General features: G+C 48.2%; 2 protein-coding genes across 6 annotated transcripts in view; both read right to left on the bottom strand.

The window, feature by feature from the left end:
* The window catches only part of CILP (cartilage intermediate layer protein), a 32,779-nt gene extending 9,866 nt beyond the window's left edge, over positions 1 to 22,913 (bottom strand). The window contains exons 1-4 of one of the 2 annotated variants that reach the window (XM_060005762.1): positions 22,793 to 22,913; positions 9,785 to 10,411; positions 2,031 to 2,200; positions 51 to 143 (exon numbers count right to left, since the gene is read on the bottom strand). In XM_060005762.1, coding sequence (XP_059861745.1) covers positions 51 to 143; positions 2,031 to 2,091 — 154 coding nt within the window. In that variant the 5' untranslated portion in view covers positions 2,092 to 2,200; positions 9,785 to 10,411; positions 22,793 to 22,913. Of the gene's footprint in view, positions 1 to 50; positions 900 to 2,030; positions 2,201 to 9,784; positions 10,412 to 22,792 lie in introns of those variants that run through there. The other variant, XM_060005761.1, reaches the window with a different exon arrangement.
* Positions 22,914 to 34,694: 11,781 nt separating this feature from the next.
* On the bottom strand, positions 34,695 to 63,961 carry PARP16 (poly(ADP-ribose) polymerase family member 16). Of its 4 annotated transcripts, none has more exons than XM_060005763.1 (6): positions 63,223 to 63,961; positions 51,574 to 51,711; positions 49,074 to 49,280; positions 46,137 to 46,308; positions 44,594 to 44,735; positions 41,113 to 42,612 (listed from the first exon to the last, which is right to left on the bottom strand). In XM_060005763.1, the coding sequence occupies exons 1-6, from the start codon at positions 63,394 to 63,396 to the stop codon at positions 42,474 to 42,476; spliced, it is 972 nt and encodes a 323-aa protein (XP_059861746.1). In that variant the 5' UTR covers positions 63,397 to 63,961; the 3' UTR covers positions 41,113 to 42,473. The 4 variants fall into 4 exon arrangements, with proteins under 4 accessions (XP_059861748.1, XP_059861746.1, XP_059861747.1 ...); XM_060005764.1 differs by having other exon boundaries at positions 41,113 to 42,609; XM_060005765.1 differs by lacking the exons at positions 41,113 to 42,612; positions 49,074 to 49,280 and adding an exon at positions 34,695 to 36,060.
* Positions 63,962 to 70,962: the final 7,001 nt, after the last annotated feature.

Here is a 70,962-nt window from a genome sequence, read left to right as displayed (position 1 = left end):
CTCAGTAAAAACCCTCCCCCCAATTACTCCCTGCTCCAGCCACAACTCACTGTCCAGGGGGTCAGCAGTCTTGGCAAAGATGCCTGAGGTCCTCTTCCCAGGCTGGGCTCTTCTCACCGACTGAGTGAGCATCATCTGCCTCCCTGAGGGCCAGGAGGATAAGTGAGAGGCCAAAACAGTTACAAGGGCCCAGCAGGGTCCTGCTACTAGCCTCTCAAGACATAGGGAAGCAGTGTGATGTGGGGGATGGAACATGAGCACTGGGCATGGGTTCAAATCCCCCTCTGCCACTTACTGGCTGTGTGACTTCACAAAAGCTTTATTCCTTTAAATCTGTTTCCCCATAAAATAGAACTGCATCAACAATCACCACATCATAGGGTCCTGGTGCATATTCAGGGTGACGGTGAAGGTAAAGGGACATGGCATGCAGTGCGTGGTCAACAAATGGTGGTTCTCTTTTCACTCTTGTTCTAGAAAGGGACCATGGGATGCTGCTGAGCACCTGGGGCTCCTACTTTAGGGTCTGAGCCTGTTCTTCTTGGCGGAATGGAACCTTACTTTCCTCATCTGTAAAATGGAGATATTAGTTCCCACTGCACATATGGTGGTCCAGTTGGCATGAGGATTCCATGAGGTAACACAAAGTAAACATCTCTCAAGTATACGGAGATTGAGACTGTGAGCCCCAGACACTCTGCCACTTCCTGACTCTGTGACCTTGGGCCAGATACTTAACTCATCTGACCCCTCATCATAAAGTGAGGATAATAATAGTTCCTATCTCAGAGGATTGTAGGGATTAAATAAGCTCATTCATAAAATCCACTTAGAACAATGCCTAGCACAGAATGTTTGCTGAATAAGTGTTAGCAACTCCTTTTAAGCTCAAGACCTGGACAATAGATGTCCATTTCCCTTCTCCTGGCAAAGTTTGGCTTTGGGAATCCACCCTCACCTTCACAGGGCCTAACTGGAGGAGTGGTCCTTTAATTTACTGACCCCAGGCTGGCAAAGTCTGCCTGAGGAAGGGTATAGGGACCTCGGGCCACAGGCAGTGAGCCTCCAGGCCCACGCCACCGGAGGCTGCATTGGGGGCTCCCAAATGGAAAGGAGAAAGGAGAGCAGAGCACTGCAAAATCTTTGAAAAGTAATTAACTCTCACGTGAGAGAGCCAAATCAGTATTCTCTTTGCTGCTTAATTGGGGTGATAGGAGCTCTTTTAATCAAACTAATCTGATTTCCCCTCAGATGGCTGAATGTTAATCATCTTCCCCAACAGCAGCTGTCAGGGTAGAAAGAGCAAGGCAGGAGGTGGGCACATGTAGGGTTTGGCAAGATGCTGAGACAGCCTTTGTTCCTGCATCTGTGGTCACAAAGCCTGCAGTGCTCGCTGCTTTATGAGAGGATTTTGAGCATATTTTTGCTTTACCTGAGTATGTGGCTAGAAATCAGGAAAGGAAGGGGAGATGGGAGAGCGTATACAGGATAGTGCTGGGAGCTCTGATGCTTAGAAGCCTTGGGGAGCCCACCAGGCAAATTCTCTCCACCTGTTCCCTTGAGAACTCAGTGTCACCAGAGAATGGGGTCAGAGGACAAGGAGACCAGAAGGGGTTCTGGTGTCTCTGTCAAATTTGGTTACAGGGTCTAAATGAATTTTCATGAAACTAAAACCAAAAATCTGGCTGTGAGAACTCAGTGATCCCTTTTGCTTTGGCTATCAGAAAGCTCAGAGCTAAATTTAACACTCAGGGGGAGTGGTAACGCTCTTATCTTTTTTCTGCCTTCTGAGTGACACTTACCCTGCTCCTCATTTAAAAGATTCTGTTCTGTGAGTTGTAATATTGGTACTTATCTCAAATCCTTTAGGAAAACAAGCAGGGTATAAATTATGAATAAATAGACAAACCAGCCTCAGATCTTAGTGCTGCTGCTGTGGCTTAAGGCAGATGCAGAGTTGGGTCCCAGACCATAGTGACTTCATTATGACAAGTGGGGGATTAGAGAGACAGTAGATACTTAGCCTGTACCCAACAGAGAGGTGACCTCTAGGACCAGGAAGAAGAACACGCAGGCCTTGATCACCACCATCTTTCCTCCAGGTCCCGTGGGGAACGTGGCAGGAGTTGAGTGAGGGTTCCTTCACAGAGTCGGATTGTCCCTGGAACGTGACCCCTGAGAAGTTTCTCAGATCAGTGACCTGCAAAGAAACAAAGCTTGTCAGGTTCCACTTCTCTAAGTCACCTCTTAGGGCTTGAGCAGAACTAGTTCTTGACCTATCAAGGGTGAAAAGTGGACAGAATGAAGTCTTGTGAGAGTGACACCTGCCCAAATTGCAAATCTGGTCAGCTTGCAAGACGCACAGAGTCAGACTCTGAGTTCACATGAGGCAGACCTGGATTCAAACCCTGGGTCCAGGTGCCAGGGTCCCACATCGAGATGGGACACAAGGGACAGTAGGGGTGAGAAGTTTCCTTGCCAATGAGGAGGGGCCTGGGATCACCCGCGGCAGCCTCTGGGTGACTCATTAATCACTTCTCAGACCCGGGCTTGGGGGCATGTTTTGCTACCCCTTGGTGGGGCTCCCATTCTCACACAACAGGCTTACATCTTAAGGCTACGCAGCCCCTGCCCCGACTACAGTGGCGCCTCACAGGGCTGGCCAGTTGAAGGGTGCAGATGCTTCAGACACACGCCTCCATGAACACATTCCCAGATATGCACTGGCTGCAGCTGGAACACATTTCTGGCCTGTTTGTTTGGGGCCTGGCTGGGAGTTTCTGGCCTGGCTGCTCCTGGGCCTCCCTCAGGAGCCTGCTGAGGGAGAGCAGAGGGGATGCACTGGGAGAGGCTAGGGCCCCCCAGTAACTGCTGAGCATGGGTTATGGGCTGCAGGAGCAGGGAGAGGAGAGCAGGCCTGGCAATAGGGCAAGGATGCAGTGGGAGCGGCCCAGGCTCTCGCTCAATTTTCTCTCTCCCCAGAGCTCTGGCCAACCCAGAATCTGACCAGTGCCTGGAAATTCAAAAGTGATTCCCTTCAACCTCCAAAGTCCAGGGTGTGGTGAGAAAAGGGAGATTCCTCCTTTCTGGAAAAAAAGATTCAAAAGCACTTTGTTGGGACTTCCCTGGAGGCGCAGTGGTTACGAATCCACCTGCCAATGCAAAGGACACGGGTTCGAGCCCTGGTCCGGGAAGATCCCACATGCCACGGTGCAACTAAGCCCGTGTGCCACAACTACTGAGCCAGCTCTCTAGAGCCCGCGAGCCACAACTACTGAGCCCACGTGCTACAACTACTGAAGCCCGCGCGCCTAGAGCCCGTGCTCCGCAACAACAGAAGCCACGACAATGAGAAGCCCGCGCACCGCAACGAAGAGTAGCCCTCGCTCACCACAACTAGAGAAAGCCCACGCGCAGCAATGAAGACCCAACACAGCCAAAAAAAACCCACAAAAAAACCACAAATAAATAAATAAATTTATTAAAAAAAAATAGCACTTTGTTGTCCCAAAAGAAGAACAGACCAACCCCATGCTGCAGATCATCCAGCTCTAAGCCCACTAACTCCACCACCACCTGTTTCTCAGCCCAGAGAACAGAGCACGGGTGTCCCCGAGGTCTCCAGCTCTTGTGTGTCTCACGCCACGCTCCCAGGCTCTGAGCAGAGGGCTGAGCCCGCGGGCCTGCACAGCATTCAGTCTGGGATTGCTCCGCAACTGTCTGGGAAGTCAAAGTGGCCTGAGGCACCTTATGGAAAAACCATTTCCCATCTGGCAGCGCATGGAAGTTTCCTCAGCATATGCTCTGCGGGTGAGGCTCCCCATCCCACGGATCCCAGAACTCTCGGATAAAGAAGACTGGCTGACCGCAGGAAAAAAGCAGAGTGCCCAGAGGTACAAAGATCCTGACTGGGACTCTCTGAGGGCCCCTATCCTCAGGTGGGGGAGGGAAAAGACCTTGGGTCAATGGGAGAAAGGAGAGAACTCCAGAGCAGAAAGGGGAGTCTTCTCTGGGGGAGATAAGGGGTGGTCAGGAAGAGCTGAGCCAGGCAGTGGGGTGCAGGGATGGGCTGAGGAGAATAGGAGTGGAGCTCACCGTGTCCTGAGTGGGACTCCTCAGCTGGGGGGGTCCAGGTCTTCCTCTCCCCAGCAGCCCAGCCACGGGGCCTTATATAGCACAGCTGGTGGCTCAGCCCGTGGCAATGCACCACGGGAAGCGGCCGCGAAACCAGATCCAAGCCTGAGGAAGCTCGGCCTTCCCCACCCCTCCCCACACCCCCTGCAGACTCCAGGGGCCCGGATTTCGCTTCCAGATTCTCAGAGGGAGAGGCCGCAGGGCCTGGGGATGGGCCAGGTGGGCAGCTGCCTGGGGCTCCATAGGCCAGAGCAGAGGGATGGGTGAAGAGGCGGCTGGGCACTGAGCAGCCCTGGGAAGGGGCCAAGGGCAATTCTACATGTGGGCAGCATTTCATAGCTCAGGAGGTGGGATGCTCTTGCCTAAGCTTTGCTTGCTGATCCCCCGCATGGCCCCGGCCCTGGCCCACCTATGCTGGCCTTAGCACATACCCCAAGCTCTCTTAGGGCCACAGATCACCTGGCCTCTCAGCTGGGGGTGCTTGGTCAGAGTTGGGCAACTACTGAGCTTCTGTAGCCCCTGAGGGAGCACTCAGGGAACCTCAGAGGGACAAGGGACAGAGGAGTGGTGGGGCACAGGATGAGAGTAGTTCTTCCTTACCCCTGCCTGCTTCCATTTGGATACCTGCCTATACCCATTGGACCCGAGAGGAGCTCCTGCATGTGGATTCTCTGAGATCCTGCCAGATGCCCATATGTGCGTGTGTCTGACTTTGGGTATGGGTGCCACCAGCAGTGCCTTACCCATAGGTGGCACAGGCAGCTGCTTGTGTTCCCAGACTTCACCCGCCTCCCCTGCAGCATGAGTTTGCCTGTCGTCACAGGCAGCAGTTCTGTAACTTCAGCGTGTATTAGAATCCCCTGGAGGGCTTGTTAAAACACAGATGCTGGGCCCCTCACCCTGACTCTCTAGTTCAGTAGGTCTGAGGTGAGGACCGAGACTTTGCATTTCTAACAAGCTCCCAGGTGATTTTGATGTGGCTGGCTAACAGACCACACAAGGAGAGAGTACCAGGTGGAGGCAGAAGATGGGGAGGGGTGAGCCAGGGAGACAGCAGGAGCTTCCAAGGCCTGCCTCATGTCTCAGGCTCATCTGGCCTGGGCTGGGCTTTCTGCCTCATGCAGGGCCTGGAGATGGAGGCCTGGCCCGTGTGGCCCTCCACACCAGTGTCAGCTCACTCTTTCCACACACCCTCACTGAGCGCCTGTTTGGGGGCAGGCTCCAGGCTGGGCACTGGGAGGCCATAGGGAGGAGATGTATCCATGCATTCAGAGGAAAGAGCCTTGTATGGAAATGATCCCACAGTGTAGCCGTGCACACTCTTATCCAGAGAGCTGTGCGTGTGTGGTTGTGTGTGTGTGTGCCTGTGTATATGCTGTATGTGTGTACGTCTGTGTCTTTCTCTCTATGTGAATGTGTGTGTGTGTGTGTGTGTGTGTGTGTACAAACAAGGGTTTAGGAGCTCTGTTTCTCTGAGCACCATCCCGGACAGGAGCTGTTGGGGGAGAGGAGGATGGTGGAGGAAGGATGTTGAGCAGGGACAGCCCCTAAGCAGATCTGGGGCACAGAGCTGGTTTGCTTTTCCTCTTGGAGCCTGGTCTCCCTCTTGGCCCCCAGCTTTTGGCCCATAGATCCTGTAGTAGACCCAGTCCCGTCCAATTACTATCAGAGCCAAGCCATGAAGCAGCTTTAGCCTGAACTAAGTGAAGGCAAATTCTGAACTAAGTGAAGCCCCTGAGAACTCTGCTGGTCCATGGTCAGACAAAAGCTGAGCCACAATAGCCTGATCAAAGAACAGGAGAAAAACAAGAACTTGGGAGTCAAAAGCCTAGTGCTGGCTCTGTTGCTAATTTTGATGTGTGATCTTGGACAAGCAATGACCCAAGTGACCCTGGACCTCAGTGTCCCCACCTGTGTAACAGGAGTTTGGACTGAGTGAGCTCTGAGACCCCCACCAGCTCTTACAAGGTTTGATAAGATGCTGACAACAAACACTGCAGAAAGGAGAGAAAAGAAGAAATGACAGCTCCAAAGAATCTCACCAGAGGACAGGAAGGAGGCCTGAGAAGCTACCTGACCACAGACTCTAGATAAGGAGAGTAAGGTAGACAGGAAAGGCAGGTGGGGAAAGGTAAACCAGAGGACCAGAGGTCAAGGTCAGGGTAATCAGCTGATTTCCAAGGTCTCTACTCTATGGAATCCCAGAGTAGGTGAAAGAGGTCTCCCCAGCCGCCCAAATGCACCCCTCTCTTCTCTTTCTGTAGTGGGAGGAGGGAAGCCTATAAGGTGGAGGGCTTGGCAAAGTGGAGCTCCTTAGGCCATGATTCCTGCCTAGGTGTCCTTGCTTGGCCCAGAGCTCACACTGAGGCCCCATCTATCCTGCCCCAGTGGCCAGAGGGTATTGTCATGGTTGGCACAGGCTGAGGGACTGTGAGTTAGAATCCCTGGGTTCTGATTACAGCCCAGCAGGTTGTGTCCCTCTAGCTCATGTCCTCCCACCTCCCCCATCAAAGAATCCCTCTCTGTCGCCAAGTGGGGCTGAGCTGTGAACTGCGCAGGGCTAGATTGGTGGGATCTGAGCCTGCTCCCACCCGGTGCTCCCAGAACTCCTTTGAGGGAGAGGCTGCTGCTCTCCTTGGCCAGGACCTTAGGATAGTCAGGGCTTGGGAGGCAGCCACAGATCTGGACTGTCCAGGGCCTGGCCTAGATGGGTCGGCACCAGCCATGAGTGGCCACCTGGGGCTTCTGCAGGCCAGGCTAGTCTGCTGCAGCTCCAAGCCCCGGCTTGGAACACACTGAAACCCATCCATCACTTCCACCCCTATCCAGGGGATTGAGGGGCTTGGAGCCATGTTTAGCCAGGCCAACTGTGACCCAAGCCTAAGGCCAGGGGTCCCCACCCTGCTGAGGGGAAAGGAGCTTGGGAACACTGGGAGGGGTCTGACATGATGCTGGTGGCTCCAGAGGAAGGTGCTGTGTCTCTAACATGCTCTCTGACCACCACTCCCATGCTCCCATCATTGCCCCCCTGCGGCCTGAGAGGGCTTTGCAGGCCTGGGTAGGGACAAGCCACTAATGATCCCTGGGGACTGGAAGACTTCACTGTAGCTCTGAGTAACCCTCAGGGGCTGCTGACCCAGTATGTATGGGAGCCTAGACACCCAGAGTCTACGGGAGTGGGAGAGCTCGCACTCTGACCCTGTTGTTCTCCTCCCTATCCTAGATACAGTCTGTCACTGTTCCAACCCAATGCCTTTATAGTTTTATTCCTCAGCTTCCCATCTTGAAATACAGCCCTTCCTCCCCTCCCATGTGAATGTCCCCCACCTTTCGATGCCCCATCTCAGTCTCCTCCCTCCTGCCCTCTCTGACCACCCAGGCCCACCTTGACTATTCCTTCTTGGGTCTCAGATGATAATGTTCACCATCCTGTAATATACAAGGCACATGCATGGTCACCAGCTCATCTTCAGCCTCACAGTTGATCTGCGAGGCAGGGATGACCACACCCATTTTATAGAGGGAAAACTGAGGCTCAGAGAGGTGAAGTCACTCAGACACAGTAGGTCTTCAACTCAGAGTCGCCCCTGGGAACCGGTGACCTAGTGTAGACCTTGTCCTGGGGTGCCCTCAGCTCAGAGAAGCCACCATGGAAATGACACTCCAGCCATATGCTCCTCAGCGAGAACATACTAGAACACGCTGGCTCTGCCTGCCTGGCACATACACCCTGCTTCCCATACATACACTAATTTCAAACATGTCCCCATCTAACGTGATCCAGCTATCTATCGTACTGTGGTGGATTAAATATGGCCACAAATTCTTTGCAACTCTCCCGTTATGAGGTGGAGTCTCTTTACTCACCTTTGACCTGGGTTGGCTTTGTCACTTGCTTTGAACAAAGGAATGACAGAAATGACACTCAAGAGACTTTGCCGCCTCCACTCCCCAGGAACACGGTCCTGAGACCACCATAGAAAGAAGTCAATCTATCCTCCTAGAGGATAAGAGACCACATGAAGGAGAACTGAGGCCCCCAGCCAACAGCCAGACATGTGAATGAGGCCATCTTGAATTTTCCACCTCAGCAGTTGCATAAGTGAGCCAGGTAAGACCAGCAGAGGAATGGTCTAGCCACCCATAGAATCGTGAGAAATAATAATCATTGTTGTAAGCCACTGAGTTTTGGGGTGATTTGTTGTACTGTAATAGATAACTGATATACACACTAAGAGTAAAAGATCTTTCAGTTGCAAGAGACAAAAGCACAACTCAGATTGGACTATGCAGGAAAGGAAACTGATGGTTGTCATAACTGAAGTCCTGGGAAAAATTGGATCCAGGGACTCAAACAATATCATCAGGACTGCTCTCTTTCCATTTCTCAACTGCTTCCTCTGAGATGGCTTTTTTCCCAGGGAGGCTGTAGCCTGTGTTTTCCCAAGTTGGCTGCAACGATAGCTCCCACTGCGTGTGTTCTCGTACAAGGTGACTGCCCTACTCTGCCATCAAGAGGTAGAATCTAATTTCCTTCCCCTTGAATGTGAGCGGGGCTATGACTTGCTTGTAACCAGGAATGAGGTGAACTTCTCAGGCTAGGTCAGAAAAAGTCATGCAGCTTCCACTTGGATGCTTGCTCTGGGGAAAGCCAGCTAACTACCAAGAGACCACCAAATCAGAGAGGCCTGGTGTAGGTGTTCTGGTGGGTAGTCCCAGCTGAGCCCAGCCTTCCAGCCCTCACATCACCAGTCATGTGAGTGTAGCTGTCTTGTACCCTCTAGGACAGACCAGCTCATTTACCAGATGGATGCCACTGAGTGGCCTCAATCAAAGTCATAAAAGGCAGAATGGCCCAGTCAAGCCCTACCTGAAATCCTGACCTACAGAATTCAGGGGATATGATAAAATGATTATCATTTAAGCCACTAAAACTTGGGGTAGTTTGTTACACAGCAACAGTAACTGGAACAGATGCCATTCCCATGTATTATCTTCCAGAAGCTCCAGACTCCCTTCTAGCACATCTCAAATCTCCAATGGAAAAAGCATGTCTCTCCCCCCATTGTTCCAGCAGAAGTCCTGGGAAAGGCTCTCATTGGCCTATTCCTGACCCAGTTCCTGTAACCATGTGGGTGGAAAGCTCTGATTAGCCCACTTCCAGAGGTAGGGGTAGATCATCCCACTGGAATCACATGGACTGATTTTTCTCAAAGGAAAATTGTGGTGCTGTCACCAGAAGTAGGAAGAACGGATGCTAGGAAGTAAAAAGTGACACGTACGCACCTAAAACACAACCACAAACACAAGCACCCCTTTCCTAGTAGGAGTCAACCCGAAATGTCTAACTACTCACCTTGATACCAGTAGTTGAATCCTGATATCAAGAGACCACTTTAACAGCTGTCAACCTCAGCATTTGCACTCCCTTTGTTCTGCTGCAAACCTACCCATGTATGACTTCCCCTCACCCTGTAACCACATCAACACATCCCAGAAGAGTTGAGCAAAGCTGAGCAACTATAATAACAACTCCAGCTTGGAAAATGGAAGAAAAACAAAGAAACCTTCAGAACTATGTAAGCCACATGGGTTGCTGCACGCACCGCCACCTGACAGTCAGCACCTGGTCTTGTAAGGGTGTGCTTACCCCGCACAGGTTGTAGGTGGGAGCAGATTCCCTGAGAATGGGCCATGGTCTGGCGGATCCCCCAAGACATGTCAGGTAGAGCCCTCCACCTTGCGTAGTGTGCTCACCGTGGTCATCACAGAATGCTCTTCAAGCTTAAAAAAAAAAAAGGTCACCTCACTGTCCCTGTGGTGACTCACCATGGTCACAGCCTTGAGTTTACATCTTAGTGTCCCCACGGTGCCCTGCTGTTTCTCAGGGACACCCACACTCATGATTTTGTACAGGATTACTGGGTGCACACTTACCAGGGAGTCATCGCAAGAGTGTTCACACTCCCCTCCTGGACTAGTCACACTCAGTGGGATGTGTTTGCCCTGGTGGTTCATCAGGCTCGCCCCGAAGCATCTACCAGACTCTGCTGCTTGCTTCCCATGACCCGGGGCCTCTTTTCATGACTCCCCTGAGAGGCCCCAGGTGGCTCTGGCTGTAGTACGGCTTCAGCTCTGACCACGATGCTGGCAGCCCAGAAGAGCCTGCAGTCGTGATGGGGGTGGCCTCAGTCAGGGGTGAGGTGAGGCGGATGCCAGGTAGTTGTCCTCTCTGGCTGTGCATCCCTGGGACCCGTGGACGTTTAATGGGCTAGAGCTGTGGAAAGTTGAGCGTAAGGATCTCTTTCCAAGCAGGATCTTTCACCCACACAAAGCCTGGGCCATAAAGATTTGGGACTCCAGATGGCCCGGATGAGCAGGCAGGGAAGGGGAAATGGAGGTTAGAAGGGCCTTGGTGAGCAGGCTTAGCCAGACAGGGTGGGACAGAGGAAGAGAAACAGACATGGGCCTGCACAGACCATTCTTAGTGGGTTGGCTTTTTGTTCCCAGAAGCAAAGCAGTGTTCAGGGTGGCCGAATTGGGGTGTTTTTCCCCCCAGGAAAACAAGAGCTTTGAGGACAGAATGTTGGCCAGTGACAGGGAAGGCAAAGAAAGGGAAGAAGAAGTTTGAATCCCACTTCCCATTTTTAAAAATTGGAGCACGATTGTCATTCTGTAGAAGTCACCCTTTTGAGTGGCAAGTTCTATGATTTTTGACAAATGCAAACAATCTTATAACCACCATCACCATCAAGATACAAAATATTTCCATCACCTCAGAAGCTCCCTTTGTAGTCAGCCCTCTCCCCCATCCCTAGCTGCTGACCACCACTGATCTGTTCTCTTTCCCTGTCATTTTGCCTTTTCAAGAATGTCCTGCAAGTGGAATCCTTTGGTATGAGCGTTGGTTTTTTTTAAATATTTATTTATTTGGCTGCATCAGGTCTTGGTTGTGGCATGCAGGACCTTCACTGTGGTGCACCGGCTTCTCTCTAGTTGTGGTGCATGGGCTCTGTTGCAGTGCACAGGCTTAGTTGCCCCGCGGCATGTGGGACCTTAGTTCCCCGATCAGGGATCGAACCCGCATCCCCTGCATTGGAAGGCGGATTCTTAACCCTTGGACCACCAGGGAAGTCCCTGGTAAGAGCCTTTTAAGTCTGCCTTCTTTCACTTAGTATAATCATCCATGCTGTTGCACGTGTCAATAGTTCATTCCTTTTTACTGCTGAGTAATATTCTATTGTATGGATGTGCCACAGTTTCTTTTTCCGTTCACCAGTTGAAGGACATTTGGGTTGTCTCCAGTTTCTAGCAACTACCTTTTCACTATGGATATTTATGTACAGGTTTTTGTGTAAACAGGTTTTTCATTTCTTTTGGGTAAATATCTAGGAGTGCGATTGTTAGGTTATATGTGAAGTGTATGTTTAACTTTATAAGAAACTTTCAAACTGTTTCCCAGAGTGATTTTTCCATTTACTTTCCAACCAGCAACATGAGAGTTCCAGCTGCTCAGCATTTTTATTAATACTTGATACTGTTAAAGTTTCATGTTTGACCGTTTTTAAGCCTTTCCCATGGTTGTGTAGTGTCTTGTTTTAATTTGCATTTCCCTGGTAACCAATGATGTTGAGCAGCTTTTCATACATTTTTTAAAAAATAAATTTATTTATTTTATTTTTGGCTGTGTTGGGTCTTCATTGCTGCGTGTGGGCTTTTCTCCGGTTGCAGTGAGCAGGGGCTACTCTTCATTGTGGTGCGTGGCTTCTCATTGTGGTAGGTTCTCTAGAGCCCGGGCTCTAGGTGCGCAGGCTTCAGTAGTTGTGGCACGTGGGCTCAGTAGTTGTGGCTCATGGGCTCTAGAGCACAGGCTCAGTAGTTGTCGCACACGGGCTTAGTTGCTCCATGGCATGTGGGATCTTCCCAGACCAAGGCTCAAACCCGTGCCCCCTGCAATGGCAGGAGGATTCTTAACCACTGTGCCACCAGGGAAGCCCCCAGCTTTTCATACTCTTATTTGCCATTTCTATGTCTTCTTTGATGAAGTGCCTGTTCAAATATTTTACCCATTTGTAATTAGGTTATTTGTTTTCTCATTACTGAAATCTGAGTGTACTTTATATATTCTAGATACAAGTCCTTTATCAGATATGGGGTTTTTTTGCTTTTTACTTTTTGGCCACAAGGCATGTGGAATCTTAGTTCCCCAACCAGGGATCAAACCTAGGCCCCGTGCAGTGGAAGCACAGAATCTTAACCACTGGGGGCTTCCCTGGTGGCACAGTGGTTGGGAGTCTGCCTGCCGATGCAGGGGACGCGGGTTCGTGCCCCGGTCCGGGAGGATCCCGCGTGCCGCGGAGCGGCTGGGCCCGTGAGCCATGGCCGCTGGGCCTGCACGTCTGGAGCCTGTGCTCTGCAACGCGAGAGGCCACGGCAGTGAGAGGCCCGCGTACCACAAAAAAAAATAAATAAATTAAAAAAAAAAAAAAAAGAATCTTAACCACTGGACCACCAGGGAAGTCCCTATCAGATATGTTTTGAAAATACTTTTTCCCAGTCTGTAGCTTGTTTTTCCATTTTCTTAACAGTGTCTTTTGAAGAGCAGAAGCTCTTAATTTTGATGAAATCCAATCTATCAATTTTTTATTTTATAAATTTGTGCTTTTGGTGTTGGCTCTAAGAAATTTTTACCTAACCCACAGTCACAAAGGTTTTCTCTAGGAGTTTTAGGTTTTACCTTTAGGTCTATGATTCATTTTTAACTAGTTTTTGCACATGGTGTAAAGTCTGTGAATCAAGGTTCCTTTTTTGCATGTGGATGTCCAACTGTTTCTGCACTATTTGTTGAAAGGAACGTTTCTCCACTGACCACCCCCCCCTTTTTCTTTAACACTGTGGCTCTTCAAAGCATTGATGCCAGCACCCTAGAGCCTTCTCCATGCACAAAAGTCAGTAGCACAGCAGGAACAAATGCCTCTCTTGCCTGATCCCAAAACAGGACTGCTTATGCCCAAATAAGACACAGACTTTTCAGTGGAACAGCTCTTTTAGCTTTTACTTACAGCCCTTCTGCTCTCCCTAGGACTCAGACACAGGTCTACTGAGAACTGCCCCAGGAGACTGCTAAGACTGTCAAGCACGTTGCTGGATCCAGAACTGCCCCTACTCTCCGATGACTCTCAGATCTCCCTAGAGGCCCCTTGAACAGAGAGGTTCTGAATCCTCTACACCCAACTAATCAGCTCCCATCAAACAGCGGGAGAATGCCCTGAATAGGCAGCAGCTACCTTTACCTTTCTGGCTGCTTTTATCTGTCATTTTCATTTGAGCCTGCTCATAACCAGTGAAAGAGAAAGCACACTGTGCAAGGTGTACCAGACTTCTGCCAAGGCCTGGCTCTTGGGGACGCTTAGGAACTTGAGTCAGGCTTGAACCCAGGCCAGGCCTCCTAATTTCCTGCCCTCTGATCTTTCCATTTCCTCACAGTGGCCTCATACAGGATGGAGGAGAGAGTTGGCTGCTCTCTGGCACGCCAGGGAGATGAGGGGGCTCCTTAGCTGGTTATGCACTTTAGGGAACGAGAATGGTGACTCACTCAGGCCATTCTGAAAAAAAATGAAGGCTTGTTGAAAAGACAGCTGAAGTCAAGAGCTGGGCTGAGGCAGGCCCCTCTCTCAGCCCCTCAGGCTGCCTGGTGTTTCTCCTGTGGGGTATGTGCTTCTCTCTATATGGTAGCTCTGCCTGCCTCTTGCTCCTCATGGGTCCACCTCCTGCACTTGCTTAGTTCAGATTCCACCAGGAGCCATTCTGATTGGCTCAGCTAGTTGCCATCTCCATCCCTATTGGGTGGAACGATTCCCAAGAAGCCCACTTCACCAGTCACCTGCCAGTGGGTGGATGGACTGGGTTTAGGTCAGATGCTCAGCCTAAGCCAATCAGTGGCCCCTGTCAGTCAAATACCAGAGTAACAGTGCTTCCCTAAGTAGGGAGCAGTGGGTCTGCAGTTACAGCTAGATGGGGATCTGGGGTGTGGTGGCAGCATTAGGGTTACATGCACAATATGGGAGTTTATCCTCCTACCCAAAACAGGCAGACACATGCCCTGAGCCCTATAGCCCACACCACTCCCCACCTCTGAGCTGCCCCAGCCCCATCATTTTCCACTTAGCCCCACCCTGAGTTGAAGAGCTCTTTGCTTCACCTGGAAATGCTGTCTTCTTTCAATTGACTGTGAGCTCCTGAAGGGCAAGGCCCGTGCCTTATCTCTGTGTCCCCAGCACCTGGCTCAGTGTCATAAATTCATAGATCCCGAGAGGGTAAGGGACTTACCCAAGGCCATTCACGCTGGGAGGGGCAGAGCCACGGTGGCGCAGGTCTGCTGCTCCACATCTAGGCCTCCAGTAGGCTCCCCGGCATCTCACTGAGCTGTGAAGCTAGGGGACTACAGTCCGAGTTCTGGGTCTGGTGAGGCTTCTGGCTCTGCCCTGAGACACTGAGACATCCTCCCTTGAGGATGCAGGCCCAGCCATGACTCCTGACACCTGGGCAGCTCTGAGTCAGTTCTAGGGGTGAACGGCCTGCCCTGCTTGAGGGAGCCTCCAGGGGATGCTCAGAGCAGACCCACAGGCAGCCTGACCCCAGGTTCCCGAATGTTCCACTTCCCCCTACGGGCCTCATGATCCTCAAGGCCTGGAGTGGGAGAGGGACGCGGACGGGCAGGCTGACACAGCTGCTCCAGCTTTATGAGGGATCTGAGCAGCTTCAGCTCTCCGCTTGGGGTCACCACCCTGGGACCTTCCTGTGGCCCAGGCAAGGCTCCCGCTCACCCTGAAGACGGAGGCAGCCTGGGATTCAGGGTGTGGGTGGTCGAGCTGATCCCGCCCCACCCCGTGGCCTCCACTGCAGGGAGCCTGCCTCCTTTTTCTGAACTTTCTGGCCCTGGTGCGAACCTTGCTGGCACCCGTGGGCTTTTAATATTTTCCGTTCCTGGCTGTTATATAATATTTCACCTCAAAAATGCATCCTCCCCGTCACCAAAGGGCACGCTGTTCCAGAGAGGACCCGGCTGGGTGAGTGGAAGTGACCCACCGCGTCCTGGGGCTTGGAGGAGGCCCAGTCCAGCGCTTTGGAGGAGGAGGTGGCAGAAATGTCTCCACATTTGTGGGGAGACAGGGCCAGCTCTTGAGTCAGCCCGAGGCCCAGGCTCCTGGGCCAGCCTGAGACCTCGTGGTCCCACTCGAAGCCCCCCTGGAAGCCCAGATCCACGGTCAGCAGGGGGGCCACCCGCCCCTCCCGTTTGGGACTCCAGTCCCATCCCTCCCACTTGCCCTCTGACCCCGGTCAAGTGGCTTCACTTCTCGGAGCCCAGTGTCCCTGCCTGTACGGTGGGGATGACGACAGTACCTGTCTTTCAGTGTCCTTGTGAGGCTCAAATGCCGCCCGTTTGGACCATCCGGGAGCTTTAAGGCCCACCCTGAGGCGCCCCTCCTCGGCGGTGCTGATTCAACCGGTGTGGGTGCGGCTGGGACATCGGTGGTTTTTAAAAGCGCTCAGGTGGGCTTCCCTCGTGGCGCAGTGGTTGAGAGTCCGCCCGCCGATGCAGAGGACACGGGTTCGTGCCCCGGTCCGGGAGGATCCCACATGCCGCGGAGCGGCTGGGCCCGTGAGCCATGGCCGCTAAGCCTGCGCGTCTGGAGCCTGCGCTCCGCAACGGGAGAGGCCACAGCAGTGAGAGGCCCGCGTACCGCGGGAAAAAAAAAAAAAGCGCTCAGGTGATTCTCACTCGCAGCTGAGAACCGCTGCTCTGAGGGGAAAGCTCCTCCCAAGGGGACTCTTGCCAGGCGCCGGCTGCTGCTTTGATGACCGAGGGCGCCACACGCCCATTTTCCTGAAAATATGACCCCAGGGATGCCTGAGAGCCACTGTCGGGGTGGAGGGAGAGCACTCTGAAAAGGCAGGTGAGGGGTCCTGCAGGTGCGCCATGACTTTCCGAGCCGGCCCTGCCCACAGACAGACGCCTCTGAGCCACGGGCCCGTCCCGGCCACAGGCCGGGGCCCGGCAAACTTGCCCCGGTGTCCCCGCTGCTGGGCAGCCAGGTCCTCCCTAGGGGGACCCAGCCTCCCCTCCCCAGACACAGGCCCCGAGCCCGGAGAGTGAGGCTAGGGGTGGAGGGCACCCTGCTCCCGTCACCTGTCACTGCGGAGAAGGGCCGCGGCCACAGGAGAATGAAGCGAGCAGAGAGCCAGGTGCCTGCTGGGAGAGGCGGGAGGACCCTTGGGGGCCTTGGCGGGGAGAGCCACCTGCTTTCCTCATCCTGAGGAGAGGAGATCTGCAGAAGGTCCCACAGCCCAGAGGAGGAAAACAGCTGGAGAGCCGGGCACCTGGGGAGGGGGTGGCGGAGTGGAGAACAGCTTGCTTCTCCCGGGGACGCCTTCACCCCCAGAGCCGGCCTTGGACACAGGCAGGAGGACAGCTTCTCTCCGGGGCAGCGCAGCCCCTGCCTGGGGGCTTCAGCCAGAGTCCAGTTTCCCCAGCGGAGACCGGAGCCCTCGGCCTCCCCGGACCCCAGGTTCTCAAAGGGGCAGCGACCAGGCGGGGGGTTAGAGAGCTAGAGCCCCCGTGGGCGACTTCGGCCATGGGAAGAAGAGGCTGGACACCCTGTTCTGGGGTTGACTCACAGCCGGGGTCCCAGGCTCCTGGCCAGAGGGAGGGAAGGAGAAGGAGGGAAGGAGAAGGAGGGAGGTACAGGAGCGTGGTGCGAGGGCCCAGCACAAAAGTCAGGAAGGAGGAGGGGACAGCTTAGTTACCAGACTGGGGCCACCAGAGGGGCCTCAGGGAGTGCTCTCCTGCCCAGGTTTGTTTTCCAGCTGAAGGCACATTAAGTGTGGGCACAAGGAGGCTCTAGGATGCTTGGGCTGGGCTGTGGCCTCTAGCGAAGCATCAACAGCCTCAGCAAGGCCATGGGGAACAGGGCACTACCGAGCTGGAAAAAACTTTAATCCCAAACAAGCCTGCCCCCAGCCCCTGGCATCTACGGTGGAAAATGCAGAGGCTTCGAAGCCAGAAAAACTGGTTTAAGCCCTGTCTCCACCACAAATTACCGGTATTCATTCATTCATCCCACAAATATTTTTAGTTTCTACTGTGTACCAGGCCCTGAAATAGGTGCTGAGGGTACACAAAAGAATGACGCACAGTTCTTAACTTTGAGGAACTTACCCCATAGATAGGGAGATGAACCCGTAAACATAGCCCCATAAAACTAGATCACTGCATGGGTCGTGTGGACCACCTGTCTTGGGATCCCTCTGGGGCATCCTCCCAAGAGTGACTCTCGGGGAAGTCTTCCTGGAGGAGGTGGTGTCAGAGCTGAGTATAAAAATGAATGGCCATTGGACTAAAAGGAAGAGGAAGGGCACTCTGGGCAGAGAAGATAGCATTAGTAAAACCCGTATGGTGTGCTGGGGACAATGAAGAGTCAGGAGATGCTGGAAGATGCAGCATGCGGCAGTGTCTCTATCAAGGTTCTTAGTTGAGGGAATTCCCCTGGCGCTCCAGTGGTTAGGACTCCGCACTCCCACTACCAAGGGCCCAGGTTCAATCCCTGGTTGGGGAACTAAAAATCCCGCAAGCTGTGTGGTGTGGGAAAAAAAAAATTTTTTTTTAGTTGAGAGCAACAGAAACTCTCAACTAAGAATCTGACAGAAAAGAAATCCACTAAAGGGATGTTGGATCCCACACTCCTGAAAGCCTCAATTCAGAAACTCTCACCTAAGAATCTGACAGAAAACAAATCCACTAAAGGGATGTTGGATCCCACACTCCTGAAAGCCTCAATTCAGAAACTCAAAGCTAAGCTCCTCAAACCCACCCAGAGACAAAGCAAAGTTAGCTATGGAGGGGCCCCAAAGATCATTTTATCCAGAGTTCTTAATCTTGGGTCCATGGATGACTTTGGGGGAGCAAAAAGGCATAACATTTTGAATGTGTGTATGTGTACTTTTCTGGGGACAAGGTCCATTCTGGGGTTTCATCAGATTCTTAAAGTAATCCATGCTATAGGTCAGGTTCTCCCAGAAGCAAATTCTGAGATGAAGATTCAGTAAAGATGATTTAGTAAAGAAGTGTTCCCAGGAGAAACCAGTTAGGGAGAAGGGGAAGCACAGGATAATAGGAGAAGAGAAAGAAGCCAGGAAAGAGTGCAATTTTGTGTGAAAACCCATCCTGGCTGGCAATGAAGTAAGGAATACTCAGGCCAGAAAGAAACAAAAGCTAGAATTGAGAGGGCAGTGGATTCTAAGCAATGAAATCAGCTTCTACCCTGAAGACACTGTTTGAACTTAGTGACCCTGAGCCTCAGTGTTTCAGCCTCATGGAAATGGGACATTTAGAAGAAGTCCATGCTTAAAACAATCACTAGCTGGGGGGCCTGAGACTACTTCGATGACAAGAGGCTAATGGTGACTCTCCCCTTGGGGCTAGGCCTGGGACTGCTTTCCCTAAAGTAGGTACCTGAATAAGGTCAGGGGCTGTTAGGCAAAAGGAAGGGGGAATAGCCATTGAGTAGCCAAGCAGCAGGGCCTGCTTCACTGAGGGAAGAACTCAAGTGTATGAACTTGACCCAGAGGAAACATCTTAGTGCTTAGGGCAAGCAGGGCGAGTGGGAGGATGAAGAATTTGAACTCACTTCTGAGTCTGCATTCAGATTCAACACCTAATTTGGCCCACTGGACTCGTCTGAGTCCTACCAAGGGAAATAGTGTAAAGAAAAAAATGTAGGATTTCAAGGAGCAAACAAATCTGCTTTGGGAACTCATAAAGCAAAGAGAAGCATTTTCCCCTCCACAGGGCTCTTTGCCTCAACCAAAGCAGGAAAACGTAGGGCCACGGACATGCCCTACTGAATCAGGCTATTTGTGAGTCAATAGGAGCAATGGCCTGTGGACTCTCAGAAATACGTGGGTGGACCAGACGGTCTCCTCGCCTACCTCAGCAGGTAGATGCAAAGAATGGGTGAAATTTGGTGCTTATTGTTTCATTTTTAGTCATGTAGGTCCATTTGTATCCTAAGGCTATTGAGGCCTGGGGAGCCCAGGTTCTAACAAGAATGAAAAATATCTCTTGGACTTGGTAATTAGTAGATTCTTGGTAGTTTTAGAAAGAGAGGTTTCAGTGGGGTGATGAGGGATGAAGCCAGCTTACAAAGAGTGAGGAAGTGGACACATAGTTAATTACTCTTTGGAGAAACTTGGATGTGGAGAGGAGCAAAATGGTTACATGGTGGCCGGAAAGGGGAGGAGAGGATCCTTTTTAGAATGGAAGAGACTTGAGCAAGTTGTTAGGCTAAGGAGAAAGAGCGAAGAGAATGAGGTCTTATAGATATGGGGGCGAGTAAAGCTGATGGAGCAAGATCCCAGAATTAGTGGGGAGACTGGGATCCAGGAACTGGGAGAATTCGTAGAGATGGGCATCTTTCTCCAGCAGGGCTCAGCAAGCTAGCCAGTCTCAGGAGCACAGAAGGTGGGCTCCAGGCATGATACAAGGATGGGCTGAGCCCAAGAGGATAGGGATGCAAGGGAATCAGGGATACTGAGGAGGGAGGGATTCAAATGACCCTCCAGAGGTTCAGGCTGGGAAAGAAAGAAGAGTGATGAGAGGGGCTAAAAAGACTGGACCAGAGGTCTCCAGGAAGTTAAAGTCCAGGAGGAGATATAAGGGGATTAAGGTTGTCCACAAGTAGGAAGGTCAAAGGCTGTGTAAGGCAGTAGGATTTGACATTTAAGATTTCTGAGGAAGAGCATCTTACCCAAGTTATTTAACTTCTCCATGTCTCTCAGCCTCCCAATTTATAAAATGGGACTAAAATTCTCACTCATAAAAGTACTAAAAGCATTTTTTCTTTCTGGCAAAGCATATAATTGTGGGATCTGGGACATCCAGGCACTCAGTGTTTGTGCAAGGATGAATGAACATCTGTCACTTCCCCTCTATGGACCCCACTTTCCTAATTCTCACTGATTGTTTGCTTGATCTATCAGTTACTGAGAGAGGTGTGTTAACATCTCCCACTGCATTGTGAATTTGTTTTTATTTTGCTTTCCTTGATTTTTCTTTTTGCTTTATTTTGAAGTTATGTTATTAAGTGCATATAAATGTAAGATTATTCCATCTTACTGATGAATTGGACTTTTTAATCATTATGAAGTGACCCTTTTGTCTCTCATAATGCTTTTTTTTGTCAAAGTCTATTTTGACTAAAATTAATATAGATATGTCAATCTTCCTTTGCTTAGTATTTGGCAGATTTTTTTTCATCCTTTTTACTCTCAATCTTTCTGTATTATGTTTTAGATACGCCTCTATGAACAGCTGATAGGTGGATTCATTTGCTTTGTCTAGTTTGGCAATCTTTTTCTACTAACTGAAGCATTTAGTCCATGTACATTTATTGAAATACTGATACATACACACACATACATTTATATATATGTTTATGTGTGTACGTATATGTACTTTACCTTATTAATTTGTATTTTTCCTGCCTTTTCTCGATTTCTTTTTCTATTCTTTCTTGTTTTCTTGATTAGTTTTTCTTATTCCATTTTTCTCCTTTACTAGTTTGCAAATTATACCTTTTTTTTTTTTTTTTTTTTTTTGCTACTCTTAGGGGTTATACTGGAAACTTTAATATGCTTATTTTGCCTGTCTGAAGTTAACCAGTATCTTCTATTTTTTCTTAAATAAAGCAAGGACGTTAGAACTAATTCTAATCACCCCTCTTTTAGCTTATATATTACTTTCATGTATTTGAATTTTATCTTTTTTTAAGCTTACAAGACATTGTTAGTATTGTTTATACAATCTTTGTTTTTACTCATATAGATACCACTTTCTTTGCTCTGCAATCCTTCTTGTCTTTAATTCCTTCCATTTGGAATCACTTTCTTTCTGCCTGCTGGTGGCAAATATGTTTTTGTTCATCTCATCATGTCATTATTTTTTCTTATTCTTAAAATATCTTTTCACTAGTTTTAGAACTCTTGGTTGACAGTCATTTTTTCTCAGCACATTGAAAATATAATTCTACTATCTTCCAGCTATTAAGAAGTCAGCTGTTTTAGTCTAATTGTCACTACTTCGAAAATAATCTGACCTTAAGACTTTCTCTGTCTTTGGTAATCTGCTTCACTATGATATGACTACTTGTGGATTTCTTTTTATTTATTCTTTTGAGGATTTCAAGATTCTTGATTGCATGAATTGATGGATTTCTGGATGAGTCTCAGCCACTAACTATTCAAATATTACTTCTGTCCCATCATCTCTCTCCTCTCCTTCTGAAACCTCTGATTATATGTATTTTGGACCATCTCACTCTATCCTCCATGTCTTTTAACTATTCTTTCATATATCCATCTTTTTATTTTTCTGTGCTGTCTTTTAGAGAATTTCTTCAGGTCTTTATTCCACTTATAATTTTATTGTGTCTGATATATTCAATTGTATCTAATCTTCTATTAAATACAACCATTAAATTTGTAGATTTAGTTACAATATCTTAAATTTCTACAGGGACATTCTATTTCTTGTTCAAATATACTTGGTCCTTCTTCAGAGTATCTTGTTCCCTGTTCAAGTTTTTAAGTTTCTCTTCTACTCTTTCAGCATTTTAAACATAGTTATTTTATACTATTTGATAATTCCAATACCTTAAGTCAGCGTAGACTTGTTTCCATCATCTGTTGTTCCCTTGCGTGTTTCGTGATCTTCAATTAGGAGCTACTATTTCTTTGGAGATTTCTCTGTGGGAATTCTTGAGGCCTGGGGTGAAGGTGGGTTTTTCCAAGAGGGTTTGCGTTTGATTTGCCAGATGCTTATGGTGTTAACCAGACTGGGCCCAATTTAAGTTAAATGCTGGACTGAAATTTTTCAGACCACCTAAGTAGTGTGAATTTGGGCTTCAAATGACATAGGTATGGCTTATATTGTGAATTTGCAGGGGCTATTTTATTTTCTCCTGAGAAAAGGGAAATTAAGATGGGCATTTTTCTTTTCAGTCTGTTGGGATGTGGTGGTGCTTCTATCTGGTTCATTCATTCACTGAAGTCCCAATCTTATGTGAGGAAGGTCTTATCAGACTTCCAACCTTAGAGGAGGCTTGAGTTTCTTGCAGTAGTGTGCTGGAACTGGCTCCTACCAGCTCAGAAGAACCAATATTTAGGAATTTCGCAGTTCCTGGTACCATTGAGAGCTTGAAATTGGCTATGGTGAGAGTATTTACACTGTGGAAATCAGCAAACACTAAAAACAGGGTACTTTGTTTTGTTGGAGAGCCAGTTACTAATATAACACTGGTTTCTCTCATATCACCCCAGCCCATACGACCAAGTTCAAGTTTACTGAGTTAAAAAATAAAAATGATAAAGTTTCAGTTGTGCAAGATGAAAAATTTCTAGGAATCTGCTGTACAACATTGTGCTTATAGTTAACAATACTGTACTGTACAGTTAAAAATTTGTTGAGGGTAGATCTCACTATATATATATATATATATATATGGAGAGAGAGAGAGAGAGAGAGAAAGGGTGGGTGGGGGAGGGAGGGAGGGAGAGAGAGATCTCCACAATATAAACAAACAAATAAAATAGCTCAACTTACCTCTTTGGATTCTTGAGTTTTTTGGCCTGAGTATTCCTCACTTTCTTGCCAGCTCATCAGTGCATTAAAAAAAGTTGGGGTTTTTTTCTTTTATCCAGAATTGTTTGCAGAATGAAGCTTATTTACGGTACCTCGTCCACCTTTTTACGAGAAAATGAAGCGTTCTCAGTTTCTTAACCAGAAATTGAGATCGTTGTGCTAAATCAGTAGCTCTTAACACCTTGGAAACACAGGCTTTTCAAAATTTTGATAAAAATTAGAGCCTAGAGACCCTTTCCCCAGGAAAATACACACACAGAGGAAATGTGTTTTTGCTCCCCTGAAACCATGCATGGGCCCAAGATTAAGAATGCCCAATGACATGAATGCTCTCTGAGGGTCTTGCCAGAGCTAACTTTTGATGGCCCCGCCATGTTCTCAGCCTTGAGCAGAGTTTCTGCGAGTCTCCTCTTGGCTAAGTACGGGGAGTACAGACTTCTGGACTGGGGCTTCCAGGATCTCCAGGGCCTCTTGGGGAAGGAAAAACTGAGAGCTGTCGACCAAAACTCACACCAAGCTAAAGCACAGGCAATATTCCTTCAACCAGACCTCTCCACATTGACTCATTCAATGAGTACTTATTGGACCCTGTTCTAATCTACTGCTATGTAACAAATCATCCCCAAACTTAGTGACATAATAACAACAATCATTTACTTTTTCATCTCCCACCGTTCTAGGAGTAACTGGGCTCAGCTAGGGTTGCAGGGTCTCTCATGTGGTTGCAGTCAGATGGCAGCTGAGGCTGGAATCACCTCAAAGCCTCCCTCAGCACATGTCTGCCAGTTGATACTGGCTGTTGGCTAAGTTCTCAGTGGGGCTTTTAACTGAAACACCTACATGTGCCCTCTCTATGTGGCCTAGGCATACTCACAGCATGGCAGCTTGTTCTGAAACGGAGCATTCAAAAAGAAATCAGGCCAGGAGGAAACCATATTACCTTTTATAGCCTAGCCTAAGATGTCATACTGCATTGCTTCTGCCACATTCTGTTAACTAGATGCAAGTCATTAGACCAGCCCATATTTAAAGGGAGGTCAATTAGACTCTATCCCTTGCTGGGAAGGGTGTCAAAAAATTTGCAGACATGTTTTAAAATCACCACACACTCCTTCTGTGTGCCAAGCAGTAGACAAGGCACTTGTGATAGAGTGGTGAGTTATACAAACCCTCCCTTATGATCTAAACACTAATAAAATAATATTACAAATATGTACATAACTGTAAACTTTGACAGTGCTATGGAAGACGAGTACAAGGAGCCATGAGAAATTGTATTACACATTAGTAAGACCTGGACCAGGGACCCAAGGATGAATTCCCTGAAGAGGAGACATCTGGGTTGAGATCTGAAACATTAGTGGATGCGAACTTCATGAAGTGATTTGGAGAAGAGCCTTCCAGGCAGAGGAAACCATAGGCCATGGCCCTTCAACAGGAGGCAAGGTGACCAAGAGGCAGCCAGCGTGTCTGGAGGCAGATAGCAGGGGAGGAAGGTGTGAGACAAGGCTGCAGAGGTGGGCTGGGGCCAGACCCCTGGACTTTGTAGGCAGGTAAGAATATTTGTCTTTGGCCTAAAGCTGCAGGAAACTGTTGAAGGGTCACTCACTGGAGCATGATATGAACAGATTTGTAATCTAACAGTCACGTTGGCTCCCGCGTGGATGGCCCCTGCCAGATGCTGAGTCCGGTCTGGAAGGGTTGGGAAATTCTTTTTTTTTTTTTAATTAATTTATTCATTTTAATTTTTTTTTTTTTGGTTGCGTTGGGTCTTTGTTGCTGCACATGGGCTTTTCTCTAGTTGCAGCGAGCAGGGGCTACTCTTCATTGCAGTGCGTGGGCTTCTCATTGGGTGGCTTCTCTTGTTGTGGAGCATGGGCTCTAGGCATGCAGGCTTCCGTAGTTGTGGCACTCAGGCTCAGTAGTTGTAGCTCGCAGTCTCTAGAGCGCAGGCTCAGTAGTTGTGGTGCACGGGCTTAGTTGCTCCACAGCATGTGGGATCTTTACGGACCAGGGCTCAAACCCATGTCCCCTGCATTGGCAGGCGGATTCTTAACCACTGTGCCACCAGGAAAACCCGGGTGTGCGGTACTTCCCCTCTCCATGACACACTCCCACACACATGATCAAGCTAACAGCAGGCTCAGTCCTAAATCTCTAGCTTAGGCTTCTGCGCCCTATACTTGACTTCCTTGGTCCCTCTTCCAGGCACAGGAAGTTCTGCCATCTTGCATTACTCAATTAGTCACTCCTTTAGTCCGTCAACCTGTTGGTACAGTGGTTCTGAATAATGGCTCCCAAAAGATACGTCCACCTGCTAATCCCCAGAACCTAAGAATGTCACTTATTTGGGGGGAAAAAAAAAAGATCCTTATGAATATAATTAAGTTAAAGATCTCAAGATGAGGAGATCTTCCTTTTTTTTTCAATTTGTGGTTGTGCTGGGTCTTAGTTGCGGCAGGCAGGCTCCTTAGTTGCAGCATACACGTGGGATCTAGTTCCCTGACCAGGGATCGAACCCGGGTCCTCTGCATTGGGAGCATGGAGTCTTAACCACTGTGCCACCAGGGAAGTCCCCTGGGGAGATCATCCTTGATTTTCTGGGTGGATGCTAAATCCTATGACAAATGTCCTTAGAAGAGTGAGGCAGAGGGAGATTTGAAGTGGACAAGAGAGGAGAAAGTAAGTGACCACAGAGACAGAGATTGGAGTGATGAGGCCTCAGGTCAGGGAATGCCAACAGCTGCCAGAAGCCGAAAGAGTCACAAAATGCATCGTCCCCTGGAGCCTCCAGAAGGAGTACGGCCCTGCCGATGCCTTGATTTCAGCCCAGTGATCTGATTTTGAACTTCTGGCCTCCAGAACTGAGATAACAATCTTCTGGTTGTTTTAAGCCACCGGTTTGTGGTAATTTGTCACAGCAGCGATAGGAAATTAATATGGCTGGGTCCTGCTGTAGCTGTTCCTTCCTGATGAGTTTTACTGGCTCCTTCAGGGAATCTCCAAGTTTTGGAATGCCCAAAGTCTCAGTTTTCAGCCTTCTTCTTTGTTTATTCTCTCTTCCTATGTGATCTCATCCATTCACGTGGCTTTAAAAGACCATTTATTGGACTTGCCTGGCGGTCCAGCGGTTAAGACGTCCAATGCAGGGGGTGTGGGTTCGATCCCTGGTCGGGGAGCTAAGATCCCACATGCCTCATGGCCAAAAAACCAAAACATAGGGCTTCCCTGGTGGCGCAGTGGTTGAGAGTCCGCCTGCCGATGCAGGGGACACGGGTTCGTGCCCCGGTCCAGGAAGATCCCACGTGCCGCAGAGCGGCTGGGCCCGTGAGCCATGGCCGCTGAGCCTGCGCGTCCTGAGCCTATGCTCCGCAACGGGAGAGGCCACAACAGTGAGAGGCCCACGTACCGCAAAAAAAAACCCAAAAAAACCCAAAACCATTTATTTGCTAATACCCTCCAAATTTTATCTCCACCCAGACCCTTTTCATGAAGCCTAGCCATCTTCACAGGTAGACGAAAAGAGGACTTTGGTTCCACTCCCATCTCCACCCCCAAATCTCCCTGGCCAGGCATCTCCATCCACTCAATACTTAGGCTGGAAATGTGGTAGCCATCCTAGATTTCTCCCCTTCTCTCATATCTTATGTGTTAGTAAGTCATGTTATTTGGGTCTCAAAATGTTTCTCAAATATGTCTACTCCTCTTCATTTCCACGGTCACCAGCATCTCTTACCAGGATGACTGTAACAGCTTCCTAACCACTGCCAGTTTCTACTCTTACCCCACCTCGCCCAAGTCCCTTCTCCTCACAGCAGCCAGAATGAGTTTAAAAAATTAGATCAGGTTGCAGTTTTTTGAACTTTATTGCAGTATAGTTGACATACAATTAACCGTACACTTGAAGTATACAATTAGATAAGTTTTGACATATGTATACACCTGTGAAATCATCAGTAATCTTTATAACCTTGAGTTGGGCAGAGTTCTCAGATATGACACAAAAAGTGCTAACAATAAAAGAAAAAGGCAATAAACTAGACTTCATTAAAATTTAAAACTTTTGCTCTCTAAAAGAAACCACAAGGAAAATAAAAAGATGGCCACCATTTGGAGAAAATATTTGTAAAACATATATCCAACAGAGGGCTTGTATCTAGAACGTATTTTTTAAAAACCTCTTTACAGACCTAGAATACATGGAGAAAGAATAGGCCTGGAATACATGAAGAAAGAATTTGTATTTAGAATATATTTTAAAATATATGCAGCTCAATAGGAAGACAGAAAAAAAATTTTTTTTTAATGAGCAAAAAACTTTAAACAGACACTTCTCCAAAGATATACAAATAGCAAATAAGAACATGAAAAGATGCTCCTTGGCTATCAGGGAAATGTAAATTAAAATTCAATGAGATACCACTACACATCCACTTTTAGGAAAGCTAAAATTAAAAGACTGACCTTACCAAGTGTTAGAAAGCATGTGGCACATGCTATAACACTATAATTCTCCTACACTGCTGGTGGGAATGTAAAATAGTGTAAACACTTTGGAAAACATTTTGGCAATTTCTCAAAAAGTTAAACATATACCTCCCATATGACCCAGTTATTCTTCTCCTGTTTTTTTTTGATTTATTTATTTTATTTATTTATTTTTGGCTGCATTGTGTCGTCGTTGCTGCGCGTGGGCTTTCTCTAGTTGCGGCGAGCGGGGGCTACTCTTCGTTGTGGTGCGTGGGCTTCTCATTGCAGTGGCTTCTCATGTTGAGGAGCACAGGCTCTAGGCACATGGGCTTCAGTAGCTGTGGCACGCAGGCTCAGTAGTTGCGGCTCGCGGGCTCTAGAGAGCAGGCTCAGTAGTTGTGGTGCACGGGCTTAGTTGCTCCGCGGCATGTGGGATCTTCCCACACCAGGGATCGAACCTGTGTCCCCTGTACTGGCAGGCGGATTCCTAACCACTGCACCACCAGGGAAGTCCCTCTTCTCCTTTTATTAATTTTTCTTGCTATATTGCACTGGCTAGGACCTCTGGTACAATGTTGAACAGAAGTAGTAAGAACAGACATTCTTGCCTCATTACTAATTGTAGAGGCAAAGTATTCAGTCTTTAACCATTAACTATTATGTGTTAGCCTTCGTTTTTTCATAGATGCCAGATTGGAGGACTTCCCTTCTTCTCCTACTTTGCTGAGGGTTTTTACCAAAAATGAATGTTGGATTTTGTTAAATCATTTTCCTGCATCTACTGAGGTGATTTTTTTTTCTTTTTCAGTTTGTTAATATTGTGAATTACATTAATTGATTTTCAAACATTTCTCCAAGCTGGCATTTCTGAGTAAACCCCACTTGGTCATGATGAACTATCCTTTTATGTATTGTGTTTACTTTGCTAGAATTTTGATTAAATTTTTGCATTTATGTTTATGACACATATTGGTCTGTAGTTTGCTTTCTTGGCATGTCTTTGTCTCGTTTTGGTATCAGAGTAATGCTAGTCTCACAGAATGAGTTGGGAAGTATTCCTTCCTTTGCAATTTCCTGGAGGATTTTATATAAAATTGGTAATTTTTCTTCCTTTAATGTTTGGGAGAATTCACCAGTAAAGGCATCTGGGTCTGAAGTTTTCTTTGTGGGAAGATTTGAAACTATAAATTCAATCTCTATAGTAGACAAGAGTGTTATCCAGGTTATCTATTTCTTCTTGAGTATGTGTCATGCTTTTGCTTAAAGTCCTCAGGGCCTTCCCCTCACACCTACCTAAATCCTTACGGAGGCTTACAAGGCCCTGTCTGGTCTGCTCTGGCCTCCTCTTCAACCTCATCTACATGCCGCCCTCTGTTTGCTCACCATGTTCCAGTCAAATTGGTCTTCTGGCTATTCCAAGATAACACCAAGCTCTTCCTCATCTCAAGGCCTCGGCACTGCTTTTCATTCTATCTGGAAAGCTCTTCCACAGGCTCTTTTTGTGTTTTTTTCTCATTCTCATCCCCCAGTTCTCAGATTATGTGTCAGGGAGGTCTTCCCTGACCACTATATGCAGGGTAGGGCCTGATGGATACTCTCCCCCACAGAATCCTGTTTACTTCCTTCATAATATATATACCACACTCTGTCATTGTTTTGTTTACTCACTGTCAGCTCCCTAAGAGCAGGAACCTTTTCTGTCTTGTTCACTATATCCCCTGCACCCAGCATAACTGGGCACAAACGAGGTGTTCAATTATTACTTGTTGAATAAGTAGACTTATTCGTCAGTCAAGCTGCACATCAGGCAGGCAGTGAGTCTTCTGTGAGCTTGCTGGTCAATCTGAGGGTTTTATTGCTTGTTTTGGGGTTTGTTTATTTATTTATTTTTGGCTGTGTCAGGTTTTAGTTGCAGCGCACGGGCGTCTCTCTAGTTGTGGTGCGCGGGCTCCAGAGTGCACGGGCTCAGTAGTTGCAGCGCGTGGGCTTAGTTGCCCCGCTGCGTGTGGGATCTTAGTTCTCCAACCAGGGATCAAACCTGCGTCCCCTGCATTGGAAGGCAGATTCTTAACCACTTGACCACCAGGGAAGTCCCAGTCTGAGGTTTTCAGTCAGCCTGAGGTAGGTCAGGTAGGCTTTGAGTGGACTGGTTGCTCTGTGGGGTGGGTCTGTGTGACTGATAAGTCCCCTGTAAAGTCAGGATTCTGGGGGACACAAAGAAATGAAAAGCTGCGGCCCACCCCCAAGAAGCTTCTGGCCACCTGTCTACTTGGAGGCTCACTGCTCCCCACTGCCCAGCCAGGAGGTAAAGTGAGGGTGGTACAGGGTGAATAGGGGGAAAGCTACAGAGCATGACCCAACCTCTGGCAGCTAGTCCTCAGCAACTCTGCTGCAGGGCTTCCAAACCCCATAAAAGCCTTACCTGGCAACTGCTGTGCTTAGGAAGAGCCTGTGCAGGAAACACAGACAGAGCTTTGTGGCTTCTTCCCCACCCCACTTCCCAGCCTCCCCTGACCTGGGCCCTCGCTCATGGAAACTCCCCCAATGGACCTGGCTGTCTGGCCCCAGGAGACAGGTGGTGGTGCATTTTGCCACTGCCAGCTCACCACGGGGGCAGGACATGGGCCTGTAATTCCAGAGGCCACTCCTTGCAACTGAACCCAACCTAGGTACTCCTCTCCATAGACCAGAGGAGGCCCAGCTCTGGTTGAAGAAGAGGCCTTGCATGAAAGCTGGGGACTTCACAGTTAATCCCGAGTTTCCCCAGGAACACCCCCAGCTGTGGGGTCATAGTTATGGCTGGAGTCCTGTCACAGATGAGTATGTGTAGGAGGGTGTCAGAACGGCTCGTATGGGAAGCAGCTGTTTGCAGTAATTGGGAAGCAGCAGCTAGCCAGCCGGCAATAACTGGGCCTCCATCCTGCTCACCAACAAACTCCATGACCAGGAGGCCCTGCTCCAATGACATCAGCCTCCTCACACACTGCTGAGGGAAATGAGCTCAGGGGGGCCATCGGAGGCGGTCTGTTTACTTACAGAGACCCTGGCTGTCAGCAGCTCTTTGACCAGACATTTCCTGTCCTAGCCAGCATGAAGCAGAAATTTCCTTAAACACATTACTTTGGACTCAACCCACTTGCGCCCTTGTTTTCAATTTTTTCTTAAAGAGGAAAATTCCCAATTCTGGCCCCAAATAGAGCAGCCCAGTGATGATAGGGGGATATCAAAATAACCCCCATAAGGACTTTTGCAGGTTAAGTTGCTCCCACCTCCCAGTCATCCCTGGAGCTGGGAGATCGTCAAACCAATTCTCCAACACCCATTGTGTGGGGAGTCAGAGGGATGGCCAGCATGACCTCTAGGGCAGACCCTCTCTGTGAAGGCCTCCCTCAGGGCCTTAGCCACCTGAGCTCATACTCAGAGCATTTCTCAACTCAGCAACCCTGGCTAGGCCCTAAACCCCTCCCTCATTCCCTTCAGGTCAGGGATATTTCAGGAGAGCCCAAGAGCTGCCAGTTTTCACAGGCTGCAGGGGATTCCCAAGATGGTCACCCCCACCTGCCCTGGCTGACGGATGCTGTCACCTGCCCTCCCCCCACCCTCTCCGTGTTATTCCTGCTGGAACTCACCATTCTAGAAGACTTGAGGGGACAGGGGTTTTGGAGGTCTCCCCAGTGCTCCAGGATCCTAAGGCCACTTGCGCCAGGAGCACAGTGATACCCTCCCAGGAGTATCAATCATGGAAGACAGGTGCCCTCCGCCTAGAGGGGTCTGCCCACTACTGGGGCTGGTCAGACAGGCCCAGACATGTCAGGCAGCCTGAGGCCTTACCTGACCCAGCTCTTCCCTGTGTCCTGATCCTACTTAGCTCAGCATCTTGTGACACCAGGGATGGGCTCAGGGAAGAATCAGGTCAGAAGAGGGCATTGAATCTGTGTTTCATAGTGCTTTTCGTAAGACTAAGAAAATGTCAAGGGTCCACATCAGAGAATGGGGTGGAGGGAGCGTCTCACACACAGATCTGAGTTAGCGGCTTCTTAGAAGGCACTTAAGAAAGGGCCAGACTTTCTCACCCAACTGTCTTCCCCTCACCTCAACCAACATAGCACCAGAAATCCCTAAACATGTGGTTCCAATTATCTCAGTTAGTCAACGTGTCTACTAACGCAGAATTTGTGAGGTAAGAAAGCTGGAAAGACCCTATATCAGGACAGAAGCTAACGTTTTTTGAACATCTACTGTGAGCCTGGCATGGTGCTCAACGCTTTACACACATTTATCTTATTCAATCCTCACAACAACCCTGAGGGAGATCAAGCAACTCTAAAGGAGGCACAACTCATATGGCAAAGCTGGTATTCAAACCTGGTTCTGTCTGAACATAGACCATCTACAATTAGGCATTCCCAATTTGAACTTCTAGAAAGTAATTAACTCAGGAAATCAATCCTACTCCTTCCGTAAAGCAAGCAAGCCTGTAAATTAAAGACATGGTCATCCAACCTCTCCATTCTAACAGATGAGGAAACTGAGGCCAGATCACAGAGTCTGAGCTGAGCATAGGACAGTGGCTCAGACTTAGGTCAGTGTTCCTCCCACCACCCCAGCCTGTCTCACAGCCCTAAGTCTTCACTAAGTCAGGTGAGGGAACGGTGGGAGAAAAGCTGTGGGCTCTGCCCTCTAGAAGACAAGACAAAGAGAAACACATATATAGCCACACACAGACAACCACACAGGCAGACATGCAGAGACACAGCTCCATGAGGAAACAGGCAAGAAGGGTCCTTACTCCAGGTCTACCCTTTTTTATTTTATTTTATTTTAATTTTATTTAATTTTATTTATTTTGTTTTTAGGCCACACCACTTGGCATGCAGGATCGTAGTTCCCTGACCAGGGATGGAACCTGTGCCCCTTGCATTGGGAGTGTGGAGTCTTAACCACTGGATCGCCAGGGAAGTCCCCAGGTCTACCCTTTAGATAGCCACACTCTGGCTCTATTCTGGCCCTTTCCATCCCACACAGTGAGAAGTCCATGGGGTCAAGAGGATGGGCCAACTGGGAGCCCATGCCCCACTCCTAGACTACAAATCAGGTACATGGGACCCTATTATCTCCTGCTCAGAGCCATATGGTCAGACTTTGCCAATGGTGTGGGCACCCCTAGGCCCAAAGGGTGGCCAGGGGGTGGGGTGTATGCATGGAGTTTGCAATGTGTGAGGAGTCACGCATGCATGCGAGGCCCCTCGAGGTACAGGATGGAGCTGGGATGGGGAAGGAGAGGCTGGGGCCACTTGCTCTGTGTTGCTGGGTTCCTAGCACAAAACTCAGAGGAGCTAGGAATTCAAAATCAAACCCAGCTCTCCAGTTATTAGGACTGAGTCTTTCATTTAGCCGTTTGTTGTTTTGACTTATTTAAATATTTAGACATGAACGTAAGCCTTCATTTGTGCTCTTGCTCTGGGTCTTTCAAATGTTAGGAGCCACCCTAGACACCTCTCTAACTTCCCTGTGCCAGTGTGGGCCCAGTCACAGCACAAGCACTTTAAAGATGTCTGTTAGTAAATGAGCAAATCACTTTATGAATGAATTGAAGATTGAGTGAATGAATGCTGCTGCACAAATATAAGTACACAGACATACATGCTTTCAGAGACTCACCAACATATTAGTGACAAATATATGCCCACGCTCTCAAAGACACATATGCCTAAACTTACATCTACAAAGACAAGTCCATGTTTGTACCAAAATAACCTAAATGCTCACATGTGCACTTCCACCTGTAGGTAGGCGTAAACCTACTCACCTATGCAAAGACACAGAGGCCCACACTTTCCCATGATGATACCCACACACACAAGCTTACACAGAGAGGTGGATATATACACATGCAGACAAACATATAAGTATACACTTTCCCACTGAGGAATCTAACTCCAACCAGAAATGTAGCCACCTACACATACAAACATGGAACAGTCACATGAATCCACACTGATACATGCAGCTAGATGAAGACAAAGCCATAGGCCCAAGGAAGACTGAGTAAGACACCTGTCCACAGAGACCCTCAGGCTGCCCTGGGCTCCCACACTGTCTGCCTCCCTCCTCCTCCTGTCTGCCTCCCTCCTCCTCCTGTCTGCCTCCCTCCTCCTCCTGTCTGCGGCCAGAGGGGGATCCTAGAGGAATTCCTTCTGCAGACAGGAATGCTGTTCTCTCTCCTCCCCGACAGTTCAGGCCAGAGCCCTAGGGCAGAGAAGCAGATGCTGTGTGCTGGGGGGCTCCCCCTTCCCAAGTAATCTGCCCTCTGGCCCTGGCTGCCTCCCACACCCTGACCAAGCCTCCACTGGATGCTGGACTGTGGACAGTGGCAGAGCCCCACTCAGGTCCTGCTGTCCCAGCTCCACTCCCAGCAGGATGATTTAGGAGGGGCTGGTGAACAGTGCTTTTCCAGAGGCCTTGCTTTCTCAGGAAATGGCTCGGCCGCAAGCCTGATCTCCAAAACAGGCATAGGGTGAAAACACCTCTGCTCCTCTCCAATAACATGGGCCGTGCCTCTCACTCAGAGCCCCTCACGTCATTCTAGCCACAACATCCCAAGGTAGTAGATAGCAAGAAAGGCCCGGGGTCTCATCCTGCTTCTGCACTGACTCGCTATGTCCACCTCTGTAAAACAAGCCATGTGGGTGTGATGCCTTCAGATCTAGCTAGAACAATGTATGAGTTTCAAATTCACCAGGCAGCCTCTGCACAAGGGTGAAGGCACTCCAAACCCAGGGACAGTGGCCTGGTGTTGACCTCTTCTGAAGTCAGAGTCATTGTTACAAACACAGAGCTTGTGCCAGGAGGGGCTGAGGGCTGAGATGCTTGGCAGTGGGGCAAAATGGGGACTCAGGCACAGGAATGTCCTGTGCAGTCTGAAGACAGAAGGCCACCTCCCCTCTCCCTTCCAGCCACTCACCAGGTCCCCCAGGCCTCTGCTGGAGGTAGACACAGGGCTGCAGCCCCACCCAGTCGAGCAGCCTGAGAGACAGGAATGCTGCTCAGCACAGCTGTTTGGACAAGGGAGGCTGTTTATTCTCTGATGTCGGGAACATCTCAATCAGGGGGATTTGGCTGCTGGCAGCCCCTGGATGCAAGGTTTAGAAGAAGTCAACTTAATCAGAGAAGGCTGAGGGCCCAAGCTCTGAGCAGGCAGGGGGGGTGGAAGGAAGAGGCCACCCCTCCCTGCCCCACATTCAGTGCCATGTGCACCTCAGAGCTCACCTCCTGGGTCTGCAGTGACAGAGCTGGAAGGGTGAATGGAGCTGAGCCTGAAGCTCTCATTAATAGTGTGGCCATTGAGGGGGGTGGGGGGGGCGGGGATGGAGACTTCCCGAGGTCCCACCTCCAGCATCCAGCTGCCCCCTGCTTATGAGACACGGCAGACCTAACAGTCTTCACCTGGGGAGGGAGCTCATTTGGCATGCCTTGAGCTGGCGCTGCCCACTCCAGCCTCCCTACACCACCAGCCCAGATCCCTTTTGCTCAGGCAGCCCCTCTAGCTGCGGCCTTGCAGCTAGTCAGCTCTGGCTCTGCCTCTTTCGGGCTTTCTCACCTTGGATAGTCACCTCTCCAAGCCTCTTTCTTCTCCTATAAAACAAAGGTAATAGTATCTGCCTTGAAAGGGTATTGTGAGGATTAAATAATTCTTTCAATATGCTCATCATTCAGGAGGCACTTAATAAATGATAGTGCCTTTCTCCCTCATTCCTTCTATTGCTACAGACCCAAGCTCTGGTTTTCCTGTGGGCCAGGACCCTCCAGTATAGTTTATAACCCCGGACCCTGGTCACATCTACCTACTGCTGCTCGCAGACCTCAGAGTGCTCTGGGGTTCCCTAGGCCAGAAGACTTTCTGGAGGAGTCCAAGTGACCCAAGGAAGCACCTTGATGCTCAGGCTGCAGAATAACCCAGAACATGGTGTTTTTTGTGTGTGATTTGCCCAATTCTCATTTTGCACAGGTTTGAATGCCTTGTGGGTAGAGTCCAGGGATGAGGACAGTCAAAATTCATCAATCCTGGGCTTCCCTGGTGGCGCAGTGGTTGAGAGTCTGCCTGCCAATGCAGGGGACATGGGTTCGTGCCCCAGTCCGGGAAGATCCCACGTGCCGCGGAGCGGCTGGGCCCGTGAGCCATGGCCACTGAGCCTGCGCATCCGGAGCCTGTGCTCCGCAACGGGAGAGGCCACAACAGTGAGAGGCCCGCGTACAGCAAAAAAAAAAAAAAAAAAAAAAAAAAAAAATTCATCAATCCTGACTCACACATCTGAAAACCACATCTTTCTATATTCAATAAAAGTTTACACCAAAAACAATGGAGCACTGGGGATGATAATGGGTATAAGTTATGGACTCCCCCCTCCTTTTATTCCCAAGATCCAATTTAAATTCTGTTAAAAAGCGGATTCATTGGTCACTTAAGTGAAAGGCCTAGCTTTAGGCATGACTGCATTCAGTACTCAAACATCATCATCATGACTCTCTTCCTCTTCCTCTCTTGGCTCTACTTTCCACGGTGTTGGTGTCAGTCTGAAGCTTCACAAGACAGCAAGACGGCATCAGGAGGAAGGCAAGTCTCTTTTCCAGCAGCCCCCGAAAACAAACCTCCTGTGGACTCTGACTGGGTCACGTGCCCATGTCTGAACCAATCACTGAGGCGGAAGTAGGGCGGTGCAACTTGCTGACTGGCTAGGGCCTCAGCCACTGGTCCACCCCTAGAGTGTGTGGGTGAGAGGGGCAGTCAGCTTTACCAAGATCCAGTGAGAGTGAAAAGAGGTTGGTTCCCCACAGAGAAGCTGCGGTAGGTACCAGTAGAGTGATACGGACCACAGGGGACAAGAACAACGGATGTCAAACAACGGTAATCAGTGGGTCGAAAACTAAGATGACAAATGCTTTTCAAGCACCTTCAAGCCCTCTAAAAATATTATTGATGTGCTAGTTTTAAATCCCTAGACACCTCTGATAGACAATGTGTTATGGACCCATTTGGGATAGCCTGGACTTGCTTAAGAACAGTAAAAAAAAAAAAAAACTACACCTTTCAACTGGTCTGCAATCCATACTTCCCAGGAATTCAGACTGGCCTTGTCTCCTTCTTGTTCCACTAGCAGGCAGTTTGACTGAAGTGACCAGTGTTGCCAGGGCTGGAAGGGCCTGTCAGCACTGCAAGCTTATTTCACTGAGCCAAAGGGGTATCGGGTATCAAGCAAACTCTGACTCCAGTGGCCCCAGCCCTCTCCGCCTACCTCCTCACATGGTCAAAGCTCCTCTCACCCTTGAATTTCCAGTGATTTCTTCCTCTCTCACCTCTCCCCCACCCCCTCCACCACCCCCAGCTCCACAAGTCTTACTAAAACCTGTTCTTAAGAAAGGATTCCTGGGCTTCCCTGGTGGCGCAGTGGTTGAGAATCTGCCTACCAATGTAGGGGACACGGGTTCAAGCCCTGGTCTGGGGAGATCCCACATGCCGCGGAGCAACTGGGCCCGTGAGCCACAGCTACTGAGCCTGCGCGTCTGGAGCTTGTGTTCCACAACACGAGAGGCCGTGACAATGAGAGGCCCACGCACCGCGATGAAGAGTGGCCCCCGCTCGCCGCAACTAGAGAAAGCCCTCACACAGAAATGAAGACCCAACACAGCCTAAATAAATAAATAAATTTATAAAAAAGAAAGGCTTCCTCATCAGTCCTTCACATGTTTGTATGAATAAGCATCAAATCAACAGTTTAATCTCTCAGGACCATTTGCATTTTAAGTCTGAGCCTTTCAAACGAAACTTTTAAAAGACTCTGTTCTGCCCACCCCACTCTACTCCCAAAAGGTACTTTTGGTGACAGAGAGCAAATGGGACTCCCTGAAATCAAGCAATAAATGTCCACAAAATTCTCTGAAACCCTCACCCATCCGCATTGGCTTGCCAGTGAATTTTTTCTCGTCTGTCTTCAGTCACCTTTGCTGACATTACCCTCTACTATGGCAAAGAAGTTTCTTGTATCCTTTCCTCCATTTATTCAGTCAACAAACTTTTCTTGAACTTCCACCATGTCTTAGATACTTGGGTTTACAAAGATGACCTAGGCCCTGACCTCAAGCAGCTTGCAGTTAAATTTTAGTGCAGGAAACATCACCTTCACCACCAGATTTTTAACACAAGCAAAGTCTAGCCCAGTGGCTGGTATAAAGTAGGTATTCAGTAAATGCTGCTTCTCCTTCTCAGGGCTACACTATGTGGGCACTACAGTGAATACTGGAAATTTTCTAAAAACTCTATCCAGGTGGTAAGAGTGCCAGCAGGAGTGGGTGGAAATGGTGGTTTCCATCTCGCTTCAGAATGTCACGATTTATTTTGGATGCTCCAAATGTCAGGCTGGAGATTCACACAAAGGAGAGGGTCTTATTCTAACCAGATCAGGGCTAGAGGCGGCCCAGGACACTGTCTGCACGGTGCACAGCCCCAGACAGTTTGGAAACAAACAGTAACTCGTCCAGAGGAAAGAGACTGACAAAAGCCAAAACAAACAAAGGCCAAGAGATGGAAAACTCACGAGGTGGGGCAGGGTGGAGAGGAGGAGAGTGGAGGGCTGTGGAAGGGGCTTAGGGAGGGGTGTGGTCCTGGTTTTTTTCTGGGGAGCTGAATCCAGCTCCTGCCCCACTCCCTACTAAGAATCACCATGGCAACGGGGAGGGTGAGTATGGCTGATTCCAAGCCAGTACAAACCTCCTGGGCTTAGCAGCAGGAATGGGCTCAGATGCATAGGGCCATGTTCTAAAGAAAAATATCTGAATTGGGCTTTTAAAATCACAACCTCCCCCCGCCCACTACTGGTTCTGCAGACAATCAGTGTTTAACAAAATGAAAAGAAACAATAGTGAACCACATCCCTACTCCACATCTCTCTCACATACACATACACACTAATCCAAAGCCTACAGAGTAAAATCCTTCCTTTCGTGGTGGAAACTGACAGCTCATTGGATTCTTAGCTCTTCTCAGAAGCAGGGACCTAGCCTGTGAGAGGTCCATTTGCCACCTCCCAAAACTACTCCCCCTGACAGTGGCATCAGTGACAGAAGGCTGATGAGGTTGCTTTGACAAGACCAAGGCAGCTGGGGCTCTGATGGGAGGTGGCTCCAGCTGAACCACCATCTGGTCTCGTCTGCCATCAGCCGCCTGGGGAAGCTCTTGGCCCATAGCGGGTTTGTCAGCAAGGAGACTGGTGCTTCCTCCTCCATGAAAGTGTTTGCAGCATGAGCCCCCTGAGCTCTCAACCCTCAGAACCCAATTTTGCCCTTTCCTGAGCTGGTTGGCCTAGGGGGTCTGCCTTAGATGTGGGGTCAGTGCTAAACAGAACTGAGTCTTCAGGGTTTGTCTCCTTCCTGCCTCTCCATTCCCAGGTACCCATGGATCTCATACTATCCCCCATGACCCTAGTCCACGACTCATGGTAGGCACAGGGCCTAGAGTCCCCGTTACGAAAAGGATTTAATTCCCTTTAAAATTAGAAGTGGGGGAACTTCCTGGTAGCGCAGTGGTTAAAAATCCACCCGTCAATGCAGGAGACACAGGTTCAATCCCTGGTCGGGGAAGATCCCACATGCTGCGGAACAACTAAGCCCAATGCACCACAACTACTGAGCCTGCGCTCTAGAGCCCGCAAGCCACAACTACTGAAGCCCGTGTGCCTAGAGCCCGTGCCTAGAGAAGCCACTGCAATGAGAAGCCCACGCATGGCAACAAAGAGCAGCCCCCCTTGCCGCAACTAGAGAAAGCCCACACACACAACAAAGACCCAACGCAGCCAAAAATAAATAAAATTTAAAAAAATAAAATTAGAAGGGGAAAATGAGCTTTTAAGTGGTAGAAAACATTTTAGTACATAAGAGTAATACGTTCATCTTTATACCAACACAGTCCTACGGTATAATTTAATTTATTTATTTATTTTAATTTATGTATTTTATTTACTTATTTTTGGGTCTTCGTTGCTGCGCACAGGCTTTCTCTAGTTGCGGCAAGCGGGGGCTACTCTTCGTTGCGGTGCACGGGATTCTCATTGTGGTGGCTTCTCTTGTTGCAGAGCACGGGCTCTAGGCACACGGGCTTCAGTGGTTGTGGCGCACGGGCTTAGTTGCTCTGCGGCACGTGGGATCTTCCCGAACCAGGGCTCGAACCCGTGTCCCCTGCATTGGCCGGCGGATTCTTAACCACTGTGCCACCAGGGAAGCCCCCTACAGTATAATTTTAGATTTTTTTTTTTTTTAGAGGAAGGGGCCCATGAAGGCAAAAGCGCCCAGGGCTCATGAAAGTCATAGTGTGGCCCTGTCCTAGTCTTCCCTCCCGTCCATTCCAACCCTCTAGGCTCCAGGAATTTCCTTCCCTCATATCAAAATGTACGTGTCCCATGGAGCCCACTGGCTTGGAAGTTCCTGGAGGACAGGACCGTTCTTCATCCATCCTCATGTCCCCATCGTAAGCCCAGTGCCTGCCCCACAGTCACAGCAGGTATTATACAACCTCTTTTTTTGGGGGGGTTGGGAGGGGACAGAAAACTCAGAAAAAGGGGATTAGGTTTTAAATAAATATTGCCTGAGAACACCAGGAAACTGCACATTTCACATCTGTGCAGTCGGACTTTGTTCACATCCCCTATGCTGAACTCTATGGAAACTGCTCCGGCCAAGTTCACCAATGATCTCCAACTCAGTAAATCCCATAGAATTTCTCAGGTATAATCTCGATTGCTTGGCAGCATTTGACAGTGCTCACCAAGCCTTCGTTTTTCGCTTCTGTGACACTTCACCGTTCCAGGGTCCCTGGGCATTACTGCTCTGTCTCCTTTGCAGGCTTATCTCCTCTGCTGAGCCATGAGAAACAAATAATAACGATAATAATAATAGCAGCTGAAACAAATCAGCTACTTGCTCTGTGCTGAGCTATTCTAACTGTCAGTTCTTTTAATCCTCAAAATAATCCTAAATCCATTCTCCAACCACCAGCCAGAGCGATTTTTCTGCAAACCAAATCTGATATCACTTCCTTGGTTAAAATCTAATGGCTCTCCCCAGCCCACCACTTTTAAGGTCTTTCATGATCTGTTCCCTGCCCACCTTTCCAGCCTCATTTCTCACCACAGCCTCTTCCTGTAGGACCCTCCTGCTTTCACCTTCTCCAGAAAGAACTCTAGGTCTTTGCGCTGTTCACACTGCCTGAAACGCTTTTCCTCCACCTCTTAGCCTGACACCAATGTCTTTCAGGTTTCAGTTGAACGTCACCTTTCCTGGGTGCCCAGTGGGGCTGAAGAACATGATGCTTACGAGACTGACGCTGAGCCAGGTTCAACCCCCAGCTCTGCCACTTCCCAGCCATGTAACCTTGGGCAACCTATTCAACTCTCTGGGCCTTCACTTTCTTATCTGTTGTGAGGATTAAAGAAATCAGTACATGTAAGGTGCCTTGCAGGCTCCAGGGTGTCACCTCCATATTTCCTGATCCCAGACCATGTTAAGATTCCTTGCCAAGTAGCTTCCAAAACTCCTTTATGATACCGTATAATGCCAACTTCACTTCTGAGAATGTTTGTCCATCTGCCTACCTTGCTAGACTGTCAGCTCTGTGAGGGCAGGGGCAGTCTGACCTGATTCTGCTCCTACTTCTAGTCCCTGGCACACAGTAGGGTCTCATATTTGCTAAATCAATAACTATAAATCCAATGCCTACAGATATACTGGAGATATATACTCTCCAGCAAACGGCCACCTCGAACAAGGATGGATAAAATTTTTCCCAACAATGAATACACAGCAGCCTCGTGCTGAGGCTGAAAGCAGTCACAAAGGCAACTTGGAAATTAGGAAAATACCTTTATTATCTCTGAAATGCTCCAATATTCAATGTAAAAACCAGGATAGTGGCTTTTTCACAACCTCACAAATTATAGAAAAGTGAATTTCCACATTCTTTACAGAAATCTCCCCCCTAAATCAGATAGGGCTCCGTGACAGCTGACACGGGGCAGAGAATACAGCAGGTAGAACCAGGGCTCTCTGAGCAGCCTGAGGCTTTCCCTGAACATTTAAAGCCCAGGCTGAGTCCCAGAGACTTGCGGGCCCTGTGAGAGAGGCTCAGCCCACACACATCCGTGGCACACCGAGGCAGGCCTCTATCTCAAAGGCCAGCTGCCCACAGAAGGCCTGCAGTGTGGCACCTGTGGCTAACAGGCCACAATCAAGGCAGGTTCGTGAGAAGGAGAGCAGGAGGCAGGCCTACAGCTCAAATCCTTCTCTCTAAAATATGGCCAGGAAAGAGGCTGTGGACACCGGCCAAATGGTGCTCTAGGTTTAGAAATTTCCCCTTTTACTCAGCTCACAAAGACTAATTTGTCAAACAGCTACTTTAAAAAAAAAAAATCAGAAAACAAACATTTGGTTCCATTTCAGCTGTAATCAGCAGTTGGTAATTTTTAGAAAAAGATGACTTGATTTGCTCTTTGTTTTCTATCGGTTCTCTGACTCCTTCCTTTCTCATCCATGGTTGGGGCAGAGGGGTTACAGCTGTAGCAGAAGGCTCTCTGTTAATGTGAGAAAACTGTGAAAGTGTTTTGCACTCACATACAAAGGCTGATGGAATTCAAAACAATCCCACCGATTTTTATGGGAAACATGACTGTTCCTCTCGGGTATCTCAAGTCAAAACAAGGCAACCGCCTAGTGATTTATAGTCCCCACTACACATTTCCGCCTTCCAGAAGGCATTAGAGAAGGGCCAACGTCCGCCAGAAGCAATTGTAAACACCCCACTGACAGCCTGGACACTTTGTTTTTAAATGCAGCAGGACTTTCTCCTTTGGCCCTGGCAAAAAAGACAACTCCCTAAGACTATTTAGGAAGGCGCAGACAGGAAATCTCCCCCAAAACCTAAGAGTGAGGGGCCAGTAGCCTCCGTTGACTAGAGTGTGGCTGAGAGCATCATCAAAGGCAATTGATACATTTATGGCATATAAAAATTGTCCTGTGGTCCCCAACTGGCCCCCAGGCTTGACCTAGCTGGATGTGAGGCCCGGGAGGGACAGAACAAGTTATCATAAGGCACGTGGTTGCGGTGGTCCCCACACCAGGCCCAGAAAGATCATCTCTTCACGCGATTCCAAAAGTGTTGGAAAGCTGAGGAGTTGATGACACTCACTATGAGCAGCAGCAGCAGATACAGGGATATCATGACCGTGAACCAATGGCTGGAAACCCAGGAGAGCTGGCTTGAAGCCCTGCTTCAGGGGGAAAAAAGAGTTGATGTTGGAACAAAGAGAAAAACATTTTTTTAAAGTGTATGCAACAACTTCTGGCTCAAAGAAGATGAAATGATCGATTTCATCCTCTGAATGAGCCATGAAAAGAAGCTTTGTGCATGCTCCTTTGCTCAAAGAATCTGGGGCTGGGCTTCCCTGGTGGCGCAGTGGTTAAGAATCCACCTGCCAATGCAGGGGACACGGGTTCGAGCCCTAGTCCGGGAAGATCCCACATGCCACGGAGCAACTAAGCCCGTGGGCCACAACTACTGAGCCTGCGCTCTAGAACCAGTGAGCCACAACTACTGAAGCCCGCGTGCCTAGAGCCCGAGCTCTGCAACAAGAGAAGCCACCGCAATGAGAAGCCCGCGCACCACAGTGAAGAGTAGCCCCTGCTCGCCGCAACTAGAGAAAGCCGCGCACAGCAACAAAGACCCGATGCAGCCAAAAATAAATAATAAATAAATTAATTAATTAAAAAAAAAATCTGGGGCTATTTGCCCTGGCGCTGACACGCCTTTCACCAGAATTTCTCAACCTGGTTACCTATTCCAAAAGTTCTTTCCCTTCATTGGTAGGAATAATAGAATGAGTAAAATTAAGCAACTGAAAACTAAATCATGCTCACAGCTGGCCTAAAGAAACCAGAAAGAACAGACATACGGGCAGATTTAGATGAAAAGTAGAATTCTATTAGATGAAGAGGGAACTTGAGTCACCATGGGAACCAAGTAGAAGAGTATAAAGGTGGTTGGTGGGCCTCACTGGGGCACGCGGACAAATTACAGTTAACACGTCTGTCGCTGACCAACACCACGAAGATCTTTTCTAGATGTAAAAAGACAGCTATGCAATGAGCTCATCCTGATCTTTTCTTTTATAGCTCCTCTTGTACCTTTTATAACCTGTCTTTTCCTAAGCAAGACTTTGGTATCTAGAAGGATGATCTCACTAAGGGTGTCTGACCAGGTGACAGCAGGTGGCAGGGCATTCAGCAAAAGTATTTTCACTCTCAGACATGCACAAGTATTATCCTGAGCAGGGGAAATCCTCTTTTGCCCACTGGGAGATGATCTAAACCATCCAAGTGTGCACTAGAGAGACACTCCAGGAAGAAGTGGGAAAGGAATGGAATTTTCGACTTGAAAAAGCTGGATGATTTTAAACCAAAGAATAATGTCCCCCACACTTAGGAACCCAGTACGTATTTCCCAGATTTAAGGAGGGAGGATTTTACTAGATACTGCATTCTGAAGCATAGAATCCACTGGTGTGTGCGAGTAGGAGTCGAGAGTATTAACAATCACCCTTTCCCTGTCTTGCCTGTTCACCTGCTGCTCATCCCCATGAGAAAATCTACCACGGACCCCCAACAGTGTGACAAAACCTCAAAGTGACCCGCAACCCTGGAGAGCCCTGCCATACCCTCGAAAACACAATGCTGAGACGGCATGAGGAATCCACCACTCCCGGGTTCTTAGGAGCGGGAAGGCCTCATCTGCTGTTGGATTCAACACTCTCATTTTAGAGATAAAGATGAAGCATCTCAGGTCCAGAGAGGAGCAGGTGGTGGTTCGACAGCCAGCTTGGGAAGTGACCAAGCTGGACGGCACATAATCCCAGCCAGATCCTGGCACCACCCTGCCTCTCAGCGCAAGCCAGTGAGGGGGTTTCAGACTGTGATCAGGAGCCCAGGTGGCAAAGGGGCTTCACAGTTGGGCTTCATTCAGTCCCTCAAGTTATTTATGTTAACAAAGCTCTTCTTCACTAGAATATACAGTCCCTTAGGGCCAGGACCAGATTCTATTCGACCTGTATTCCTCACTTCTTAACCCTTACATAAAGCGGAGATAGCTGAGGTGTAAGGCTGGGGGAGAGGAGCTGCTGATAACTAAGAACCCAGTACTATGAATGCAGCCTTTAGCTGTTCTCCTGGACCTCACGCAGGGACCATCCTTCTCACCTCTTGGGCTGCTTCTGTGAGTACACCAGCAGGTACTTCACTCGCAGGAGCTGGTTATTGGTGACCACAAAGTACTTTGGAGGGATGTCTCCCCCTTCACTGTGCTTGATCCTCGCTCTCCTGCGATCTATCTCCCTGGAATCTAAATAAGGAGATAAAGCACAACTTTACAGGGGGAAGATACAATAATAACAGAAGCAAACTATGAAAAGAAATGGGTCAAGCACCCTGGTCCTGAGGGTGGAGAAGCCCCGAGAGGCAGAGGAATGGGCTGTGTGTGTACGTGAAGCAGGACTTAAAAATAGGAGAGTCCGACAAGCAGACAACCGGGAGGAGGAAAAGGAATAGGAAACTAAAAGGGATACAAGAGGGGAAAAAAAAAAAACTGAGTTGGGAAAGCAGAGGGAAGAAGCAGATTGATGGCCATAACAAAAAAATAATCTGGGACTAGAAATAAGACTTGATCTGAAACAAACTTTTTAACAGCATTTTAAATTAACGGTTCTGGATTCGAGTTTCTTAGAACACTTATCTTCCACCTTTTGTACCAAGACTTGTTTCAAAAAACAAAACAAAACCTTTCCTTTTAGTAACATGAAAAAGCTTTACCAGAAAGAACCAAAACAAAAAAACCCACAAAAGGTCAAAGCTTCGTGACAGCAGACGTTGCAAGGTTTTGTCCTAATGTTTAATGTCACGGTTTGCAGACTTCCTAAGAATTACAAAAGCGAATATTCGTGCTGTCTGGTTTGGGAGAGTGGCGTCAGACCTGGGCCCATTCCTCAGGATTCCAATTGTTTTACATTAGAGGCCAGGAACAGACAGTTTTCTCAATTCTCCTTTTCTCAGTGGAACCAACAGGCCAGCTCTGGAGACTAGAATGACAGTTCTATGACCTCTGCCTTTGAGGGCAAAACAGCAGGGGGCAGGGGGCAAAGATCTAAGGCACATATCAGGAGAGCAGACTGAGGTGGCCACTCCCTAGAGAGCCCAGGATTCACCCCCATGGCCTCAGGTGCCCCTCACATCCTCTGGGGGCTCCAGCACACAGCAGAGCAGCCTGGAGGAATAGCGTGTGGACGCAAGTCTTTAGCTTCAGTTTAGCAAATGTTTATTGAATGTCAAGTATGTACCAGACTCCCTGCTGACCCCAGGTGCCCAAGAGTGAATCAGATCCAGTCTCTACCTTCAGTGAGACTGTGCTCTGGCCTCACACACTCATTTTCATCTTCTCCACCCCAAAGCTTTCCTTGAGCACTTGGACCCACCATGATTGCCCCTTCCTCTGAGCTGCTGCTGTGGACCTCATCAGCACCCTCAGCTGGCACTCCCTACCCACTGCCCTGTAGTCAGTGATACCTTTTCCACTGTGCGTTCAGTCCAGAAGGAGACTGCTCACTGCCTGAAGGCAGGCCCTGTCCTACACTGTTAACCCAGCCCATTCCTTGGCATGCCATGGGTGCTCCACCCAGCAGCTGGGCCAAAGGCAAAAGCCTGACACCCAGAGGCCTGCAGCACAGGTCTGGGCCAAGTGCTCACTCACCCTTCTTCTTCGTTTGGCACTTGACGTCTGGATGGTCGATGACCTCGCACACGGCCACACAGCTAAGGATGGGGCCCAGGAGGCTGCGCTGCCACCCATGGCCATGGGGGCTGTAAATGAGAGCCAGGCTCAAGTCACTGGTGAGGTAGGTCCCTTCCCCGAACAAGGATGTCTGAAATGGCAGAGATCAACAGAAAAGAAACAGGGCTGGGTGAATGCAGAGTTGGCACAGCAAGATGACACAGGTCTTTCTTCAACAGGGTTGTTAACACAATCTTCAAGCCTCTTTTTTTCCCCCAGCAAAAGGCATAAGATCAAATAATCCTATGACACCGTCACAGGGTTATTACAAAACACGTTCCTATCTGACGACAGTTTAACTGATTGTGGGTGTGGCTAACTAACCTGGCAAACTAGTAGTTCCAGTGCTTAAGGCTGAGTGAGAAAACCAACCACAGGGATAAGAGTCAAACGGACCCAAGTTTGAATTCTGCCTATCCCTCTAACAAGCTAGCAAGTTATATAAACTCTCTGGGTCTCAGTTTCTACATCTGCAAAGCGGTGACAACACTGTCTCCTCAAGGATTCAATGAGATGATGCACATAGAGCACCGCACAGGACACCTGGCACAAGACAGGGGTGGGTATGCCGTCACAGGTTCTGATGTCGTAGGGTATCAGGCATTCCTGCTACATGAATGTGTTAAGCATGGCTACACTGACAGGCTTGCAGAAGCAAAGTCATGCCCTTATGTACAGGGAGGGGGTAACACCTGAGTGACTAAGGGAAGTAATCGGAGTCATTACTTGGAACAGAAACGCATCTCTCAGGCCAGAAACTGTAACCAAATGAGGCAGGCCTATATGAGGGGCAGGGTAAGTTTTGTTCTTTGTGTTGGTGTCGACCAAGAAAATGTCCAAAATTCTAGAAGGCAGGTCCCTGGTGGTGATGCTAATTTGGTGTCCTCCACGAGGAAGCATGCCAGGTGAAAGAGAAGGATCGCAGGTGAAATACCTACAAGCTGAGGCTACAGCAGGCATAGCAAACACATCCTTTGCCCATGGCAGACATCAATAATCAACCGTGACGCCGACATAAAAATATCAATCGTGGCACTCATTCATACTGACTCAGAATCCTTCTCAGCACAACATTCTAGGTAACTGCTACCAGTGGATGGAATTTGACATGAGCTGTAATCCAGATGCTATTCTTGGGCCACAGTGTCAGTACCTTAAGATGATGAATGGCCTCAAACAGCTCACTGAATGTCCTCTACTTGCTAACTGAGAAACATCCTAGTCAGTGGCACCAGGCTTCCACAACTCTAAGCCGATTAAGGGAAGCGTAGGGGAAATGAAACAAGCCTTTCCTTGGCCTTGTCACAGTGTCCCCCTGTCTCAAAAGTTAACACAGACCTTCTCCAAGGACACGGATGTCCTCTGATCTGACCCCACATCCATTTCTGCTTATGCCTGCCATGTATAAACCATTCCCTAGACTCAAGAACCATGAGCAGGAGAGCACAGCAGCAGGAAACTTGGGGTATCCCTACGAGAAAAACAATCTCAGAGCTTCAACTGGCAGGTAGGCTCCCCCAAGCAAGCCCCTCGCTGAAAACCCAGACAGAGGAGCCAGAAGAGCATCCACTTCACCACAGGACTATGATGAGACGCTTCTAAGCAGCAAACTCCCTCAGGCACTGAAGTGAAGGTTTGGTTCCAAGACTGGAATCTGCAGGCAACTTCTCCAGGTGGGCTCTGGTGTGAAGCAGAGGCCCCCTGGATTCCAGTAGCCTGGCCATAATAATAAGCTGAGAGCCAGTTGTAAACAAGCCCATCATCCTCGCAAAACCCAACTGTGCTAATCAGCGGCAGCAGTGCTGGAAAAGTCTCTCCAGCCTCGGGGCTGCATCAGCCACGACTGAGCCCACAGCTCGCGGAGCCAGTCCCCCGGACAAGGCAGATGCTGGGACGACTGGCGGAAAGGCTGCAGCCCTCCAGACACCCCAGAGTCGCTCTCCATCAGCCTCTAAAAGCAGCCACTGCTTCCTTGGTACTTAAGTACAGGAAGAGCCCTTTGCATACATGAACTGTTTCAATCCTATCAAGGCACCAGCACGTGGGTCATGGAATCCTATTTTACAGATGAGGACACCGGAGCTCCGAGAGGTTAAGTAAACTTCCCCAGGATTGCAGAGCTGCAAAGGTGGTCTTTCTGGCTCCTGTCTGTATTCTTCCTCCTTCGCCTCACTGAGGGACAAAATAAGTGCTGACAAAGAAGGGGTGGTTGACACTCCTGACAAAGGAAGGAAAGGTGCTCAAGGAGGGAGCTCCTCTCCTGTTTCCCCAAGGGCTGACTCTGTTGGCGGGTCCCCTAGGCAGGTGTTTCTCAAACTTCAACATGCATACGAATCACCTAGGAGTTTGTTAAATTGTGATTTCTGATCAGGTAGTCTGGGGTGGGCCCGAGACTCCACATGTTCAACAAGCTCCCAGGTGATGTGGACGCCACTGGTCCAGGGATCATGCTGAGGAGTGAGGGCTGGCCACCCACTGGGATCGCCTGGGGAGCTCTGAAAGCACACTGGTGCCTGGGCCCCACGTTGGTCGGGGATGCGGCCAGGCATTGGGATTTTTAATAGCTCCCCAAGTGATTCTAAATGTGCAGCCAAGGCTGGGAACCATCTTTAAACCGATGCTTCTCAAACATTAATCAGTATAGGAGTCACCTGGAGATCTTGTTAAAGTGCAGGCTCTGACGCAGAAGGTCAGGGGGGCCCAGGATTCTGCCTTTTCACAGGCTCCCGAGCAATGCTGCTGTTGCTGGTCTGCAGACCACACTTTGAGCGGCAAGGCCTTAGTGAGCCTACCCACCCTCACCCCTACCAGCCCTGACACACAGCGCCCCCCCATGTCAGCAGCCTTGGGCCCCACCTTGTTCAGGTGGCAGTGCAGGCCATTGTGGATGATGGAATGGAAGTTTTCTAGGCGGCTCCCATGGAAGGCGTAGATTAGGTCTCGTTCTCCTTTGGTCTCATAAAATTTGGCGTTGGCTGGGTCGGAGTACTCAATTTCAAACAGGAAGTCCGGCACGGGGACAGGCGTGTGAGGGGCACCAGTCAGCTTTTGGATCTTTTCAAACTTGAAAACATGCAAGAAGTTGAAGTTTTATTTGGGAAGTTGGTTAAATGTGCTGCCAAAATGGCCTCCTAAAGCCTTGGGCTTAACGCCTATGGGCTCTGCTCATGAGAAGAACTGGCTTCACAGGAATAAAAACATCAGTTTATAAACAAGCCCAGAGCTTATAGCTCAAGGCTGCTTTCCTCTAACAATATTTTTCCCTGAGAAGCATGAATTGCTCCTTCTAACTAAAGATCACTTCAAATTTTCATTACACTTTCACATCTATTTCCTGCATTCCATCTTGACAGTAATCTTAGGAGGTGGAAAGATGTGATGATGAATTACAGAAATGGCCACAAAATTTTTTCCTACCATCCCTGTCCACTCATCCCTCTGCAATGCGAGTCTGCAGGTGGAATTCCACCAAGATTTCATCAGGAGATGGAATCTATTTCTCCACCCCTTAAATCTGGGCTTGGCCATGTCACTTCCCTTGGTAAACATACGGCAAACAGAGACTTGAACAGAGCTTGCCCTTCCTTGTCTGCTGCTGGGAACCCTTCACAAGCCCTGCTAACCTTCTATAGGATGACAGCCTCGTAGAGGAAGGCCCCAACCACAGCAGCCATCCCCGCTGAAGCCCCCCACACACAAGTGAGGCTACCCTGGATCAGCCCCAGGCGAGCCGGCCCCACCAATAAGAACCACCCAGCCAACCCACAGAATCACGAGAAGCAATCAGTGTTGTTTTAAGCCAGTAGATTTGGGGGATGGTTTGTTATGCAATGAAAGTTAACTGATACAGAAGGGTAAGCTCCTTCCTAAAGGGTAATAATCCTCTTCAGAGCAGAGACCACACCATTTCCAAGATTTCCAAACAGTACATCACAGACCAAAGCCAGTCTGTGTTAAAGTTTTCTCTGGGTTGTGATTACATGACAAAAATAAGGGCAATTTAACAGATATATTTACATTGATGTAAGGTTGCCATGATCCCGTCTTTGGAAGAACTGTCCTTTATTCTGAAGTCAGGGCCATCCTTTTTTTTTGTATTAAAATATCCTTTTATAAAATGATACATGGTAGACAATATCCTTACTTGGGCACAATAAAAAGTTAATAACTCTGGGTCCCAACACTCCATATTTTAATGGAACTTAGCAGATGGGATTGGGATTTGAACCCAGAGCCTGAGGATTTCCACTACTATAATCAAAAATCCAGGAGCAGCTGCCTTATCTACTTTACAAATAGCATCCAACTCCAGTAGGCGCTTGATGCCCTTATGAGGAATGAGTAAATGAATGAATAAATCTAAATTTAACAGATGACGAAAGTGAAACCCAGAGATCATCTAGGAGTTAGCAGCCCAGCCCGACCTGAATACAGGTCTCCTGACTCCCACTCCAGGGCTGTTTATGTTATCTTACCATCCAACATGGATGGAGGATGTCCCTAGACACCAGAAACGAGATGCCAAATTCTATGCCACTTAAGGAGGATTTCTGTCTTTAGCAGGAACTTATAAAACTGAATGCTCTTAAATTAAAACTGATTAAGTGAGGAATAGTACAAACTCCTGCTGCCGCTTACAGGAAAGAACACCTGATCAGGGATGTGCCTGTCCTACACCCTGATCCTTGTCATCCCAGCCCGTCCCCGCGAGATCGCAGCCAAGCAAGGGAAGCCAAATTATGGAATATCTGGCCTGTGCCAGAGACTGTACTGAGGGTGAGACACATTCTATTATAGCTCCCTTCTGAGGTAACTATTAATATTCTCAATTTACAAATGGGGAAAAGAAGACTCAATAATAGATGGGAATGGGATTTGAACCCAGAGCCTGAGGATTTCCACCACTTCGGGTTCTGCCTCTTTGCTTCCTGACAGCTGGAATGTTTGGTCCACCCTTGTCAGAAGTACCTGGGGTGCTTCTGATACCCAACTTTTACTGAGCCCCTAGCATGTGCCCTTAGGCATTGTTCTAAGTGAGAAAATTCATTTAATTCTCACAGCCAGTTCCCTGATGGAAGTATACTATTATTATCCCCATTTTACAGATGAGGAAACTGAGGTACTGAAATGCACCCAGTAACCTGCTCAAGGTCCCGCTGGTAAGAGGGAGAACACAGCTTCGTACTGCCAGTGTACAAGTTCCTGGGCCCCACTCTAGACACAGAATCAGAATTTCTGGGGACACAGGTCCAGGAATCTGCATTTTCAATAAGCTTCCCAGGTCATGCTGGTGCACAAAGAGGTCCCAGAGCCCTCCAGGCCCAGGAATCTGTGATCCTATAGACCAAAGTCTCACCTCTGACTTTCCTGCACTGTGGATTGTCAGGACCTTTGAGGATAAAATCCAGCTCACCAGGTCCCAGGCCCATGTATCTTTGTCTCCTGAGGACTGGAGAAGTTCTTTCAGGTTGGGTAACTTAGTGGCATCTGCAAGCTGAAGTGAGGAAAACCTCCGTTAGCAAGGATCCTGGACAAAATGATAGTAACCCCAGGTGCCCTCTAGTGGTAAGGCAGGCAACCTGCACTTCTTTCAGGTTCCAAGGAATTTCTTCAGAGGGAAATGCAACAGGTCTACGATCCCTTTCCAAATACTGCCCAACTCCAAATGTTCTGAACACTGGAAGGTTATCTGTAACTCAACTGGTACAAAACCTAACCTGAGCTGATGTGAGGTTCGTTTAATCTTAATTATCCCACTTTGTGTTACTACTGATGAGATGCATTTTGCTGCAGAACTATTAATACCTGATTATGGGACACACCCCGCTGGAGGTGTTACCAAATACATGGTATATACACATGTCGGTAAGGGTTACAAAGCCTTCTCCCTTCAGCATGAGTTAATTTTCTGTTAACCTGTTCCCCTGGAGACCAGACAAAGGTAATATAGCAACTACATACAGAACCAGGCAACGCTGCTTTTGGTAAAGATGACCCAGAACGGTAACTGCATCTGGACTGGAGGAAACTGAGTGGGGAATCCATGGTTTTGGGTTTCCCTGAGTGTGGTGACTTTTTGTGAGGACACTGGCAGCTATGTCTATGCTGTTCTTACTAGAGGGACCAGCCTCCATGGAACATGGGGCTTCATTAGACCAGTGCAGCTCCTGCAGCCACCCAACATGAATCTCATCTCCTTACACCCAAACTGTCCCTCTCGGGGGCAAGACTAGCTCCTGGACCTCTATGTGGACTATAGCAAGGACTTCTGCAGAAATGGAATGCCCTCCTGTGAGCTGTGATCCATCCCAGAGCCTTCTGATTTAGGCTGGTACCCGGTGTGGCCTGTGACAGGTGTCTTGAGGGGGACAATATTGCCTTTGTAAAATCAGGCAGAATCAATTCCGAAACAGATCTGGTGCCGGGATTTCTGATAAGGGACTGTGGACCTGGACTAGCAGAGAGCTACAAGGTATCTGTAGCTTTTGCTCAGAAATTAAAACTGACTAGAAGCCAGATCTCTCCAGCATGGCATTTAAAACACCACTGCAGACTGGTGCCATCTGTGAACATACCTCCTCCAAGCTTTGCGCACTCAGTCCCCTGGAGCGCCCCTTCCCCACCTCTACCAACCCAGGTATCCCCTCTCCTCCAAAACCCTAAAGCACTCAGCCCTAATACTCTCTCCCCAGAATGGCCAGGACTCGCGGAGACCAAGGACTGCCTTGTGTTTTTCTAGCTCTCCTGTTTCCTGGATGTAGAGGAAAGAGCAGACAGATCTCAGATTGATTCCCTGCTCCTTAGGCAAAGCACCAGACTGCATCTGGACTGGAGGAAACTGAGTGGGGAATCCATGGTTTTGGGTTTCCCTGAGTGTGGTGACTTTTTGTGAGGACAAAAGTCCTCCTGAGCCTCGATCCCTCTAACACAGGAACCCCACTATCTTCATGTAGATTGTCAGGAAGATTAAAGAAGGTAACAGAATCTCAGGGTCTGGTCTATACAGTGTATGTCCATTTCTGTTCTTTGTATTTCTCCCTGGACAACACATACCTTTCCTACGGATGTAGTTGCTACTTCATGAATACCAGTAGCTTTTTCCCCCGTTTCTAGATAGTTCACTGTTGCCAACCTTGGGGGTTCATTTCTTAACCCTGTAGTTGAAAATCAGAAACCTTTCAGGGCTGCTTTATTCCTGTCTCTATTTCTAAAGATTCAATCAATAGCCTCAGGCTTCTGAAAAAAACTATCTCTACGTGCCTTGCAGGCCATCCGTGAGGATCCAATTTAAAGACATGGGGCTTCCCTGGTGACGCAGTGGTTGAGAGTCCGCCTGCCGATGCATGTGCCCCGGTCAGGGAAGATCCCACACGCCGCAGAGCGGCTGGGCCCGTGAGCCGTGGCCGCTGAGCCTACGCGTCCGGAGCCTGTGCTCCGCAACGGGAGAGGCCACAACAGTGAGAGGCCCACGTACCGGAAAAAAACAAGAACAACAACAACAACAAAAAAAACAAAGACATGGATGTGAAAAATGGGCAGAAGAACGAAATAGACATTTCTCCAAAGAAGATATACAGACAGCCAACAAACACATGAAAGAATGCTCAACATCACTAATCATTAGAGAAATGCAAATCAAAACTACAATGAGATATCATCTCACACCAGTCAGAATGGCCATCATCAAAAAATCAACAAACAATAAATGCTGGAGAGGGTGTGAAGAAAAGGGAACCCTCCTGCACTGTTGGTGGGAATATAAATTGATACAGCCACTATGGAGAACAGTATGGAGGTTCCTTAAAAAACTAAAAATAGAACTAGCATACGACCCAGCAATCCCACTACTGGGCATATACCCTGAGAAAACCAAAATTCAAAAAGAGTCATGTACCATAATGTTCATTGCAGCTCTATGTGCAATAGCCAGGACATGGAAGCAACCTAAGTGTCTAGCGACAGATGAATGGATAAAGAAGATGTGGCACATATATACAATGGAATGTTACTCAGCCATAAAAAGAAATGAAATTGAGTTATTTGTAGTGAGGTGAATGGACCTAGAGTCTGTCATACAGAGTGAAGTAAGTCAGAAAGAGAAGAACAAATACCGTATGCTAACATATATATAGAATCTAAAAAAAAAAAAAAGTTCTGAAGAACCTAGGGGCAGGACAGGAATAAAGACGCAGACGTAGGGGCTTCCCTGGTGGCGCAGTGGTTGAGAGTCCGCCTGTCGATGCAGGGGACACGGGTTCGTGCCCTGGTCCAGGAAGATCCCACATGCCGCGGAGCGGCTGGGCCTGTGAGCCATGGCCGCTGAGCCTGCGCGTCTGGAGCCTGTGCTCCGCAACGGGAGAGGCCACAACAGTGAGAGGCCTGCGTACCGCAAAATAAATAAATAAAATTAAAAAAAAAAAAAGACGCAGACGTAGAGAATGGACTTGAGGATAAGGGAAGGAGGAAGGGTAAGCTGGGACGAAGTGAGAGAGTGGCATGGACATATATACACTACCAAATGTAAAATAGATAGCTAGTGGGAAGCAGCTGCATAGCACAGGGAGATCAGCTCCGTGCTTTGTGACCACCTAGAGGGGTGGGATAGGGAGGGTGGGAGGGAGACGCAAGAGGGAGGAGACATGGGGATATATGCATATGTATACCTGATTCACTTTGTTATAAAGCAGAAACTAACACACCACTGTAAAGCAATTATACTCCAATAAAGATGTTATAAATAAATAAATAAAAACATGGATGTGTAGGTGCTCCACAAGTGTTGATGCTACACAGCAGGGAGGCAGAGAGGTAAATAATTATGACTTAAAACTATTCACTGTCGTAACAAAGACGGATACAAACTACAAAAGGGACCAGGCGGGACTCCTGTTGGGTAGGCGCTTTGAGAAAAAGGAGTGGTCAGGCAAGTCTTCAAAGGGGAGGTGCTGTGTGCTCGGGTTGGACAGGCAAAGGCACAGAAGCACGGAAGTGCAGCATGTAGTCAGGGATGTGGATGGCAACGAGGGAGGTTAACCGTGCGAGCTCTCCTCCTGGGCGGCCCAGGTCCAATCCTGGGCTCTTACACCCCTTAAGCTGTGTGACCTGGGTGAGTTAACCTGTGTCTCAATTTCCTCAAACATATAATTGGGACAAGGTGAGCCACTTCACAGGATGCCAGTGAAGGTTAACCAAGTTAAACTAGTGCAGTGCTTAGAGCAACAGGAAGGTATTAAGTTAGTGGGACTGCCATGATTGTTATCATTAACTGCAAATAGTTCAGTATGCCTGGAGCCTAGAGTATGGGGGAGGGGTCGCCAGGAGGAACAGGAGTGAGGTGACTTGAGATCAGCCAGTGAAGGGCCTTGTATCCCCCTTGGGGACTCTGGCCTTTGTTCTGTAGGCAACATGGAGCCACTGAGGGTACCTGAAGATGCATTCCGAATGACATACCCTCAGGGACACCTCGGCCTTCCCTGTCCCTCTTCTCTACTCCTGGTCCATACGCCAGAGCCAGCACAGTCTTCCCTCCCACTGGGATTACCATTCCCATCACTGCTCTCCAATCCCACCTGTGAGCCGCAGCCTTTGCCAACAGTCCAGATCAAGGCACAGGGGGCCTCACAAAAGGACCGTCAGTTAACCCAGGCCCCTTTCAGGGGTTCAGTCTGTGGAAGTGGGAGAGAACTCTCCCAACTCTGAGCTGGGCCCAGGCCTCTTCCAGGGCTCAGGCCCTCAGACACACTGCTGCCTGCCCACTGCTGCCTGTGTGTCCTGCAGGGCTGCCCTCGTCCCCACTCTTAACCCCTCGGCTGACCTCCCTAATGTCCTGTTTCACTTTTCAAGCTACTCTGAAAAATCAATCTGCTACAAAAAGTTAACAGGCTTCTTCCTCTTGTGACCAAACCTGTCTGTATTTGAGCAGGGCTTTCTGAGGACCAGGTAGAGACTGTATTTTATCTGGCAACCAGCGTGTAGTCAGGGACGTGGATGGCAACGAGGGAGGTTAACTGTACGAGCTCTCCTCCCAGGCAGCCAGATAACATACAATCTGCTCAGTTAAATTTGAATTTCAGATAAACAACAATATTTTTTTAAATATATAACCCATGCAATATTTGGGGCATACCTGTGCTAAAAAAATTATTTGTTGTTTCTCTGAAGTTCAAATTTGTATTTCGGTCTATATTTTTTAATCTGCTAAAACCAGCAACCCTCCCCTTAACAAGGCCCTTCAGAATCTGGGCTGGCCTCTGCCTAAGAGAACCTTCTGCCACAGACTTCCCACCTGCTCCCCCCATGTTGTTCCTCAGCTGCCCTATGTCTCTCCTCCCCTGTGCTTCTGCAGCTGCCCAGCATGACATTCAGTCTTCAAAGCCAGCCTAAAGTCACCTGCCCTGTCCCTGACCCCCCCATGACCTCTGTGCTCCCCTTGTGCTCAGTGCAGAATCCCAGGTTCGTCCTTGACTCTCTGGGACCATCTCAAATCTGCTTAAGACAAACGCTTCCTGCGGGCCAACCACATCTTACGTATCCTGGAGTCTCAGAGGCCAGCCTGCAGCCTGACATCAAGTTCAGAATGAGATAGTAATAGCTACGATTTGTTGAGGCCTTATCACGTGCCAGGCACTGGGCTAAATGCTGTGCATGTCTCGTCTCATTTTATCCTCACGACAGCCCAGCTTAAAGATGATCATCAGAGACATGCAAATCAAAACCACAATGAGGTATCACCTCACACGTGTCAGAATGGCCATCTACCTACCTACCCACCTACCACTCCTCGGTATATATCTGAAGAAAAGGAAAACACTAATTTGAGAAGACACATGCGCCCCAACGTTCACAGCAGCTCTATTTACAATAGCCAAGATATGGAAGCAACCTAAGTGTCCATCAGCAGATGAATGGATAAATAAGATAGGTGTTTGTGTGTGTGTGTATACACACACACACACACACACACACACACACACACACACACACACACACACAATGGAATACTACTCAGCCATAAAAAAGAATGAAAATTTGCCATTTGCAACAACATGGATGGACTTGGAGGGTATTATGCTAAGTGAAATAAGTCCAACAGAGGAAGACAAATGATACCACTTATATGTGGAATCTAAAAAATAAAACTAGTGAATATAACAAAACAGCAACAGACTCACAGATATAAAGAACTAGTGGTTATCAGTGGGAAGAAGGAAGGGGGAGGGGCAGGAGAGAGGTACGGGATTAGGAGGTACAAACTACTATGTACAAACTAGACAAGCTACAAGGATATGTTGTACAGTGCAGGGAATACAGCCAACATTTTATAATAATTATAAATGGAGTATAACCTTTAAAAATTGTGAATCACTGTTATACACCTGAAACCTATATAATACTGTAAATCAACTAAACCTCAATAAAAGAATTTTTTTTAATTTTAAAACATAAATACATACATACAAGTGAGGAAACTGAGGCTTAGAAAGGTTAAGTACCTTGCCTAGGGTCACACAGCTATTCATTGGCAAGGAAGAGACATGAAGCCAGGTGGCCTGACTCCAGAGTCCATTCTCTGTGATGCTCTCCTACCAAATCAATGGAGAAATTTAGTAATAGACTGAATATTTTAGCCCAAAAGAGTCAATCCAAGTAGGACTTTAAGAGGCTACTTGGGAAGCTTTAGGTATGTTTCCTGAATAACACAACCAAGACTGCTACTGGGTATGCTTAACCCCTGTCAAAGGTAGGAAGAAAGATGTATGTCACGTGTAGTATGGGGCAGGGGCAGGAGACAGAAAACCCTCCATCTAGACAAGAGTTATGAACCACAACTGGTGACAGTGGAAGGCATTTATCAACAACTGGCTTGAGGAGAAAGTGTGCAGGAGGAAGGCAGCCGTTTCTGGGGGCTGGGGGGCAGGCAAAGGGAAAGGTTTTCAAAGCAAGTAGGATGGGAGTGGGGCCTGGAGTGAGAGGGAGGAATCTGAGAGAGAGCATTCCCAGTGGGAAAGAACATGGTGAGGAGGCAGAGAAGGAAACAGTGCCTGTCCCAAAAGCTGGTCAGGGCGCAAATGTCCCTAGGGCCAGAGAGGTGATGAAAACGAGTAAGGGGGGGCTTCCCTGGTGGCGCAGTGGTTGAGAGTCCGCCTGCCAATGCAGGGGACACAGGTTCGTGCCCCGGTCTGGGAAGATCCCACATGCCGCGGAGCGGCTGGGCCCGTGAGCCATGGCCGCTGAGCCTGTGCGTCCGGAGCCTGTGCTCCGCAACGAGAGAGGCCACAACAGTGAGTGGCCCGTGTACCGAAAAAAAATATATATATATATACATATATATATACATATATATATATATATATATATATATATGTATATATATATATATATATATGTGAGTAAGGGGTTATCCAGGAAAGAATAGTAAGGACTGTGTTGAACTGGAGACCCCTGGCCTAGCAAAGGGACCAGCCACCAACCCCCCCAGCTCCAGCTGCTTTCTGCCCAAGGGTGACCTCTACCCAGGCTATGGAGCCTCAAATTTTTTTTTTCTTTTTAAAAGAAATCAGTAAGCTGCTTTTTCTTTCTTTTTTTTTTTTTTTGGCCACACCTGAAAGCTTGCAGGATCTTAGTCCCTGATGGACCAGGGATGGAACCCATGCCCCCTGCAGAGGAAGGGTGCAGTCCTAAACACTGGACCACCAGGGAATTCACACACACACACTTTTTTTTTAATTTCCGAATTTCTAAAAGACCAGAGGACAAACAAAATCTGTCATCCAACAGGCCACATTTTCGCAGCCTCTGCTCTGAGGAATAAGGGAGGATTCAGTTGGAGAAGTGGCTGAGGGAGCCTGGGCCCGTCCTGAATGTTGGGCAGTGCTGGGCAGTCACAGGGGTTTGAGAAAGGAAGTCTCAGGAAAGAGGTGGTCTGGGTGACTGAGAAGCCAAGGACAGGGAACCAGCAGGGGGTGAGCAGAAGAGAGAGAGGACCAGTGACCTTAGAAGGAGACAATTCAATCTCTTTGCTTTGAGTCAGGAGGCGGCAGGACAGCCCAGTGGACACTTTGCAACCATGCAGATCATAATCTCCTGGGGAGGCAGCCCAAGAATCTGTGTTTACAGAAGTTGCCACAAGTGATTCTTACTACCAGGAAAAGGTGGGGATACTCAGGTTTAGGTGTTAAGCAATGTTGTCCTAGAAGGGCTGGCAGCAGGAAAGAACATCTGAAAAAAATCCTTGTCTAGGAAGATGCCAAAGGCCATAGTTACTAGTTGTGGGTGGAGGTGCTGGAAGGAAATGAACCAAAGGTATAGCCAAGGTCACCAGCCTCGGGGACCTGACAAACAGAGTGACACCTAGAAGTGGGGTGGGCAGGATGGGTGGAGGTGGTGGGCCACTGAGATGAAGGTGGGAAAGATGGACTGCACAGTTACATACAGGTACACCTTGCTTTGCATAAACTTAAGGTATGAAAATCCAGATTTACTAAAACAGATTGGGGGTGAAAGTCTACAAGAGTCCGCTTCATAAAAAGAGTCATCAGGGGGCTTCCCTGGTGGCGCAGTGGTTGAGAATCTGCCTGCTAATGCAGGGGACACGGGTTCAAGCCCTGGTCTGGGAGGATCCCACATGCCGTGGAGCAGCTAGGCCTGTGCACCACAACTACTGAGCCTGCGCGTCTGGAGCCTGCGTTCCGCAACAAGAGAGGCCGCGATAGTCAGAGGCCCGCGCACCGCGATGAAGAGTGGCCCCCGCTTGCCACAACTAGAGAAAGCCCTCGCACAGAAACAAAGACCTAACACAGCAAAAATAAATAAATAAATTACTAAATTCCTACCCCCAACATCTTCTTTAAAAAAAAAAAAGAGTCATCAGGGGAACCTTTTAAAGGGGTGGTTCTCTACCCTGACTACACATCGGCATCACCTGGAGCTGGAGGATGTCTGCCACCAGCACATATACTGATTAGCTGATGGTGACAGAGATGATAATAGAACCTACATCGCTGAGTTGTTAGGAAGGTTAAACAAGTTACACATAGTTCTCCTGAGAACAGAAATAAAAAGGTAATCTGAGAGGGACTTCCCTGGTGGCACAGTGGTTAAGAATACTGCCAATGCAGGGGACACGAGTTCCAGCCCTGGTCCAGGAAGATCCCACATGCCGCGGAGCAACTCAGCCCGCGCACCACAACTACTGAGCCTGCGCTCTAGAGCCCGCGAGCCACAACTATTGAGCCCATGTGCCACAACTACTGAAGCCTGCACACCTAGAGCCCGTGCTCCGCAAAAAGAGAAGCCACCGCAATGCGAAGCCCGCGCGCCGCAACGAAGAGTAGCCACCGCTCGCCGCAACTAAAAATAAAGCCCGCGCGCAGCAATGAAGACCCAACGCAGCCATAAATAAATAAATAATAAATTTATTTTTTTAAAAAGTTAACCTTTGAGTCAGAGAGATACAGGTTAGATGCTAAGTTCTGGGCAGCTTTTCTTTAACTCATGTAACATGTGACAAAACGAAACCTAAAGCGTGTTTATCTAAGAATGTGCATGCCCCCAGAGGTCGCGCCGGGTCCTGCCTGGTGGGGGGCCTCTCCTCAGAAAGAGCTCCTGAAAGCCATGCCTAACAGAAAGCCAAGAATCTGCATGGCCTGGGCTAATTTCCCTAACACCAGTGCCCAATAAGGAATACAGCAACAGGGTGGGATGGTAAGAATCTGTCTGTGTTTCTCCAGTGGCCCCCAAGAGAAAGAGTGCATTGTCTAAAACTGTCCCCAGAGGGAGACCCACGTGCAGGACAGTCTGTCTCTACCGAGGAGGAGGCTATTTGGGGCTACCCATATTGCCAATGCTCTCCTAAGAAATTACAGGTATGGGAGGAAGGGTATGCCTCAAACCAAGGGGAGGGATATGGGACAGGGTGAGCTCTATCAGGGGAGCTTATACTTTATCACTTGCTTTTTTTAAAACAAGAATATAATCAAACATTACTTGTGTAATTAAAACGAAATTTTTAAAAGGCATGAATAAATCAAAGCAATTCCAAAGATCCCTTTGTATTTATCCCATATTCATCAAAGTAACCCGATTCTGTTCCAGCAGAAAGAAAACACACTGAGCATTCTAATCCATTTGGATGTTTCTTGGCAAAAATTAATAAAGCGCATTGTGAGGCATCATCTCTGGCGAGTTTGGTCCCTCTGACCCCCAATCCCTCCTCCTCCCTCTACTCCTCCTGAACAGATCTCTCTGTCACCCTGCCACCACAAGCGTCTTTCAGAAATGCATCCTGGATGTCACCAATGACCTCCTAGCCCAAGGATAAAGTCTACACATCTGGGCAGGACACGCCCAGTCCTGCTTGCTCTGGTTGGCCTCATCTCTTTCTGTTCCCCATGAAAGCCACACTAAAGTACAGACTTATCCTTCCTGGTGAGGTCCTGGCTTTCTGCCCATCCTGCTACTCCTCCTGGAATACCCCTTTCCTCCTCTCTGCTCCTCGAAATCCTCCATGTCCCTGGGGACTCAGCAGGGCATCATAACCGCCCCTGGTTAGTGCTCCCTGATTCCAGCCTACTGCCAAGGCCTGGAGTCCTGCTCTGGGCTTCCATGTTGTATATATAGGGCTTACCCCATAGTATAGCTGAGCAGGCTGTTAACCTCTCCTTGAGTCTTTAATTCTGTATTCTCAGCACCTGGCCCACAACAGGAGCTCCATAAATATCCACTGACAAAACTGAAGAAAGTTTCATCTCCAACACTCTGATATCACAAACTCACAAAATTAAATATCTGAATTTGCAGAACAAACCATGGGGGAAGTCAATCTGCTTGCCTCTTTCTCCAACCTCCCACTCCCTGTACCCGAAACCCCTGTGCACTGTGGTCAAGACCTGAGGTGCCCTCAACACATCCCCAGCCTAAGCTGCAATGGACCTGGTAGGGGACAGGAGGCTGGGCCTTTGTCCCTTGACCACCTGGGAGCAATAGCAAAGAGGGTCACCCAATACTGACCACCTCATCGGAGATAATTTTAAACATCTGTTGATTCTAAACATGATCAACATTCTGTTAATGTGGTTCATAACATTAAGAGAGTTTCTAATGTTGAACTAATTTCGTATTCCTGGGATAAACCCAACCTATTAATAAGGAATTATTCTTCTTATATATTGCTAGTTTCAGGATCCTTTTATAGAGGATTTCTATATTTATACTCTTGAGTGACATTGGCCTATAATTTTCTTTTCTTGTGTCATTCTTATTAGATTTAGTATCAAGATTACACTACCCTATTTTTCAATACGCTGGAAGAATTGTGTAAAACTGGAATTACTTATTCCCTCAGTGATTGGTAGAACTCACCAATGAAACTGGGTAGGCCTGGAGTTTTCTCTGAGGGAAAATCTTTGACTACTAATTCAATGTCATTAATGATTATAGGCTTTTGACTTTGTATTTCTTACAGAATCAATTTTGGCAAGTTATATTTTTCTAGGTAATTTCAAACATTTGGATTACAAAGATAACTAATATCTGGAACGCTGACCCTGAGGTGAACTCTGCAAGAAATTAAGTGCCTCCTGAATCATCAGAGAAATAACAGCTCACATGTGTACTGTACATATGTTATAATTTATAAAAGTACTGGCCATATATTACCTCATCTGAAGATGAGGTCCGGGTGGCTTTGGGGACTTATGGTGTCTCATTATTTGCAAAGGGATAGATAACGTCCTATTTAGCAGAACCAGCTGATTCAGATCAACACCCTAAGCCACACTAGGAAATGTTGCGGAGGCCTATGCAACTGTTGAATTCCTCAGTTCACCCCTGGGAGTCACTTGGGAGTGTGAAGGTTGTTGGGAGTGTTCTTAGCTCCTGGAAACAAACCTTCCCCACGGCCGGGCTAGGAATGTTAAGTCCGGGGGCTGGCACCATCACTAACAGGAGTTCCACAGACAACGTGCCCTGCGAAGCAGTGGACAGCACAGGGGAAAAGTACACTCACCAGGGCCTCAAAATCCTTGCAGTCGTGGCGGGCATAGGATGCGGGGAAGGGCCGAAGTACAGAGTCGCGCTTGTAGCTCTGCAGGGCCGAGGCGAAGAAGCTGCAGCGGAGGTCGGCAGCCAGCACGTCACGGCCCGCCGCCTCCCTGACGGTCGCCCAGCTTGTGGGCTGCATCCCGGGTCGCGGCGTGTTGCCGGAGACGCGCCGGGCGGGGGCTAGGGCCGAGCCTGCGTTCAGCGAGGGGCTGGGTCCGGGGACAATGGGCCGGAGTCCCTAGGCCTGGGGTGAGTTATGCAGAGGGATGAGATGACAGGGGTGAGAACTTGCTGACGAGTGTCTTCTGCGGGGGCCGGGCCGCTCGCCGCCCAGGGAGACGGGCCAGGGAGGAGAGGGATCCGGCCGGGACCGCGCGCGGGTCAGCGGGGGGTTGGGCCTGGGGATAACGGAGCCTGACGGACGGGGGATCCCAGGCCTGGGGGAGGGGCTATGACATGGGGTGAGACGACAAAGTACTGACACGTGTCCTCTGAAGAGGCCTGGGGTGGGGGGCCACCCCCAGCGGGAACCGCGGGCCGAGCCCTCTCCCCACGCCCGGCGAGGTTAAGGCGCTGCACGGGCCTTCCTGCCCCGCCTCCGACAGGCGCCGCCGAAGCCCCAGCGTTCGCCTGGCTGCCCTCGGCGCTGCCTGCGTTCCGCCAGCCGTGCGCGTCCACTCGCCGCGCGCCGCCCGCCGGATGGACTCCCCCGCCCCATCGCGCGCCCAGGCCTACCTGACCTCCCGACCGCGGCTGCCGCTCCGCCCAGCCCAGCGAGGGCCCGCCCCTTTCCGCGCCCGCCCCCACCCGCTCCCCGGTGCAGGGTGTGTACGCCCGACCGAGTGAGTGTCCCCCAGTTGCCAGGTGTGCGGACCCGGCTGAGTCGCCCACGCTGCTGCGGGCCATCCTCACTGAAGCCCCGAGTAGAAAGTGACCCAGGCCCCCTTTTGACCCACCCTTGGACTTGCCTTTGTCCCAGCTCCGCGGGCTCAGCCTGCTCGTCTCTCCTGGGGAATTGCTACTACCTACTGCCTCCCTCTTGAATCATTTCCCTCCAAGATGGGCCGTGCAGAAGGAGCCATTTAACACCCAGGGCAGATGAGTCTCAGACTGCTGGCATGATTGCCCAAGTTGCACAGCCAGACGGGGTAAATCTGGGATTCTGAAAACTAAAAGACCTTTCCTCTGCCTTTCAGCCTCCAGAATTCTCTGCATTGCTAAAGTCTCTGGCCTCTCACAAGACATGCCAAGATCCTCCTTTGGGGCCCTGCATGAAAGGGATCCTGAGGAGACAAGTAATGGGGGAGGGCAGAGGGGAGATTGATCCAACTCTGCAGGAGGGAAGGGACAAGACTCCCATGCCCTCTGCCCATTAGAGAAAACCCCACATTTTGGCCTCATGGTCACATGGAAATCTAAGCACAGGTCATCACTAATTCCTACACCAAGAAGCCCCTCAGCACCCTACCCACACCTCCACACTCCAGCATCCTCTAAGGGAGGAACTTCTCCACCTTCTGCATCCAGGCTGAGCAGGACCCTGAGCTCAGAGCAGAGGTCCTTGCTGTTGGATTGTATGTATGACTCTGGGAGCAAGAGCGAGACCAGACCCCAGCCACCACAGGGCTTCCCAGGCCGGGGAATGAGTGCTGGCTGCTTCCAGGAGTCTGCATCAAACCTCTGGTTGCTGTGAGGCCTGTACTGCTCCAGAAGCACCAAAAAGTTCTGAGAGCCTTACGGCCTCAGAAAAGGCCCTTAGTGCCCCCAAAGTCCTGGGAGCCTCATGGGACCCAGGAGTTCTAACACGGCTGCTGAAGCTCAGGCCCAGAAAGGCAGAGCCTGCAGCAGGAGGGCAGGTGACCTGGGAACCATCCCTCCTTCCTCCTCTTCTTCACTGTGGGCCCTTAGGCAAGGCTGATGCCAAAAACTCAGCTTCTCTGTACACCAAGGCTGAATTGAATCTCGGAGACGGAGTTTTGGGTGAAGTGGAAAAGAATAGCTTTATTGGTTTCCCAGACAAAGGGGGCCACAACGGGCTAATGCCTTCAAAACCGTGCATCCCCCCACTTGGAGAAGATAGTGAGAAGTTTTATAGTAATTATTCAAAGAGGGCATGATCAGCTTATGGACATTCTTCTGATGGGTTGCTGGTGAGGTAAGTAGGAGTGATCTCGGAGAGGCAGCAGTGAGTGGTGGCGTGAAGCAAGATGTTAATTCCCTGTCCAGGAATTGAACCTGGGTAGCCTGGATAAAAACCAGGAATCCTAGCTACCATACCCCCTGGCTTTTGCCCCCAGTGAAAAATGCATTTCTCATGGAGGCAAAAACTGTAAAAACAGGTACAATGTTTATTATTAGAGACATAGCGCAACAACAAGTGGGAGAGCCCACAGAGAAACAGTTTGTTTAGTTAAGATAGAAGCAAGGCAGAAGAGGGGAACGTGGCAGGGGTGGTGGGGTGGTGGTGGGATGAATTGGGAGATTGGGACTGACATGTATACACTAATATGTATAAAATAGATAACTAATAAGAACCTGCTGTATAAAAATAAATAAAATTAAATTTAAAAAAAAAAAGAAGCAAGGCAGAGATGCACACCCAGAAAGTAAGGGTGTGGGCATCCTCCCTAATGAGGAAGAGTGCAGTAAAGAGGAGGTTAAGTCATTTATATAGGGCAGTTCTTCCAGGTCTTTGATTACCTTTGGCCAATTATCTGGTTTCTGTTTCCACACCTGACCTGCCCTAGGACCCTCCCCAACATGCGTGCGCAACTTTTTTCCAATATGGATTACAGCCCAGAGGCCTACGGGATGGCCTTAATATCACATGTTATGGGGTGGTGCCCCCTCCTTTTTGACCCCAAGGAGCCTTTCAGCACATGTGCAATGTCTCCCTTGCCCCAAGGATGGGAAATGTATGACCTCTTGATCTTTTAACAGGGTTTAGCCCGTCTCTGTCCCTGCCATAAAAGTGTCCAATGTCTGGTTATTTACCCTATTCCTGTTGCTGGTTTTTATATTGAGGTGCAGATATCAAAATATAGACAGGAGTCTGGTCATAAATATGTACTCCTAGAGCCTGTTTGTCTCTTGCTTCAGGAAATGTAAACAGGCTGGTAATGAATGTCCGGCCTGCAGCTCATCTTCTTCTCATGCAGGAACTGTGAATAGGAGGCCAGTTATAAATGCCTAGCCTGGAGCCCATCCATCTCCTGCCTCAGAAGTCAGCATCATCAACCCTCAGGTCCAACTGGTCTGGGGTCTGCATGCTTGTGGGCAGCATACCATCCTTAATCGTTAACTTTTCCCACCTGGAGGGGTTTCAGTATCTGCAAAATAGCTCAAAGATATTATTTTGTGTATCCGTTGATGGGGAAACAGGTCTTGCATCCCCTCCCTTCCTTAATTAACAACTGCTTGAATCTGCCCATTGGAACTCAGGGAAGGTCATCGAGGCTGAATGAAGGCTGTTTCCTGTGATCAAAGAAATGGGGGACACAGAAAGGCTTTGTGCCCAGGAGCCCCACGAGGCCCTGCTCAGTATCAGGGCCACCTCACTGGCCTCAAGGATTGTTTGTTGGATTGTTTGTCTTCCCGGACTAGGGCTCAAACCCGTGTCCCCTGCATTGGCAGGCAGATTCTTAACCACTGCACCACCAGGGAAGTCCCCTCTAGTGAATTTTTCATTTCAATTATTGTACTTTTCAACTCCAGCATTTCCATTTGTTTTCTTTTTAAATAATTTGTATCTTATTTCTATCAATAAGATATTCTCTACTTGATATAACATTGTCCTGATTCCTTCCTTTACTTCTTTAATCACTTCCTTTCATTCCTTGAACATATTTATAATGCCTACTTTGAAGGCTTTGCCTGTTAAACCAACATCTGGTTGCTTTCACAGGCAGTTTTTGTTGACTTTTTTTTTTTTTCCCAGTGTATGGGTCACACTTTCCTCTATCTTTGCATGTCTCACAATTTTTTGCTGCAATCTCAAGTCCAGGTTGTCACCTGTGCTTCTGACCAACTGGCTATAAATAAGAGGTTCCCATGTCCCCCTCCTTGGATTTGATTAATTTTCTTCAGTGGCTCATGGAATTCAGAAAAAAAGTTAACTTACTGTCTAAAAAGACAGAACGCAGGAAGAGCCAGATGAAAGAGATGACAGGGCAAGTATGTGGGAAGGGGCACAGAACTTCCATGCTCTTTCTGGGCACACCATTCTCCCTGCATCACCACATATTCCCCAACCCCAAAGCTCTCTCAACCCCACCCTTTTTGGATTTTTATGGAGGCCTTATTACTTAGGCATGGTTGATTAAATCATTGGCCACTGGTGATTTATTCAACCTCCATCCACTCTCCCCTCTCTGGAGGTGATTAATGTCATCATATCAACAGTGATAAGTCACGTTAATGTATGTACCTTTGAAATGAGATGATGAAAATGACAATATACCTATGTGGTCTTCCTCTCAAAAACACATTACCCCAGTCTAATCATGAGAAAAACATCGGACAAATTCCAACAGAGGAGGATTCCGTAAAATATCAAAACTGTCAAAGTCATCAAAACAAGGAAAGTCTAAGAAACTCACAGCCCAGAGGAACCTAAGGAGACAACGAAATACAGTATAGTATCCTGGGTAGGATCCTTCAACAGAAAAAGGACATTAGATAAAAACCAAGGAAATCTGAATAAACTACAGACTATTGATTCATTAATTATAACAAATGTACCATATTAACAATAACATGTTAATGATTGGGGTAACTGGGTGTGGGGTATACAGAAACTCCACATTATCTTCATAATTTTTCTTTAAATTTTTAAAATAAGTTCGAAACTTTTCTTAAAAACTTAAGTCTACTGGGCTTCCCTGGTGGCGCAGTGGTTGACAGTCCGTCTGCTGATGCAGGGGACATGGGTTTGTGCCCCAGTCCAGGAGGATCCCACATGCCGCAGAGTGGCTGGGCCCGTGAGCTGTGGCCGCTGAGCCTGCGCGTCCGGAGCCTGTGCTCCGCGACGGGAGGGGCCACAACAGTGAGAGGCCCGCGTACCGCAAAAAAAAAAAAAAAAAATAAGTCTACTTAAAAATCCATTATTGTTAAGTTGAGTTTAGGATATAAATGCAGAGATAATTTATGACGAAAAATTTCCCACATTCATATATTAAAAGGGAAAACTTATGATTATCTCAATAGCCACGTACACTGCAAGAAGAAAAAAAAATGCAATATACTAGGAACAGAATGCTATTAGTTTAATCAAAACAATTTTTACCAGATACATTTTGAGGCCCAGTACAAAATGAAGATGCAGGACCTTTGCTCAAAAATTATTAAGAATTTCATGAAGGGAGAGGGCAGACAGCAGAAGCAAGAAGAACTACAATTTTGCAGCCTGTGGAAGGAAAACCACATCCACAGAAAGATAGACAAAATGAAAAGGCAGAGGACTTTGTACCAGATGAAGGAACAAGATAAAACCCCAGAAAACAAACTAAATGAAGTGGAGATAGGCAACCTTCCAGAAAAAGAATTCAGAATAATGATAGTGAAGATGATCAAGGACCTCGGAAAAAAAATGGAGGTAAAGATTGAGAAGATGCAAGAAATGTTTAACAAAGACCTAGAATAATTAAAGAACAAACACATAGAAGAATTAAAGAACAAACAAACAGAGATGAGCAATACAATAACTGAAATGAAAAATACACTAGAAGGAATCAATAGCAGAATAACTGAGGCAGAAGAACGGATAAGTGACCTGGAAGACAGTATGGCGGAATTCACTGCCATGAAACAGAATAAAGAAAAAAGAATGAAAAGAAATGAAGACAGCCTAAGACACCTCTGGGGCAACATTAAACGCAACAACATTCACCTTATAGTGGTCCCAGAAGGAGAAGAGAGAGAGAAAGGACCCAAGAAAATATCTGAAGACATTATAGTCAAAAACTTCCATAATATGGGAAAGGAAATAGTCACCCAAGTCCAGGAAGCACAGAGAGTCCCAGGCAGGATAAACCCAAGGAGAAACATGTCAAGACACATAGTAATCAAATTAACAAAAATTAAAGGCAAAGAAAAATTATTGAAAGCAACAAGGGAAAAACAACAAATAACATACAAGGGAACTCCCATAAGGTTAACAGGTGATTTCTCAGCAGAAACTCTACAAGCCAGAAGGGAGTGGCATGATATAGTTAAAGTGATGAAAGGGAAGAACCTACAACCAAGATTACTCTACCTGTCAAGGATCTCATTCAGATTCAACAGAGAAATCAAAAACTTTACAGACAAGCAAAAGCTAAGAGAATTCAGCACCACCAAACCAGCTCTACAACAAATGCTAAAGGAACTTCTCTAAGTGGGAAAGACAAGAGAAGAAAAGGACCTACAAAAACAAACCCGTAGCAATTAAGAAAATGGTAATAGGAACATACACATCAGTAATCACCTTAAACGTGAATGGATTAAATGCTCCAGCCAAAAGACACAGGCTTGCTGAATGGATACAAAAATAAGACCCGTATATATGCTGTCTACAAGAGACCCACTTCAGACCTAAGGACACATACAGACTGAAAGTGAGGGGATGGAAAAAGATATTCCTTGTAAATCAAAAGAAAGCTGGAGTAGCAATTCTCATATCAGACAAAATAGATTTTAAAATAAAGACTATTACAAGAGACAAAGAAGGACATTACATAATGATCAAGTGTTCAACCCAAGAAGATGATATAACAATTATAAATATATATGCACCCAACATAGGAGCACCTCAATACATAAGGCAACTGCTAACAGCTATAAAAGAGGAAATCGACAGTAACACAATAATAGTGGGGGACTTTAACACTTCACTTACACCAATGGATAGATCATCCAAACAGAAAATTAACAAGGAAACACAATCTTTAAATGACACAATAGACCAGATAGATTTAATTGATATTTATAGGACATTCCCTCCAAACACAGCAGATTACACTTTCATCTCAAGTGCACACGGAACGTTTTCCAGGATAGATCACATCTTGGGTCACAAATCAAGCCTTGGTAAATTTAAGAAAATTGAAATCATATCAAGCATCTTTTCTGACCACAACGCTATGATATTAGAAATCAATTACAGGGAAAAAACGTAAAAAACACAAACACATGGAGGCTAAACAATACGCTACTAAATAACCAAAAGATCACTGAAGAAATCAAATAGGAAATTAAAAAAATACCTAGAAACAAATTACAATGAAAACATGATGATCCAAAACCTATGGGATACAGCAAAAGCAGTTCTAGGAGGGAAGTTTATAGCAGTACAAGCCTACCTCAGGAAACAAGAAAAATCTCAAATAAACAATCTAACCTTACACCTAAAGGAACTAGAAAAAGAAGAACAAACAAAACCCAGAGTTAGCAGAAGGAAAGAAATCATAAAGACCAAAGCAGAAATACATGATATAGAAACAAAGAAAACAATAGCAAAGATCAATAAAACTAAAAGCTGGTTCTCTGAGAAGATAAACAAAATTGATAAGCCATTAGCCAGACTCATCAGGAAAAAGAGGGAAAGGACTCATATCAATAAAATTAGAAATAAAAAAGGAGAAGTTACAACAGACACCACAAAAATACAAAGCATCCTGAGAGACTACTACAGGCAAATCTATGCCAATAAAATGGACAACCTGGAAGA

The sequence above is a fragment of the Delphinus delphis genome, chromosome 2, assembly GCF_949987515.2.
Source record: "Delphinus delphis chromosome 2, mDelDel1.2, whole genome shotgun sequence".
NCBI classification, from domain to species: Eukaryota; Metazoa; Chordata; class Mammalia; order Artiodactyla; family Delphinidae; genus Delphinus; species Delphinus delphis.
Note: the sequence above shows the minus strand (reverse complement) of the source record. Positions and strands in the feature narration are given on the sequence as shown.

Excerpts from the sequence above, each read along its gene's own strand:
- PARP16 (XM_060005763.1), bottom strand. The coding sequence starts at position 63,396 with ATGCAGCCCACAAGCTGGGCGACCGTCAGGGAGGCGGCGGGCCGTGAC. Across the intron at positions 44,736-46,136 it reads GTGCCAAACGAAGAAGAAGG|ATTCCAGGGAGATAGATCGC; the intron begins GTGAGTGAGCAC and ends CTCCTTATTTAG. Across the intron at positions 42,613-44,593 it reads TCACAGAAGCAGCCCAAGAG|CAGGGCTTCAAGCCAGCTCT; the intron begins GTGAGAAGGATG and ends TTCCCCCTGAAG.